Source organism: Scyliorhinus canicula, chromosome 17 (genome assembly GCF_902713615.1).
Source record: "Scyliorhinus canicula chromosome 17, sScyCan1.1, whole genome shotgun sequence".
NCBI lineage: Eukaryota > Metazoa > Chordata > Chondrichthyes > Carcharhiniformes > Scyliorhinidae > Scyliorhinus > Scyliorhinus canicula.
The window spans coordinates 120,365,047-120,426,455 of record NC_052162.1 but is presented as its reverse complement, the minus strand read 5'-3'; the positions used below and the strand labels follow the sequence as shown (position 1 = coordinate 120,426,455).

General features: G+C 46.1%; 1 protein-coding gene, 1 long non-coding RNA gene and 1 pseudogene across 3 annotated transcripts; 2 read left to right on the top strand and 1 right to left on the bottom strand.

Annotated features, from left to right (window-relative positions):
• Nucleotides 1-1,952: 1,952 nt before the first annotated feature.
• LOC119951788 (zinc finger protein 229-like) lies at nt 1,953-28,307 on the bottom strand. Its single transcript, XM_038775139.1, has 2 exons — nt 27,269-28,307; nt 1,953-3,490 (listed from the first exon to the last, which is right to left on the bottom strand). The coding sequence occupies exons 1-2, from the start codon at nt 27,725-27,727 to the stop codon at nt 2,591-2,593; spliced, it is 1,359 nt and encodes a 452-aa protein (XP_038631067.1). The 5' UTR covers nt 27,728-28,307; the 3' UTR covers nt 1,953-2,590.
• A 510-nt stretch (nt 28,308-28,817) lies between these two features.
• On the top strand, nt 28,818-31,068 carry LOC119951869. Of its 2 annotated transcripts, none has more exons than XR_005457692.1 (3): nt 28,818-28,979; nt 29,659-29,750; nt 29,912-31,068. It is a non-coding gene; the product is annotated as an uncharacterized LOC119951869 (long non-coding RNA). The 2 variants fall into 2 exon arrangements; XR_005457691.1 differs by having other exon boundaries at nt 29,863-31,068.
• A 9,961-nt stretch (nt 31,069-41,029) lies between these two features.
• LOC119951777 lies at nt 41,030-58,285 on the top strand (annotated as a pseudogene).
• The last annotated feature ends 3,124 nt before the right edge of the window (nt 58,286-61,409 follow it).

Genomic DNA, 61,409 nt, shown 5'->3' with positions numbered 1-61,409 from the left:
TGGGATCTCTGTTGTTTGTAGCAAATATAAATGGTCTGGAGAAAATGTGGGTAGTCTGATCAGTAAGTTTGAGGAATTGAAGATTGGCAGAGTTTCTGATAGTGCTGAGGATTGCTGAGGATTACAACAGGATGTAGATAGATTGGAGACTTGGGCACAGCAATGGCAGATGGAGTTTAATCCGGATAATGCAAGGTGATGCATTTTGAAGGTTCAAATCTAGGTATGAATTATACTGTAAATGGCAGAACCCTTAGAACATTAACAGATAGAGGGATCTGGGCGTGCAGGTTCACAGTTCCCTTGTGTAGCGACACAGGTGGCCAAGGTGATTCAGAAGGCATATGGCATGCTTGCCTTCATCAGTCGACAAAATTATGAGAGGCATCGACAGGTTGGATAGTCAGAGGCTTTCTCCAATGGTAAAGTGTCAATTACAAGGGGGCTCAGTTTGAAGGTAAGAGGGGGAAAGTTTAAGGGAGATGTGAGCAGTAAGTTTCTCACACAGAGACTGGTGGGTGCCTGGAACACGCTGCCAGAGGATGTGGTGGAAGCAGCACATTAGCAACATTTAAGAGGCATCTGGATGGGTCCATGAATAGGGAGGAAGTAGAGGGATACGGACCGAGTAAGGGCAGAAGGTTTGTTTTAAAGTTAGGGCATCATGTGCTGAGGGTTGGAGGGCCGAAGGGCCTGTTCTTGTGCTGTACTTTTTTGTGTTCTTTGTTCTGACTACATCTCTGGTAGTGATATTTAATTCCTCCCCCATATTTTTTAGCATTAATCGAATAATCAACACGGAAGCAAAATATCTATTTAACTCCTTTGCCATCTCCTTATTCCCATAACTATCTCCCAGATTTATTTTCTAAGGGGCCTGTGTGAAGTTGTGGTTACAATTAGATCAGCCAGGGACTTATTGAATGGTGGAGCAGGCTCGAGGGGCCGAGTGGCCTACTCCATTCCAGAATCTAGAGAATTAAAAAAAAAATTTGGAGTACCCAATTAATTTTCTCCAATTAAGGGGCAATTTAATGTGGCCAATTGACGTACCCTGCACATCTTTGGGTTGTGGGGGTGAAACCCACACAGACACGGGGACAATGTGCAAACTCCACACGGACAGTGGCCCAGAGCCAGGATCGAACCTGGGACCTCGGCGCCGTGAGGCAGCAGTGCTAACCCACTGCACCAGCGTGCTGCCCTGAATCTAGAGAATTTTGACAGATTTTCTTTTCTCAGTTGAGATTAATTTGCCTTCACATTTCTGGGTAAAATATGCCTAAAAGTGCCTATTTGGTTCTGCTTTGGAGGAGAGCCACCTGATATGTGTCCACTCAGCACATTACCATCACTGGAAGTCCAGAATATTGAAAGGTGATCACCAATGTATCCACTATCTCTCCAGTCACCTCTTTCAACTCTCTGGGATGTAGAGCATCAGCTTTTGGGGATTTATTGACTTCCAATCCTGTTAATTTCTCCAGCACTGCTTTTTCACTCAGACTAATTCCTTTCAGTTCCTCGTGATCACGAACTCCTCGGTTCTCCAGTGTTTTTGGGACAATTTCTGTCTCTTCCTCCGTGAAGACAGACACACATTGTTTAGTTTCTCTGCCATTTCCTCATTCCCCATTATAAACTCTCCTGTCTCTGTCTGGAATGGACCCACATTGGCCTTTGCTATTCTATTCCTTTCTCTTTATCAGTTTCTTGCTCCTTCTTTGCTGAATTTGAAAACAGGTTCCCAATCCTCAGGCTCACTATTATTTCAGCAGGGCAGCACGGTGGCACAGTATTAAGCACTGCTACCTCGCGGCACCGAGGTCCCAGGTTCCATCCCGGCTCTGGGTCACTGTCTGTGTGGAGTTTGCACATTCTCCCCGTCTCTGCGTGGGTTTCACCCCCACAATCCAAAGATGTGCAGGGTAAGTGGATTGACCATGCTAAATTGCCCCTCAATTGGAATAAGATGAATTGGGCACTCTAAATTTATAATTAAAAAAAGGTTACTACTATTGTGGCCACCTGATGAGCCTCTTTCTTTGATCTAATGGAATCTTTAACTTTTCTTGGAAGCTACCATTTCATCACTTTTCCCATTGGATTTTTGTTTCTTAATAGAATCTATATTTTATGTAAATATGTGACAAAAATTAAATGCTAGCGCTTGCTTGTCTAACATCATAACTTTTATTGGCAGTAACCAATCTGCCACATACAACTTGACCCTCATGCCTCAACAGTTTCCTTCTGTGAGAAACATCCATATCAATTAAGGAAAGAAACCATATCACCACCTTAGCCCATCTTCATGGCAATGTGGCACGCATCAGGGTACTTCCAAACAGAAATGCAAACTAAATATCTTTTCACTTCCAAACACTCTCTCACTCTGTGAACCTCGTGAAATTTGAAACCAAATATTTTTAACAAGGCTCAAAGAGCATCAGCCCACTGAAGGCAAAGTTGTGGGAACGGTCAGTCCAGCAGTCCACCCTCCCTATCGACCACCTGACAAAGTGAATGAAATGCAATGCTGCATTGAATTGAAAGCAGAAACAATCACAGCAGAATCCAACCCCTGTAATCACTTGTGAACTTGTTGGTGTCTCAGCAGGTTGGATGAATCACAAAATCCTTTCCCACACTTGGAGCAGGTGAACGGCCTCTCCCCAGTGTGAATTCGCCGGTGTGTCTGCAGGCTGGACAATTGAGTGAATCCCTTCCCACACTGAGGGCAGGTGAAAGGCCTCTCCCCAGTGTGAACTCGCTGATGTGTCTGCAGGTTGGATGAATCACTGAATCCTTTCCCACACTGCGAGCAGGTAAATGGCTTCTCCCCAGTGTGAACTGGCTGATGTGTCTGCAGGGTGGCAAAATGACTGAATCCCTTCCCACACTGAGAGCAGATGAACGGCCTTTCCCCAGTGTGAACTCGCTGGTGTGTCTGCAGGTGGTCTAACTGAGTGAATCTCTTTTCACACTGAGAGCAGGTGAACGGCTTCTCCCCAGTGTGAACTCGCTGGTGTGTCCGCAAGTGGGAGGAATTACTGAATCCCTTCTCACACTGAGAGCAGATGAACGGCCTCTCCCCAGTGTGAACTCGCTGGTGTGTCCGCAGGTTGGATAATTGAGTGAATCCCATCCCACACTGAGGGCAGGTGAAAGGCCTCTCCCCAGTGTGAATTCGCCGGTGTGTCTGCAGGCTGGACAATTGAGTGAATCCCTTCCCACACTGAGGGCAGGTGAACGGTCTTTCCCCAGTGTGAACTCGCTGGTGTGTCCTCAGGTGGGATAACTGAATGAATCCCTTATCACAATGAGAGCAGGTGAATGGTCTCTCCCCAGTGTGAACGCGCTGGTGTGTCCGCAGATCAGCTAACTGAGTGAATCCCTTCCCACACTGAGAGCAGGTGAATGGCGTCTGCCCAGTGTGAACTCGCTGGTGTCTCCGCAGGTGGGATAATTGAGTGAATGTCGTTTCACACTGAGAGCAGCTGAACGGCCTCTCCCCAGTGTGACTGCGCCAATGAATCTCCAGCACAGACGGGCATCTGAATCCCTTTCCACAGTCCCCACATTTCCAGGGTTTCTCCATGGTGCCAGTGTCCTTGTGTCTTTACGATCAGTTAAAGCCTCGTCCACACACAGGACACATGTACAGTCTCTCCCGGCTGTGAATAGTCCAATGATTTTTCAGGCTGTGGAACTGGTTAAAGCTCTTTCCACAGTCAGTGCTCTGGAACACTCTCACACGGGTGTCCATATGTCTTTGTGCTTTTCCAGTCACACTGATGGTTAAAATTTTTTGAAGCTGACAGATCGGGCAAACATTGCTCCTTTTTAATTCAAAGTCTGACCATATTAAGTTGCCAAATATTTCAGTGACTGTCGGATTGAGACGTGACATTTGAGATTTCTGTCTCTACTTCGTCATCATCTAATATCCTGAAAAAAGAATTGACAAAATACATCACTGTCAGTACAGGGTAGAAATTCAGATAATTCTAGTTTCTCTGGAATATTCTTTTCTCTCTTATTTGTGAAAAGCAGGAAATCTCCATCCCACGCACTCTCCCTCCATCCTCACTCTGCTGTATCTAATATTCACCCTCCCAATTCTGCTCAAGGTGCTGATTCAGGCAGATTGACATATCATAGAATCATAGGCATTACAGTGCAGAAGGAGGCCATTTGGCCCATCGATTCTGCACCAGCCCTTGGAAAGAGCACCCTACTCAAGCTCTCACCTCCACCCGATCCCCATAGCCCCACCTAACATTTTTGAACACCAAGGGCAATTTAGTATGGCCAATCCAGCTAACCTGCACATCTTCGGACTGTGGGGGGAAACCGGAGCACTCGGAGGAAACCCATGCACACTCGGGGAGAATGTGCAGACTCCGCACAGACAGTGACCCAAACCTTAAACGACCCTGGAGCTGTGAAACAACAGTGCTAACCACTGTGCTACCGTGTTCACTGCTTTCTATCCCGGACTCAGAGATCATAACAAATAGATGGAGTCAGCCATTCAGCCCATCGAGCCTGCTTATCCATTCAATAAGATCATTGATCGATCTACCTCTGTACCATTTTCCACAATTTACCCCATATCCCTTAACATTTTGAGTATCTAGAAATCTATCAATCTCTGTCTTCAAAATACTTGATCACCGAGGTTTCTCAGTTCTCTGGGGTAGAGATTTCCAAAGCTTCACCACATCCTCGAGTGAAGAAATCCCTCCTCCTCTCAGCTTTCTCTCCATTTTCCTATTGATTCCCCATAACCCTCGACTCCCTCTCAATCAGAAATCTGGCCAACTCAACAGTGAATATATTCAGTGACTCCCAGACTCCACTGGTCCCTGTGGAAGAGAAACCCAGAGACTAACAACCCTCTGAGAGAAGAACAAAGAACAAAGAAAAGTTACAGCACAGGAACAGTCCCTTCGGCCCTCCAAGCCTGCGCCAATCCAGATCCTCAATTTAAAACTGTCGCCTATTTTCTAAAGAACAAAGAAGAGATGACTGGAAATATATAACGTAGCCACAGTACAATATTACACAACTTCAAATAATAATAAATGTACTTTATTACTGAACCATCAATAATATATCTAATCTGTACCATGTAACAACACTGGGCTTTTCTCTGATATTAATTTGCTGTCCCCTCAAATGTCAGCTTCTCCGGGGAAGATTTTTCCTTCACTTCCTCTGTGACATCACAATGGGGCACTGCCTGAATTAGCCAATAGGAATTATTATATTCGGCGCTGTCGTCACCCCGTGACCATCCTGCGAACACCCCATTGACATCCATAGTGTTCGCTCAGAATCAGAGGCGTCCCTCTGCAAATTTTGAACTTCAGCTATCTCTGGCATGCCCGTCGTCCGTAATGCAGGTACCTGGTTTAGAGCCTGATTAGCCCCACTGGGAACAATTAAAGAGGTTGATGAAGCTGCAGTTTTAGCAGCTGAATCAGCACGGGCATTTCCTAATTGAACAGAAGTGTCACCCTTTGTGTGCGCAACGCATTTAATAACTGCCAATTGACGGGGAAGCTGAATAGCATCGAGGAGATTTTTAACCCAAAGTGCATTTTGAATGGGAGTTCCCACAGAGGTGAGAAAACCTCGCTGTTGCCAGAGGCGGCCGAAATCATGGGTCACGCCAAAGGCATACCTAGAATCAGTGTAAACATTAGTACTTTTGTCTGTGGCCTAAATACATGCTTGAGTAAGGGCGAATAGCTCGGCTTTTTGTGCAGAGACAGGGGTCTGGAAGGCTGCTGCTTCCTGCACGTCAGTGTCGGTTACCACGGCATATCCCGACTGTGGGACGCCAAATGGGGAGATGGAAGAACTGCCATCAACATAAAAAATTAGATCTGGATTATCAATAGGCCTGTCTGTTAAATCCGGGCGAGGTGTGGAAAGGAAGTGATTCCGAAGCAAACAATCGTGTGGTGGGTCTTCAAGGTTATCGGGGGGCTGTTCGAGGAACACAGCAGGATTTAAGGTTGAACAATAATGAAAAGAGAGATAGGGGTTTTGCTATAGTGAAACCTCATAGCGGCTCAATCGCGCTTGAGTCAGATGCTGGGTTTGCTGAGACGTTAGGAGAGCCACGATAGAGTGTGAAGTATGCACTTGTACTGGTTGGTAAAGGGTTAGATTAGAGGCTGCCTGGACTAACAAATGGACAGCAGTAATAATTTGGGTGAAAAGGTCTGTCATACATAGGTCGTCCTCGTGCTGGGGCGATAGCCAGGGCATTTTTCAGAGTAATAAAAGATCGCTTTGCTGAATCAGGTAGTTCAAACTTAAGAGGAGCATTTTGAGAGGAGTACGGAGTTAATTCTTTAGTATGCACAGTAACATTCGGAATCCATTGTCTGCAAAAGTTCACTAATCCTAAAAAGGCTCGCACCTGCTTGGGCGATGTAGGAAATGGGGTCTACAGTTTTGGAGTAATGCGTTCTTGAGTAAGGGAGCGATCAGTAGCACTAATTAGGACATCCAAAAATTTGACTTGTCGTTGGCCTTTATGAACTTTAGCGGGCGGGATAACATATCCCCATGAATGGAGACTGATGAGCAGCTAAAAGGTGTCACCTTGTTAGCGATGAAATCAGGGCTGGCAAGGAGTAAGTCATCAACATATTGAATGATGGTGGAGCCACCAGGAGGTACTAATGTCGCTAACTGGGAGTGACCAAACGCCATTCGGATGGTCTTCCTATCTTAGGAACTGGAAGAATCGGGGTATTACAGGGCGATTGGCATGGTATCAAAATTCCCTGTTGAAGGAACGATTGAATCATGACCGAGACTCCTTCTTCAGCCTCGGGCCACAAAGGATACTGTGAAATAGAGGGTAAGGGCATATCAGGTTTGATTCTAATAACAACGGGAGGGACATTAGTGAGACCAACTTCGTGTTTGGAGGCTGCCCATAAATCTGCGGGTAGTTCAGGAGTCGTAGATTGGGTTGAATGATGATGGTGCAGTGTGCCAATGTGGACAAATGGGTGTTTAAAATATTCTAAAGTGCCTGCGGGTAGGGTTTGACTATCATTAAGGAAAGGATCAGCTTGTCCTCGTAGTGCAGCTGCCAGAAATCCCAAGGACTTGGCACTGTAGCCTTCATTGACAGAAAGGGTCACGTGGGGTGACACAAGTCTCGATTCATGCCATAGGCTGTGGGGTAAATCAACAAGAAAGGCAGACCCTTCTTTTGTCTTGGTAAATGCTCTCCAAATCGGGCGAGCATACTGTATGATCGTAGCAAAGAGTGACATGTGGATTGGGAATATCTAAGGGAGGTGAAAAGTGTGAGGGAGCAAAATCAATCGACCACCACTGTGGAGTAGTGAATAGGGGAAAGTTTCGAAGCTGGGCCTGCGGGATAGGTGATATGGTAATGCCGTTATCAAGGCTTGGGTCACTATATTCTCTCATCTGGACTCAATCGGGTGTTTTAAACAGTGGTACTCAGGGTTAACGTTAGCTGCCAGCATAGAACAGAGAGCAATCAGGCGCAGGCTCAGAAGTTATTAAATCTTGCAGCTGGTGACCTCGTATTTGAGACAGTTCTATAAACATTCCATTATCAATGCACTGTATTACCGCTCCGAATTTGCAGTGTCTGTCTGCCTAATAAGGTCACGTGTCGTTAGTTGTTGTACATCCTGACTGGGAGAAGGCCACGAGTGGGACATATTTCAGTCAATTTTCAATATTTGCTATTTAACCAGTTTTTTGGAAAGAGACATTACTGGATGTTTATTATTTCTTTTTATTTCAAATGAACTGAACCACCGCTGAGTCTATCTGGACAGCCTGAAACGATCTGAAGTTATTTTAGACAAGAATCCATTGTTAAGTTCCTAACCGTAATCTTGTATTGACTTTGCTCCCCTTTTTTCATTTTGGGAGATTTGTCATCCTCAGATATTCCTGAACAAAAACTAATGGAGTGTTTTAGCCCCTTTCTGATCAAGGTGGATAGCCTAACTTGGTTCTTTTCCCATATGAAAAATGAAATGAAAAATGCGCATTCCGTTTTCAAGACCTGTCAATTCTATACCCAATTTTAATTCTTTATCCTGCCAGCTGGCTAACAAGGAAGCATCCTTCAATTTTGGACAATATTCCCTCCATAGAGCAACTAACTTTTTAGCAGTTGACCCCCTATTATTTTCCCAAATCACTTGTTGAGTTTCTATCACTGTTGATAGGTCTTTAGTTCCCCCCAGTATTGTTCACACAGCGTTTGCAGTGCGCTGCCATTTTCAAAAGTTGTATCTAAAGTTTTACCCATTGCACCCTTTATCTGATGCCAGATGGTCCTTCCGATTACAATTTTAACAATTGATTAAGGAAATTACGTGTATGATGTTTTATGTCAGGGTCCGCACGCTTTTTGCCCTGTTTATGTGTTATTAAGCAGAGTTATCCGCATCTGCAGGAGATTATAATTTAAATCATGGAGTAATCGTGCTCCGTACAAACCAATTAACAGCTCGAAGGTGACACCGTAAAGATTCTATGCCACCTGCCTTACAAAGTTAACGGGAACCTTTTATCGCGAAGGTTTCAGGTAATAACAAGGACCATGTTGGCATCGATATCTCTTTACCTCTTTCAAATCATCACAGCTTGAAACATAATTTTTAAAGTCAAAGTCTGAAAAATGAAATATGAATTCTTTCCCTCTCTCTCTTATCTATCTCTCTCCCTCTCTACATAACTCTGTCTGTCTTTGGAACTCTTGTTGCTCTTTCTCTTTATCTGCCTACCTCTCCATCTCTGCCTCTCCCTGACTCGCTCTCTTTCGCTCTCTCTAACAGTTCCTGTCTCTTGTCGCTGGCTCTCTCTCTCTCCTTCAATCTCTTCCTCTGTCTCTCTTTCTCTCTCTTGGATTCAGCCATTGTCCTTGCGGACAAATTTTGAACAAAAATTTTTCATTCTCTTTCGAAAACTTTATCTGTGTTATTCCATTTAAGTCAATTTGCACTGATTAATCTTAGAGGTATTAGCTGTTCTCTGAGATGTATTTCTTTTGTCAATTCAGAAAAGACCAACTGTCTGCTGAAATGGTTAATGTTTCCTGCAGAATCTAAGGGGTAGAGAACTTGGCGTGATGCCATTTACGTCTTTTCACGCAATCTAAAAACTTATTCACATTTCAATTACTCTTATTTGTAAAGTTACTTTCTTTTAAACTGATATAGTGTGAACTGAACAACTTTGGAACATTTTGGGAAGCTTGGGAACATTTGCAAGAGGAAATATGAATGTTTTGCCATTAGTTTAAAAACAATTCGAATATGCATATTGTTGTCCTTTAGAAGAACCACTTGTTATCATAATAAGGCCAGTACAACATTCCAAGCAGTAGTCAGTTAACATCATCTGATGTACTAAATTTCATTCAAAAACAATGTTAAAATCCAGTCATTATTGCCAGCATGCTTCTAAATTGGTAACTCATTAACTTCACTTCTATAATTTCCTTATTGTGGACCTTTTAATCAATACCTTTTAGTCAATTATCATGTTTTCCGTAGAGAAGGGTTGTTCGATATTTACGGCTTGCGTCTGTGACCGAGTGCGTGTTGCTAAGGGGGATACGTTAGCAGGAGTTTCATTGGTAATGGGATCAGAAGTGGGAGTCAGGACTTGGGAAAGTGGAATTGTAAAATCGGGGAGCGCAAAATGAGGGTGGGGTCCAGGGTTCAAATTCTCCTCGTCTTCCGTATCGCTTGAATATGGGAATATCGGCATGCCAGAGCAACTGGGACGATCCTCCTTTCCTATAATCTGATTGGCCAGTCCTACTTTTCTGCCGGCAGGAGATTTGTTATTGCTGAATTGCTTTTTATCATTTTGACTGTTTTCTATCCCAAAGTTCAGATTACGATTTTAAAGTCTCCCAATTTTTCAATTTACCGTTCACACACTCATTAATATCTCTTTTGCAGGCGTTATCTCTTCAACTCATTGTGATTGTTCGTTGCGTTAAGTGGACTGTTTCTTTCCACTGTAAAATTAAACAATTTGAAACCGGCATTTTTTTTTTTCCAGATTGCTTTTTTTTCCTGCATCAATGCTATTGTCAAAGTTCCAAGATCCCTGTGTAACCTAGTGGCCAGATATCGTTACCTAATTTATTGTTTAAAGCAGCGCTGCAGCCAATCTTCGAATATTACGTTCTTGAGACGAGGTTTCTAAACACATGAAAAATAGAGGGGAGTTGCCGCTAGTTTTGTCTAAAGTTTGTCGCATAATGTCAGTAAAATGTGCCCCAGGCAAAAAAAACGCTCAAACAAAATTTCTGGTACCAAATCAAATTGGAGGGTCCCCGACCCCAAAAAATTACTGACAGGGTCCCTGACCCGAAAAAAATATTGACAGGGTCCCTGACCCCAAAACTTATTGACAGGGTCCCTGACCCCAAAACTTAATCAAAGGGTCCCGGACCCAAATTTATTGACAGCCTGTATAAATCTGATGCGGATGAAAAACGAAATCAACAAGGTCCCTGACCTGCTGCTAATTACACAAAAAAATGTACTCACAGTCAAATTTAGATTCGAGAACCGTCACCTGTTTAGTTACTTCCGTCAGGGATGAGGGGTCGCAGCACAGATCCGAGAGAGAGAGAGACCAAGGTCAATCTTACCTTGTGCCGGCGTCTGTCTCTTTACTCCGGTCATGGCTTTGATCACTTTTTCTCAGTCCCTCATGGAAGCTCACTTCAGGATATTGGATTTTTTCTCGCAGCGCCAAATGTTGTATTTTATATTTTCCCCGCGTCTTGACTGTGATAGAGAACTTCAAACAGCATTCATTAGATAAGCAAAACTGAACTTTATTCACTAATTAGAACTGCTAGCAGAAAATGGCTGATACTTGGAGTCGGAAGGCAGTCAATTACAAACTGCGGAGTCCGTCCCAAGTCTGCGATAGTACAGAAAAGAAGGCGATTCTTATACATTATAGGATCAAGATAACATGAATACAGCTTGGTCAGGAATTTGATTGAAAGTAAAACATAAGTAATAATCGTTACAATGGCGTCACCTTGCTGACCTCCAGGGGACTTGAGTTTCATATTATTATCTTGTCTTTGTTTTAAGAAAGGGAAGAAGTTGTTTAGGAACAGGAAGAGATAGTTGTTCAGCTTGTTATGTATTAAGACTACTTCTAGCTCCAAGCCTTATCTAGACTCTCAGAGTCACCCGGTTCCCATAGACAGGCTGTCTCGGTGTATTCTGTGCCTTAGGTTATATGACATCAGTTTAAATTCACTTGTACCAAGAAGACTTGACTAGTTTTCCCATCATGCCATTATTTGCTTCACACAATACCACAACTGTGTGTTATATGACACAGATTAGATTATTACTGATGGTTATGAAATAAAATACATTCATTATTCTTGTTTTGGACTGTAGTACAGTAGCTACGTTATATATTTCCAATCAGATTTATAACAGAAGAGGAGTCCATTGGGCCTTTTGAGTTGATGCTGACTGTCTGTTGGGCAATTCTGTCAGTCTCGAATGGGTCCCATTCTGTAACCCTGCAGCACTCATCCAATTTCATTATTATCTCTGCTTGACTCCCCTCATAGGCAGCAAGTTCAAGGACATGATCAGTCACAACCCCCTGTATCTTAACCAACCGGAACAATCCTAAACATTAAAACATTTTCAGTCCAGTAATACAGACACATATCTGTCTGGCAGCCTGCATGAAGATTTTCAGGTACCTGTCCAGGACAGGAAGCAGTGAGCAGGGATCTGTCAATCAGCCTGAATCAACACCTTCAGGTGAATTGGGAGGGTGAATATTAGATACAGCAGAGTGAGAATGGAGGGAGAGTGTGTGGGATGGAGATTTACACCTTTTGGGGAATGAGAGAGGAAAAAATGTTCCAGAGAAACTACAATTGTCTGTTCTGAATTTCTATCCTATACTGACGGTGATGGCATTTTGTAAACTCCTTTTACAGGATATTAGAAGAGGAAGGTTTACAGACAGAAATCTCAAAACGAAACATTGCATCAACATCTGACAGAGTAATTCGATTCATTGGGTTCTGAATATCATTGGCCTGTCAATCTAGAATAACAAACGTTTGTCTGTTCTGTCGGCTTCAAGAGATTTTAAACATCAGTGTGACTGGAAAAGCACCGAGACACACACACACCCGAGTGAGAGTGTTCCAGAGCACTGACTGTGGAAAGAGCTTCAACCAGATACACAACCTGAAAAAACATCACACCATTCACAGCGGGGAGAGAAAGTTCCTGTATCCTGTGTGAGACTTTAACTGATTGTCCGACTTGGAGAGACACAAGGACACCAGCAACATGGAGAAACGGTGGAAATGTGGGGACTGTGGAAAGGGATTTAGGTTCCCATCTGTGCTTGAAACCCATCGACACAGTCACACCGGGGAGAGGCCGTTCACCTGCTCTGTGTGTGGGAAGGGTTTCACTCAGTTGTTTAACCTGCGGAGACACAGTGTCACTCACACCAATGAGAGACCCTTTAAATGCTCTGACTGTGGGAGTGGCTTCAAAAGCTCTCGAGAACTGATCTCTCACCAGCGAGTTCACACTGGGGAGAGGCCGTTCACCTGCTCTGACTGTGGGAAGGGATTCTCTCGGTTATCCAGCCTGCAGACACACCAGCGAGTTCACACTGGGGAGAAGCCGTTCGCCTGCTCTCAATGTGGGAAGGAATTCAGTCATCCATCCCACCTACGGAGCCACCAACGAGTTCACTCTGGGGAGAGGCCTTTCATCTGCTCTCAATGTGGGAAGGGATTTTGTGTTTCATCGCACCTGCTGAGACATCAACAAGTTCACAAGTGAACAAGGGGTTGGATTCTGTTGTTAATATTTCTGCTCTTAATTACAGCCAGGACTGCATTGTGTTCATTCTGTCAGTTGGTCAATGGGGATGGTGGGAGGGTTTCCTTCTGCTGGACTGGCCGGTCTCACGACTTTGCCTCCTGTGGGCTGATGCTCTTTGGGCCTTGTTGTGAATACCTGGTTCCAAGTTTCACGAGGACCAGAGACTGAAAGGGTATTTGGATGTTGGAAGTTATTTTGTTCCCATTCCTGATTGGAAACCTCCAAAGCAGCCACATTGCCATGAAGATGGGCTATGGTGGTTACATGATTCTTTTGTTTAATTTATCTGGGTGTTTCTCAAAGAAGGCAACTGTCAAGGTATGAGGGACAAGTTGTGACACATTGGGAACTTATAGTAAAAAGTGTGACAATAGATAGACAATTGCTGGCATTTAAAATATTATTACATATTTACATCAAATATAAATTCCTTTTAGAAATAAAAATCCACAGGAAATGTGATGGAAACGTGGCAAGCAAAGTTTAAGATTCACATTAGTTCAAAGGAAGAGGTTCAGAAAGTGGGTAAGAGTGTAGTAACCTGAGGATTGGGAACTTCTTTAGAATTCAGCAAAGGCGGACCAAGAAACTGATGATGAGGAATTAGAATATAGCTCGTCAATCATTCACTGTGAAAGACAGTTCTGGGGTTAAAGCCTGCAGATTGGGAAAAGAAAAGAACGGAAACCTCTGGAATGAATAATCACTTTGGACTGGTTCTGAGAGAATTAAGTTTCAACTTCCAGGGTAGAGTAGAGAATAATTGTGGAGTGATTTTAGATTGTGTAAAAGGGAAAAGTTATATTTTATACTTTGTAGGGTTCCTTCAAAAATAGTGGTTAGTTAACGCTGATTCTATTTTGTTTGTTGCAGCAAAAGTCATAAAGACTTCTTGTCATGTGATCCTTTAATTTGTTGACTGGGAATTTGAATTTTAAATATTATAGATATAGAACAGTACAGCACAGAACAGGCCTTTCGGCCCTCGATGTTGTGCCGAGCAATGATCACCCTACTCAAGTCAACGTATCCACCCTATACCAGTAACCCAACAACCCCCCCCCCCCCCCCATTAACCTTATTTTTTAGGACACTAAGGGCAATTTAGCATAGCCAATCCACCTAACCCGCACATCTTTCGACTGTGGGAGGAAACCGGAGCACCCGGAGGAAACCCACGCACACACGGGGAGGACGTGCAGACTCCGCACAGACAGTGACCCAGCTGGGAATCGAACCTGGGACCCTGGAGCTGTGACGCATTTATGCTAACCACCATGCTACCATGCTGCCCTTCGTTACTGATCTTTACAGAGATCGTAATCCACAAGTTTTGACTTCCCATTTGAGCCTCCGGCACCTTTCTGTCTCTATTGCTCGTGTCAATGACAGGCAGGCAATGGAGCGGAGGGCTGAATTTAGCTGGGACCTGCGCTCCAGTTGGGAAATTGCCACGGGTGTGACACTAATAAAGAGACAGGAAGGTGCTGAAGGACTGACTGGAAAATGGATCCCCAACCAATCAGGGTTCGGCGGTGGGGTAACTGGGGCTGATGGGGACGTGACCCCCAGGTTCAGTGCTCCTGTGTCCAATGTGGGAGTCACAGGAGCAGGGTACGGGAAGCTGAAGAGAAACATTTGGGTCTAGAACATTGTGAACATGTTTTTATTCTGGTTATTCTTTTACTCTGGTTGTCTTTGATCCTCAAGTCATTTTCTGATTTTTTTTAACCCATGTTCTGTTTCATTAATAAACTTGTTTCATTAAAAATATTTGTTTTTTTTGTCTTTTTCTGATTAAATTCATTCACTTTGGGGAAAGTGGGTGAGAGGGGTTGGCAGGCTCTTTAACAGAGACTGAGCCCCTCCAAGGTAATTAGTAAAGGAGCCAGAGGGGTGGAGATTTGATTTTTATTTTGACACACAATGTTTCAAAATGAGATTCCGGGATGAACTAATTTGATCCAGGCTCTTTGAGGAAGTAACACGGAATGTCAATAAAGGGGAACCTGGAGATGTGGTTTATCTAGATTTCCAGAAGGTATTTTCCAAGGGGCCACATCAAAGGTCACTGCACAAAATAGGAGCTCATGGTGGTGGGGGGGGGTGGGGGGGGGGGGGGTTTAACATATCAGCATGGATAGAGGATTGGTTAGCTAACAGGAAGCAGAGAGGGGGTATAAATGGGTAATTTCTGGGTTGGTGAGATGTGACAAGTGGAGTGACACAGGGATCAGTGCTGGGCCTTCAACTATTTACAATCTATTAATGAGTTGGGTGATGGGATTGAATGTATGGCGGCTAAGTTTTCTGATGATCCAAAGAGAGTTCAGAAAGTAATTTGTGAAGTGGACATAAGGAGTCTGCAAAGGACGTTAAGCGAATGGACAAAAACTTGACAGATGGAGGATAACGTGGGAAAATGTGAATTGTCCACTTTGGCAGGAAGGATTAAATAAAACAATATCATTTAAATGGTGAGACATTGCAGAACGATGAGGTACAGAAGGATCTGGGTGTCATTGTACAAGAATCACAATAAGTTAGTTTATAGGTACAGCCAGCGGCTCGATCGAGTCCTTAAACAGTTTAATCAGGCTTTATCGAGTGAGTTGAAATCACTTGGGAAGCACAATGGAATATTATGTGTATGGCAAAGGGACTGGAATATAAAAGTCGGGATGTTTTGCTGCAGTTGTACAGGGCCTTGGTGAGACCATATTTAGAGCACTGTGTACAGTTTGGGTCTCCTTATTTCAGAAATGGGATAATTGCATTAGAAGCGGTTCAGAGGAGGTTGACTCCCCGGATTCCTGGAATGATGGGGTTATCCTCTGAGGAAAGGTTTGACAGGTTGGGCCTGTATCCATTGCAGTTTAGAAGAATGAGAGAGGATCTCGTGTGTTTCAATCAGATCATGAGTGGAACTGACAGAGAGATTGCTGAGAGAATGTTTCCCCTTGTAGGAGAGACTAGAATTAGGGGACACAGCTTAAAGATTAGAGGTGTCCCATTTAAGACACGGATGAGAATATTATTTTACTCCTGAGGGCCGTGGGTCTGTGAATCTCTCTTTCTCCAGAGAGTGCTGGAGGCAGGATCAGTGAATATGTTTTCAGATTGAATTTGATAGATTCTCGATTGACGAGGGAGTGAAAGATTCTCGATTGACGAGGGAGTGAAAGGGTGGAGGAAGGAAAGTGGAGTTAAGACCACAATCAGATCAGCCCTGATCTTATTGAATGGTGGAGTGGGCTTGAGGGGCCGAATGGCCTGTTCCTGTGTCTGAGCAGTAATATCAAAGTGCAGCAGCATTCCCATTACACTCTGGGTAGAAGCACCATCTCCAGGTAAATGCTCCCTGCTCTGCCCCAGATGCCATGGTCCCAGTCAGTGGAATATGTAAAACCTCAACAAATCTCTGTGCTCAGGGAATCCCTTCTTATACTTTATTACATCACAAAGTCTATAGAGACTGATTTAACCCAATCATTGCTGAGCTAACATTTGAACAGACCAATTACAAAGCCTGTCATTGTACCATCTGTACCCACCCAAACCACGTCAAACTCTCAGGGAGACAGCATTCCCATGCCAAGCAGTGAAAACATGGTGGCCTTGACACCCAGGTGTTATCTAGGATTCCAGGCTGTTTTCTCTGTCCTCTGGGAGCTGTTTATCTCCCTGTTCCCACACAGCAAGTCGTCTGTTCTCAGCTCTGGCTCGATTTCTGCTGGAGTTTGGTCCCTTTTACACCTTTCAGATCAATAAAACATTTGGTCAGTGAAGACCCAAACCACAATTTCTCATCCTGTCACCTGTCAGCCATCCTTACCCAGAGCGTAATCACAACAGGAATAAAAACAGGAGAAATGTAACAATCAAATTCAAAATAAATCCACAGCCAGTCATAGAATTTAATTTAATGTTCACTCATTAGCAACAAAACCCAAAGTAGGGAGCCCCCCAGGAATCTTATTGTCCAACCTGGAGGGAGAGAACTATCTCTCCAACCCCTCACTCAGTTATTTTTCCGTTCTGTTCTGGCTCCACCTGGGACAACATGTACTTGATATTTTCTTCTCCTGAAGGAGCGCAGTGAGTTCCAAGTTCCTGGCACATTAGGACAGATGCTTCAAGCAACATATCAAACATGGATGTAAAAGATTCTCTCTTTACCTCTATCCAACTTGTGGACAGTTCTTACTCAGTATTATTTCTCCCAAGCCCTTCATTGTCCCATTATTGCTTTAATTTCACTCCCACTTTGCCCATGTCCAGTGTGTTTAATTCTATCCTGATTGTTTTAAAGTCAGTTTCTCTCTGGAGTGTGTGTCAATGTCTTGATGATGTCACAATGGTGTCTCAATCCCCTGGCCACATTAACCATTTCATCTCCTGCTGTGTCTCCAGTAGCTGTGTGTGTTTGGGGCCCGGTCTTCAGTCCATTTCACCGTGAACTTCCACGTATAAATTGCAGAACATGTAATAATCCCCATCCGCACACTCCCTCCAGTGTCCGTACAGCATGCTACACATCCGTGACTCTCAGATCATCTCATCACAAGATCCAAGGGTGTGTTGGTCCCGAGATCTTTGCTTATTTCCCTGTTACGGTGTTGATATTTCCAGTCAGGTCTGGGGCTTTCAATTGTGATTTGCTTGAAAAAAAAAGTTAATCATCAAAGGATAGAAATATTGGCAAGAGAAAGTGAACAACGCATTCATCTCATCTACACTTTCCTGACTTTCGCTAGAATGTAGGTGGAAACCAAATTGATATATTCCAGTTAATTACAACAAAGGTGAGTTATTCCAATTCCTTTATTGTCTAGGATTTATTTTTCCAATAATCTTTAAAACAGAAATTAAACACTCCCAACTGATCCCAGCTATTAACATACTCAGCAGCTGGCCGATTAGCTCAGTTGATTAGAGCATGGTGTTAATAACGCCAAGGTCGTGGGTTTGATCCCCATACGGGCTATTCTTTCCTTTATGGGCGGCACGGTTATAATAATAATCTTTATTGTCACAAGTAGGCTTTCATTAACACTGCAATGAAGTTACTGTGAAAAGCCCCTAGTCGCCACATTCCAGTGCCTGTTCAGGTACACTGAGGGAGAATTCAGAATGTCCAATTCACCTAACAGTACGATTTTCGGGACTTGTGGGTGGAAACCGGAGCACCCGGAGGAAACCCACGCAGACACAGGGAGAACGTGCTGACTCCACACAGACAGTGACCCAAGCCGGAATCGAACCTGGGACCCTGGCGCTGTGAAGTAACAATGCTACCCATTGTGCTGCCGTGCTGCCCCACAGTGGTTCCGAATCCAGAGGTGGTGATCTTCGGTATGTCGAAAGACCCGGGAGCCCAGGAGATGAGAGAAGCCGACGGCCTGGCCTTTACCTCCCTGGTGGCCCAGAGATGGATCTTACTCGGTTGGAGGGACTCGGAGCCCCCGAAGCCGGGGGTGTGGGTTAGCAACATGGCAGGGTTTCTCAGACTCGAAAAAATGTAATTTGCCTCGTGTGGTATGTTGCAGGGGTTTGCTCGGAGGTGGCAGCCGTTCATTGACTTTTTTGAGAAAAACTAAGCTTTTCGCAGGGGGTGGGGTGGGCAGGTAAGGGGAGGCATGGGAGAGACGAGTAGGGATTGGAGAACCAATGGAGGGGCAGGCACAGCATGAAATCTTATGACACTAGGCTAAAGTCCAACAGGTTTGTTTTGAATCACTAGCTTTCAGAGCGCAGCTCCTTCCTCGGGTGAATGAAGTGGTGGGTTCCAGAAACCCATATTTGGACAAAGTCAATGATGCAGGACGATACTTTGAATGTGAGTGTTTGCAGGTAATTAAGTCTTTCCAGGTCCAAACAGAGCAACTGGAGAGAGGAATAATCACAGATTCACACAGATTCAGATGTGAATTGTCTCAAACCAGGACAGTTGGTAGGATTTTGCAAGCCCAGGCCAGACGGTTGGGGGTGAATGTAATGAGAATTTCAGAGGTGGCGATCTTTGGAGTGTCGGAAGAGCCGGGAGTCCAGAGGGCAAGAGATGCTGACGTTTTGGCCTTTGCCTCCCTGGTAGCTGTCATAATATACATCCATGTATATAATGGAGTGCAGACAGGCAGTGATTGACACACAGGATGACCAGTAAACACACAGAACAGAGCAGCCAATCACCAGACAGAACACTACCACTATAAAGCCAGAGGGCACTAGGTTTCCCGCGCTCTCTGGACCCAGCCTCTGGGACAGTCAGAGCTCGTGAGCGTTAGCCAGTGCAAACACCATGCGGTAGCTAGTAAGTCTGGTCAGGCTAGTACTAGGTCTCCAGTTCAGTCAGCATAGTGTTAACCCACAGTTAAACATGTATAGTAGTTAAGGCGTTAAATAAAATCGTGTTGCATCTTATCCAGTGTTGGAGGTCTGTCTCTCGCTACACTGCATCAAGTGCAGTCCACGTCGACCCAGCCTGCCTAACACATCAGTAGCCAGAGACTGATTCTGTTAATGTGGAGAGACTCGAAGTCCCCAAAACTAGAGACCTGGGTTAGTGACATGGCTGGGTTTCTCAGTGTCGGGAAAATAAAGTTCACCCTGAGAGGGTTAATGTCAGTGTTCATCCGGAGGTGGCAGCCGTTCGTCGACTTTCTCAGAGAAAATTAAAATGCCAGTAGAGGCACAAATCTAGAAGGGGGGGGGGGGGTTTGGGGTTGGCTATTGTTTCATTGTTGGGGGTGCGAAGATCAGCATGGGGATGGAAATGTTTCATGTATCGTGTTTATGTCGCTGTTATCGTCAGGATTATAAAAACTACAAATACTCTAATAAAATGTTTTTTTTTAAATGAATCCAAGGTCCCGGTTGAGGCCGTATTCGCGTGTGCGGAACTCGGCTATAAGTTTTTGTTCGACGATTCTGCGTTGTCACGCGTCCTGAAGGCCGCCTTGGAGAAAGTTTACCAGGCAGGAATGTTCACTTCCAGTCCGGGAACACCTCAGCAGTCAAGGGCATTCAGCCTCTGATCTCTGGGTAAGCGTTTTCCAGCCTTTAAGTGAACATGAACCTTTGCAGATTTGGATGGTGTTTCTTCCAATTTAATCCAATTCTTGACTTCCTTATTTAACCACGGATGATGCATTCTTCTCAAAAAGCTTTTCCTCACTGGGATAAATCTTTGCTGAGAGTTATTGAGAGTCAGCCACTGCAACACTGGTGTTCTAACTTTTAACCCAGTTTCCCAGTTCACCTGAGCCAGCTCTCCCTTCAGAACCTTCGAGATACTTTGATTTACGTTTGAAACACTGGCCTTAGACCGATGCTTGTCACTTTCAAACTGAATGTGCAATTCATGATCATTATGATCATTGTTACGTAAAGGCTCCATCACCATTAGGATATTGATTAATCCTGTCTTGTTTCACATTACCAGGTCTAGGATGACCAGCTCCCTGGTTGGTTCAAGAATGTAGGCTCACAGAAATGTTTTTTTAATTGTTCATGGGATGTGGGCATCACTGGCTGAGCCTGCATCTGTTTCCCAATCCTGAGGCCATTTAAGAGTCAATCACATGGGTGCCACAGCGACACAGTGGTTAGCTCTGCTGCCTCACGGCGCTGAGGACCCGGGTTTTGATCATGGCCTGGGTCACTGTCCATGTGCAATTTGCATATTCTCCCTGTATCTGCGTGGGTCTCACCCCCACAACACAAAGATGTGCAGAGTAGGTGGATTGGCCGTGCTAAATTGCCCCTTAATTGGGAAAAAAAGAATTGGGCACTTTAAATTTAAAAAAGAGTCAACCACATTGCCGTGGATCCGGACTCACATGGAGGCCAGACCAGGTAAGGATGACAGATTTCCTTCCCTAACGGACATTAGTGAACCAGATAGGTTTTTACAACAATCAACAATGGCGTCATAGTTATCTTTAGACGTTTAATTCCAGCTTTTTTTATTGAATTCAAATGTTACCATCCACCACGGTGGTATTCAGACCCGGGTCTCCAGAGCATGACTCTAGTCTCTCGAATGCGAGTCCAGCGACAATACCACTATGTCACTACTTTCCCAGAAAGACTCTGTGAACCCATTTTCCAGATAAGTTTTGCGAATCAGATTCTCCCATGTATGTCCAAAGACGTGCAGGGTAGGTCAATTGGCCATGCTAAATTGCCCATAGTGTCCAAAAAAGGTCAGGTTGGGTTACGGGGTTAGGGTGGAGGTGTATGGATAGGGTGGAGGTGTGGGCATAGGTAGGGTGCTCTTTCTAAGGGCTGGTGCAGACTCAATGGGACAAATGGCCTTCTTCTGCACTGTAAATTCTATGATTCTATGTAGATTAACACCACCCTTGAAAGAAACGTACGACAATCATCAGGCCTCATGTATTACTTCCTATACACTCTACCTACAGTGTACCCACTCTTAGAAGGGCCATTAAGTATTCCCACAAGAGACCTCACATGTTTAATATTTCTTATCATGACCCAAACTGAATCCACATCCTGATCTTTCAAGCTAAGGTGATCTCTCAGTACTGAACTAACGCCACCCTTAATAGGGGCTGGTTTAGGACAGTAGGCTACACAGCTGGTTTGTAATGCAGAACAAGGCCAGCAGCGCGGGTTCAATTCCCGTACCAGCCTCCCCGAACAGGTGCCAGAATGTGGCGACTCGGGACTTTTCACAGTAACTTCATTGAAGCCTACTCATGACAATAAGCGATTAGCATTAATAGCAGCGATATGGGTGGCACGCACTGTTGTTCGATTCCTGGCTTGGGTCACTGTCTGTGCGGAGTCTGCACGTTCTCCCCATGTCTGCATGGGTTTCCTCCGGGTGCTCTGGTTTCCTCCCACAAATCCTGAAAGATGTACTTATTAGGTGACTTGGACATTCTGAATTCTCCCTCAGTGTTCCTGAACAGGCGACAAGGGGATTTTCACAGTAACTTTATTGCAGTGTTAATTTGAGCCTACTTGCAAAACTAATAAAGATTATTATTACAATCCTGTCACCTTTTCTCAGCTTCCTGCCATTCCGATTTGTCAACAGCTTTTCAACATTTAGATGTCAGCCTTCGTCACCTTTTGACTAAGTTGCTGTAATGTCTATCAGGACATTAACCTTTATCAGTGCTGACGATTCACCCTTTTGTTTCAAATGCTGCATGTATTTTCGACCCATTTTCAGGGGTTCCATAATCCAATAGGATTTGATGAGAAACCTCTTTACCCAGTGAGTGGTGAGAATGTGGAACTCATTCCCACAGTGAGTGGTTGAGGTGAACAGCATGAATACATTGAAGGGGAAGCTAGATACAGACATGAGGGAGAAAGGAATAGAAGGAGATGATGATCATCCAGCAGAGGGCAGCAGAGCAGAGCTACTGATCAGCTGTTCTGTGGAAATTTGCATACGTGCAGTGCGGTCAGCCTAAGTTGAAGGTGGTTTGTGGAGAGGCTGTTGGCAAGTGACAGTTAAACCCGAAACACTTTGTGAGTGTTTCCCACCCTACCTCCTCCTCTAACCAACCCCCCCACCCCACGGTGGTTGGGAAGCGGGAGCAGGGGCCTGTCGTAAAGGTGAGTGAGTGCCTTTAAATTTGCTTACCTTTCAGCGGGAGCAGGGTTTGAGGTAATATCAGGTAAGCTCTTACTTTCTTTTTCTTTTTCTTGTTTTTTTTTAAATCTAGAGGTGATGTCAGGGAAGGCAGTACAATGCTCCTCCTGCAGAATGTTTGAGGTGAGGGACGCCGTCAGTGTCCCTGCTGATTTCATCTGTGGGAAGTGCACCCAACTCCAGCTCCTCAAAAACCGTGTTAGGGACCTGGAGCTTGAGCTGGATGAACTTCGGATCATTCGGGAGGCAGAGGGGGTCATAGATAGGAGCTTCAGGGAAGTAGTTACACCAAAGACTGGAGATAGATGGGTAACTGTAAGAGGGACTGGGAAGAAGCAGTCAGTGCAGGGACCCCCTGTGGTCATTCCCCTGAGTAACAAGTATACCGTTTTGGATACTTGTGGGGGGGACGACTTACCACAGGTAAGCCATGGGGTACGGGCCTCTGGCACGGAGTCTGTCCCTGTTGCTCAGAAGGGAAGGGGGGAAAGGAGTAGAACATTAGTAATTGGTGACTCAATAGTCAGGGGCACAGATAGGAGATTTTGTGGGAGCGAGAGAGACTCACGTTTGGTATGTTGCCTCCCAGGTGCAAGGGTACGTGATGTCTCGGATCGTGTTTTCCGGGTCCTTAAGGGGGAGGGGGAGCAGCCCCAAGTCGTAGTCCACATTGGCACTAACGACATAGGTAGGAAAGGGGACAAGGATGTCAGGCAGGCCTTTAGGGAGCTAGGATGGAAGCTCAGAGCGAGAACAAACAGAGTTGTTATCTCTGGGTTGTTGCCCGTGCCACGTGATAGTGAGATGAGGAATAGGGAGAGAGAGAAATTAAACACGTGGCTACAGGGATGGTGCAGGCGGGAGGGATTCAGATTTCTGGATAACTGGGGCTCTTTCTGGGGAAGGCGGGACCTCTATAGACAGGATGGTCTACATCTGAACCTGAGGGGCACCAATATCTTGGGGGGGAGATTTGTTAGTGCTCTTTGGGGGGGTTTAAACTAATTCAGCAGGGGCATGGGAACCTGGATTGTAGTTTTGGGGTACGGGAGATTGAGAGTATAGAGGTCAGGAGCACAGATTTGACTTCGCAGGAGGGAGCCAGTGTTCAGGTAGGTGGTTTGAAGTGTGTCTACTTCAATGCCAGGAGTATACGAAATAAGGTAGGGGAACTGGCAGCATGGGTTGGTACCTGGGACTTCGATGTTGTGGCCATTTCAGAGACATGGATAGAGCAGGGACAGGAATGGTTGTTGCAGGTTCCGGGGTTTAGGTGTTTTAGTAAGCTCAGAGAAGGGGGCAAAAGAGGGGGAGGTGTGGCGCTGCTAGTCAAGGACAGTATTACGGTGGCGGAAAGGATGCTAGATGGGGACTCTTCTTCTGAGGTAGTATGGGCTGAGGTTAGAAACAGGAAAGGAGAGGTCACCCTGTTGGGAGTTTTCTATAGGCCACCTAATAGTTCTAGGGATGTAGAGGAAAGGATGGCGAAGATGATTCTGGAAAAGAGCGAAAGTGACAGGGTAGTTGTTATGGGAGACTTTAACTTTCCAAATATTGACTGGAAAAGATATAGTTCGAGTACATTAGATGGGTCATTCTTTGTACAATGTGTGCAGGAGGGTTTCCTGACACAATATGTTGACAGGCCAACAAGAGGCGAGGCCACATTGGATTTGGTTTTGGGTAATGAACCAGGCCAGGTGTTAGATCTGGAGGTAGGTGAACACTTTGGAAACAGTGACCACAATTCGGTGACCTTTACGTTAGTGATGGAAAGGGATAAGTATACCCCGCAGGGCAAGAGTTATAGCTGGGGGAAGGGCAATTATGATGCCATTAGACATGACTTAGGATGTGTTGGTTGGGGAAGTAGGCTGCAAGGGTTGGGCACACTGGATATGTGGAGCTTGTTCAAGGAACAGCTATTGCATGTTCTTGATAAGTACGTACCAGTCAGGCAGGGAGGAAGGGGTCGAGCGAGGGAACCGTGGTTTACCAAAGAAGTGGAATCTCTTGTTAAGAGGAAGAAGGAGGCCTATGTGAAGATGAGGCATGAAGTTTCAGTTGGGGCGCTTGATAGTTACAAGGAAGCGAGGAAGGATCTAAAGAGAGAGCTGAGACGAGCAAGGAGGGGACATGAGAAGTCTTTGGCAGGTAGGATCAAGGAAAACCCAAAAGCTTTCTATAGGTATGTCAGGAATAAAAGAATGATTAGGGTAAGAGTAGGGCCAGTCAAGGACAGTGGTGGGAAGTTGTGTGTGGAGGCTGAGGAGATAAGCGAGATACTAAATGAATACTTTTCGTCAGTATTCACTCAAGAAAAAGATAATATTGTGGAGGAGAATGCTGAGACCCAGGCTATTAGAATAGATGGCATTGAGGTGCGTAGGGAAGAAGTGTTGGCAATTCTGGACAAGGTGAAAATAGATAAGTCCCCGGGGCCGGATGGGATTTATCCTAGGATTCTCTGGGAAGCCAGGGAAGAGATTGCTGAGCCTTTGGCTTTGATTTTTAGGTCATCATTGGCTACAGGAATAGTGCCAGAGGACTGGAGGATAGCAAATGTGGTCCCTTTGTTCAAGAAGGGGAGTAGAGATAACCCCGGTAACTATAGGCCGGTGAGCCTAACGTCTGTGGTGGGTAAAGTCTTGGAGAGGATTATAAAATATACGATTTATAATCATCTAGATAGGAATAATATGATTAGGGACAGTCAGCATGGTTTTGTGAAGGGTAGGTCATGCCTCACAAACCTTATCGAGTTCTTTGAGAAGGTGACTGAACAGGTAGACGACGGTAGAGCAGTTGATGTGGTGTATATGGATTTCAGTAAAGCGTTTGATAAGGTTCCCCACGGTCGGCTATTGCAGAAAATACGGAGGCTGGGGATTGAGGGTGATTTAGAGATGTGGATCAGAAATTGGCTAGTTGAAAGAAGACAGAGAGTGGTAGTTGATGGGAAATGTTCAGAATGGAGTTCAGTTACGAGTGGCGTACCACAAGGATCTGTTCTGGGGCCGTTGCTGTTTGTCATTTTTATAAATGACCTAGAGGAGGGCGCAGAAGGATGGGTGAGTAAATTTGCAGACGACACTAAAGTCGGTGGAGTTGTAGACAGTGCGGAAGGATGTTGCAGGTTACAGAGGGACATAGATAAGCTGCAGAGCTGGGCTGAGAGGTGGCAAATGGAGTTTAATGTGGAGAAGTGTGAGGTGATTCACTTTGGAAAGAATAACAGAAATGCGGACTATTTGGCTAATGGTAAAATTCTTGGTAGTGTGGATGAGCAGAGGGATCTCGGTGTCCATGTACATAGATCCCTGAAAGTTGCCACCCAGGTTGATAGGGTTGTGAAGAAGGCCTATGGTGTGTTGGCCTTTATTGGTAGAGGGATTGAGTTCCGGAGCCATGAGGTCATGTTGCAGTTGTACAAAACTCTAGTACGGCCGCATTTGGAGTATTGCGTACAGTTCTGGTCGCCTCATTATAGGAAGGATGTGGAAGCTTTGGAACGGGTGCAGAGGAGATTTACCAGGATGTTGCCTGGTATGGAGGGAAAATCTTATGAGGAAAGGCTGATGGACTTGAGGTTGTTTTCGTTAGAGAGAAGAAGGTTAAGAGGTGACTTAATAGAGGCATACAAAATGATCAGAGGGTTAGATAGGGTGGACAGCGAGAGCCTTCTCCCGCGGATGGAGGTGGCTAGCACGAGGGGACATAGCCTTAAATTGAGGGGTAATAGATATAGGACAGAGGTCAGAGGTGGGTTTTTTACGCAAAGAGTGGTGAGGCCGTGGAATGCCCTACCTGCAACAGTAGTGAAAACGCCAACATTGAGGGCATTTAAAAATTTATTGGATAAGCATATGGATGATAAGGGCATAGTGTAGGTTAGATGGCCTTTAGATTTTTTCCATGTCGTGCAACATCGAGGGCCGAAGGGCCTGTACTGCGCTGTATCGTTCTATGTTCTATGTTCTATGATGGGGGAGATGGAAAGGGGTGGGCTTTGGCTCATGTGGAGCATTAATACTGACAGAGACCAATTGAGCCGACTGACCTGGCCCTGTGCTGTAGACTCAATGGAACAGAGACAAATGTATTTATTTTAGATCTACCTGTAGTGGTGGGAACAACACTATTTATTATCCAGGATAAAATAAATGTCCTTCATCAGCTTCTGTGGATCATTTCAGTGGAAATGTGCTCTCCCAGGCTCAAAGAGCATCAGCCTACAGGAAGCAAAGTCATGAGACCGGCCAGTCCAGCAGAAAGAAACCCTGCGACCCTCCCACTGCACCAAGTGTCAGAATGAACATAGTTCAGTACTAGATGTGATTAACAGCAGCAATAACAACAGAATCCACCCCTGTCATCACTCGTGAATGTGCTGGTGTCTCTGCAGGTTACATAACAGAGTGAATCTCTTCCCACACATGGAGCAGGGGAACGGTCTCTCACCGGTGTGAACTCGCTGGTGTCTCATCATAGTTGTTGAATGATTGAAACGCTTTCCACACATGGAGCAGATGAATGGTCTCTCCTCAGTGTGAACTCGTCGGTGTGTCAGCAGATTGGATGAATCACTGAATCCCCTCCCACACTGAGAGCAGGTGAATGGCTTTTCCCCACTGTGAACGCGCTGATGTGTCAGCAAGTGGAATAACCGAGAGAATGCTTTCCCACAAACAGTGCAAGTGAATGACCTCTCCCCGGTGTGAACTCGCTGATGTGTCAGCATGTGAGATGAATTACTGAATCCCTTTCCACACACAGAGCAAGTGAACGGCCTTTCCCCAGTGTGAACCCGTTGGTGTTCCAGTAGGTGGGATGACTGAATGAATCTCTTCCCACACTCAGAGCAGATGAACGGTCTCTCCCCAGTGTGGACTCGCTGGTGTCTCTGCAGGGTGGATATGTCACTGAATCCCTTTCCACACTCCGAGCAAGTGAACGGCTTCTCCCCAGTGTGAACACGCTGGTGTGTCAGCAGGTGGGATAACTGACGAAATCCCTTCCCACATTGAGAGCAGTTGAATGGCCTCTCCCCAGTGTGACTGCGTTGATGGATTTCCAGCTTTGACGGGAAATTGAATCCCTTCCCACAGTCTCCACATTTCCAAGGTTTCTCCATGGTGCAGATGTCCATGCCTCTCCAAATTTGATGATCGGTTTAAGCCTTCTCCACACACACAAGACTGGTACAGTCGCTTCCCACTGTGAATGGTGCAATGTTTTTCAGACTGTTTAAAGTTCTTTTCACAGTTTGTGTTCTGCAACACTCTCACTCGGGTGTGTGTGTGTGTCTCGGTGCTTTTCCAGTCACACTGATGTTTAAAATCTTTGAAGCTGACAGATCAGACAAACATTTCTCCTTCCAGATTCAAAGGCCGATAATTCAGGTCCCAAGGAATCGAGTGACTCTGACAGATCCCAGACGTGACATTTGCGATTTCTTTCAAAGGTGGATAATATTCACCATGCAAAAATTGCGTGACTGTCAGATCTTGATGTGACATCTGGTTTGAGATTTCAGTCTGAAATTCTCCCTTACCAGTATCCTGTAAAATGGATTTACAAAAGTCATCACTGTCAGTACAGAAAAGAAACTGAGAAAAATGTTAGTTTCTATGGAACAATTTTCCTCTCTCATTCCCCAAAGCTGTAAGTCTCCATCCCACACACTCTCTCTCCATTCTCACTCTGCTGTCTCTAATATTAATCCTCCCAATTCTCCTGAAGGTGCTGATTGACAGATCCATGCTCACTGCTTCCTTTCATGGACACAGAGCTGAAAATCTTCTTGCAGGCTGCCAGACATATGTCTATATTACTGGACTAAAAATATACAGACTGGATTCACCTATTTTCCCTTCAGTTGCTGCAAGTCACCAATATCCTCCCAGAATGAGAAAAGAAATGGAAAAGGGAAACATTGATTCCTCCCAAATGTTGCCAGAGGAGGAACTTTTAAACTGTTACTCATTGTCCTACTTCCGATTTGTGACGTCACAGGATAGCCCTGCCGGAATCAGCCAATAGGAACCACTGTTTCGCGGTGACTTCTTCGGGGTCACCTGCGCAGGCCCGGCGCACGGACACGGGGTCGCCGCCCTTGACACCTGCTCGAGATAAGGTTTCCAGGCAACCGGCTGACGCTCTGGCCAGAGCGAGAAGCCACTCGGTGATTTCCCTTTATCCCCGCTCGAGACTGCGCATGTCCAAAGGAGAGGGGAAGCTGCGCATGTGCAAGGAGGACCCACCCCTTGACCTTCCTGCTGAGGTCTTGCCCAATGGGAGGACCGGAAGACGCTGGTCCTCCAGTCAATCATGGCGAGGACTTTGAGTGAATGAAGATGGAGCTTCACAATGATTGAAACTTCCTCCTGTCTCCACCATCTGTGAGTAAAACACTTGCTTTTCTCCCCCTTTCCATTTATTTTCTCATTCTGACCTTCAATTGGTTACTTGCAGCAACTGAAGGGAAAGGAAGTGAATCCAGGGAGGGTGCAGACTCTGGAAAGCTTGGCCCAGGTCTCTCTCTCTCTTAAAGACATTGACATCCTTTGCTCCCTCAGCTTGACACATTTATGTGTCTGGCTAAAATGATGGCCTATTTCCCAATGTCCACAATTAAATGGCTCGTTTCCCCAGGAGATGGCTGACATTTAAGGGGACAGTCAATTAACATCGAACAGAGATATGTCGAGATCTGATTTGGAAGTATATCGCCATCCTTTAATGTCGCTGGGGCAACAGCCCGGAACTCCCTCCCTAACAACACAGTGAGTGTACCTACACTCAAGGACTGCAGTGGTTTAGGAAGGCAACTCACCACTACTTTCTGAAGGGAACTAGGAATGGGCAATATGTGCTTGCCTAACCAATGACACCGACATCACGTAACTTAATTTAAAAAAAGTGTTAGATGGTACAGATTAGATATATTATTTATGGTTCTGTAATAAAGTACAGTCATTATTATTTCCAGTTGTGTAATATTGTGCTGTAGCTATGTTATATATTTCCAGTCATCTCTTCCCTCAGAGGGTTGTTCATCTCTGGATTTCTCTTCCAAAGGGACCAGTGGAATCTGGGGGTCACTGAATATATTCAAGGAAAAGTTGGACAGATTTCTGATTGACATGTGAGCGAAGCGTTATGGGGAACAGGTAGGAAAATGGAGAGAAAGCTAAGATGAGTGATTTCTTCACTCAATTGTCTTTGCCAGCTTTGACAAAGAGTCATCGGACTCGAAACATTAGCTATTTTCTCTCCCTACAGATGCTGCTAGACTTGCTGAGATTTTTCAGCATTTTCTCTTTCGTTTCAGATTCCAGGATCTGTAGGAATTTGCTTTTCTTCATTCAATGATGTGATTAAGCTTTGGAATTCTCTACCCCAGAGGACTGTGAAGCCTCAGTTATCAAGGCACAGATTGATTGGTTGTGAAGATAGGTAGGGATATGGGGGATAGTGTGGGAAAGTAGTTCTGAGGGAGATCGGCTAATGATCTCATTGAATGGTTGAGCAGGTTCGATGGACCAAATGGCTGGCTGCAGTTCCTATTTGTTATGATCTCTGTGTCCAGGACAGGAAGCAGTGAGCATGAATCTGTCAATCAGCCTGAATCAGCACCTTCAAGAGAATTGGGAGGGTGAATATTAGATACAGCAGAGTGAGAATGGAGGGAGCGTGTGTGGGAAGGAGAGTTACAGATTTTGGGGAATGAGTGAGGAAAAATGTTCCATAGACACTAGAATTGGCTGTTTATGTATTTCTGTCATGTACTGACTGGATGACTTTTGTAAATTGTTCCAGGATATTAGACGGTGAGGAATTACAGACAGAAATCCCAAATGTCACTTCTCTGTCTGACACTCAATTCTTTGAATCTAGAAGGAGAAGTGTTTGCCCGATCTGTTGGCTTCAAAAGATTTTAAACATCAAAGTGACTGGAAAAGCACTGAGACACACACACACCCGAGTGAGAGTGTTCCAGAGCACTAACTGTGGAAAGAGCTTTAACCAGTTACACAGCCTGAAAAAAACCACACCATTCATAGTGGTTGTTCTGTGTGTGGATGAGCCTTCAACTGATTGTCCAACCTGGAGAGACAGAAGGAGACCAAATACATGGGGAAGCGGTGGAAATGTGGGGACTATGGGAAGGGATGCAGATGTCCATCAGAGCTGGAATCTCATCGGTGCTGCTCTCAGTGTGGGAAGGGATTCAGTGAAACGTCTACCCTGCGGATACATCAGCAAGTTCACACTGGTGGAGAGGCCATTTATATGCTTGGTGTGTGTGGGAAGAGATTCACTCTGTCATCCATCCTGCTGACGCACCAACATGTTCACGCTGGGCATTACTACTATTTTGGCCACTTTATGAACTTCTTCCTTTGATCTAATGGAATCTTTAATTTTTCTTGTCAGGGGGCAGCACGGTGGCCTAGTGGTTAGCACAACCGCCTCACGGCGCTGAGGTCCCAGGTTCGATCCCGGCTCTGGGTCACTGTCTGTGTGGAGTTTGCACATTCTCCCCGTGTCTGCGTGGGTTTCGCCCCCACAACCCAAAAATGTACAGAGTAGGTGGATTGGCCACGCTAAATTGCCCCTTAATTGGAAAAAATAATTGGGTAATCTAAATTTTTTTTTAAAAATTCTTGTTAGTCACGGTTGCATCACTTTTCCTGTTGGATTTTCGTCCCTTAAAGGAATCTATATTTGATGATAATATGTAATGATTCCTTAAATGGTTGCGATTGCCTGTCCATCATCATACCTTTATTGCAAGTTCCCAATCTACGACAGACACCTTGGCCCTCATACCTTAACAGTTCCTTCTGTGAGAATCACCCAGATAAATCTTCAGTGAATCCCTTTCCAAATTGAGAGCGGGTGAACGACCTCTCCTCAGTGTGAATGCATTGATGAATTTCCAACACACGGAATCTGAATCCCTTCCCACAGTCCCAACATTTCCATGGTTTCTTCATGTTGTGTCTCTTTGTATCTCTCAAGGTGAGCAATTCACTGAAGCCACGTCCACACTGTCATGTGAGGGTACCTTTAAGAAAAGTGAATTTTATCAAATGGCTGCAGTGATGTCACTGTGTGGGTGGAGCTGGGCTGTGATTCTGTCTTTTACTTTCGTTTTGAGCAGGAAGCTGTTTTGTGGCTCTGAGTTTTTTGGTTTTGTTTTCAGTTGGGAGTTGCATTCAAACAAAGAAGGTGTCGTTTTAGTCTCTCTGCATGCTAAAGAATGTCTCCAGACCACTTGATAACTTCAAAGTAATACCTGTTTTCTGTAAGGAATTCAAACCTACAGTTTTGTCGGAAAAAAGGGTGTTTGGCTTATGGATGTTGTTAGGAAAGTTATTAAGGGTTGCCTATAGAGTACTCTATCTTTGGGGCAGTATTTGTTTTGGTAGTTGATAAGATGTTTACTGTGAGTTTATAAAATGTAAACTGAATTCATAGAATAAACATTGTTTTGTTTAAAGATCTTCGTTGCATAACACCTGGAAAGTGGGCCCTTGTGCTCCTCATAACCAGAATCTAATAAAAGGTGTAGGTCAGGCGAACTCTATGATATACTTTGGTGTTCTCTAAACCCTGGCCCATAACAACACACAAAACATGGGTATAGTCTTTCCCCATTGTGCGATGTTTTCTCAGTCAGTGCTCTGATGGCATAATGGTTAGCACAGCCTCTTTACAGCACCAGGGACCCAGGTTCAAGTCTGGCTTGTGTTACTGTCTGTGATAAGTTTGCACATTGTCCCTGTGTCTGCATGGGTTTTTTCCGGGTGCTCCAGTTTCCTCCAACAGTCCAAAGATGTGCAGGTTAGGTGGGGTTATGGGGATAGGGTGGGGAGTGGGCCTAGATAGGGTGTTCTTTTAGATGGTCGGTGGAGACTTGATGGGCTGAATGTCCTCTTTCAGCACTGTAAGGATTCAGTGGTTCTATGGTATCAGTTAGGACGGTGAGCCTGACGAATATTAATCATGAGGAAGTGACATTACAATGAGAAAGTGACATCACACATCAGCAAGGTCACCGATATCCTTTAGAGACCAATCAGACATTGATCGTGCCCCATTTAACCAATCAGGGACTGATCATGGGCTTCTTGGGCCAATCAGAACCACAGGCTACTCCCGATCAAGCGTAGAGGTAATTGCTGGAAAGGGTTAATGAGCTACAATTCTCTGGAGCTCGGTACACAACACAACATGAAGTAAGAGGATAGACTTCAGTCAACAGAACAAGAGACATCACCACAGTGACCCGGAAGTCGAGAGTTGGCGATCCAGAGTGAACTGACTGATCCACTGACTTTGTTAATTATTGTGATTTTGTATAATTAATTTAATAAATTCTGTGACAACATTCTTGTACCCAGAATGGTCTGTAACTAGTCAGGAGCTGCAGGTTCCTTTCAGGGAACTTTCACAACAAATTCTGACGTGTAATTGATTTGAGGATTACAATTGAGATTGGAGCCAAACCCAGATCTTACAATAGGATCGAATTTCACATTCCATTTGGATATCCTGCACTAACAGTGATGGCTTTTGTAAACTCCTTTTACAGGATATTAGAAGGGGAGGATTTACAGACAGAAATTTCTCACCAAATATCACGTCAAGATGTGAGAGTCACTCGATTCATCGAAGCTGAACATCATCAACCTTTGAATCTAGAATGAGAAATGTTTGTCTGTTCTGCTGAAAGAGATGTTTAAACATCACTCAGTGTACAGACACTGAGACAGGCTCCTACCAGTGAGAGGCATCACTAAAAACAATCCATTTTATATTCTTCAGCTCACCCAAAGGTGGAAATTGCAGCACACATTTCTTCATCTTGTATTTTTTAATGTTTTCTTCACCCGTTAAATGTCCTCGACCTTTGGACGTTTCATTACAGAACTCAGCTCGAAGACATCAAAACTTGAGTCCGGCCTTGCCTGTGGGCCCAGCCAATCCAATTGGCCAATTCAACTTTGCAGCTGCTCAGTCCCAGCTTTGGAAACATCTTCATCTTTCTGTGAGGCCCCGGCCCCATTGACTGTGACACACTGTCTGATTTCCAATCCAATTTACTTAAAGGTCCCAGAAGTCTGACTCCAAATCTTAAATGTTGTTCTGATGTCTAGTCTCTACAAGTGACTCCAGACCCACAATGTGATTGCCTCTTAAAAAGTGGGCAGCACGGAAGCATTGCGGATAGCACAATCGCTTCATAGCTCCAGGGTCCCAGGTTCGATTCCGGCTTGGGTCACTGTCTGTGCGGAGTTTGCACATCCTCCCCGTGTGTGCGTGGGTTTCCTCCGGGTGCTCCGGTTTCCTCCCACAGTCCAAAGGTGTGCAAGTTAGGTGGATTGGACATGATAAATTGCCCTTAGTGTCCAAAATTGCCCTTAGTGTTGGGTGGGGTTACTGGGATAGGGTGGAGGTGTTAACTTTGGGTGGGGTGCTCTTTCCAGGAGCCGGTGCAGACTCGATGGGCCAAATGGCCTCCTTCTGCACTGTAAATTCTATGATCTATGATCCTGTCAGTAACATTGTTTTGGAACTCACTAGTACCACCACATAGGCAGCCATCAACATGCATCATAAAGATGCCTGAGAGTTTCCTGCCATGGTACCAATAAAGCACGGCAGCTTCTGCCTTCAGCTAGAGTTAACCCGACTTCAACAAAACTGATCTGAGAAGTACCATACACTCTGAAACATCGTTCAAAACATCGACAAACTTATTTAACTTCCAAAGTCTTCCTTTTACATCTGGCACATTTTTAGGAGGTTGCAGAAACACTGCCCCCTTGAGACGATCCCCCAGCACAAACACAGCTTTTATGTTTCTTGGCTCACATTCCCGAGAAAACATCCCGAAAAGGGCCAAAGAAATTTCAGAATGACCTTCCCCACTGTGGGCGAGTCCACTCTGACCTCTTTATCTCCTAAGGGTTCTTCAATTCCCCGAGACACTAGCCTCGCCTTGGCCTGAAAAATTCCATCCAGTTGGATCTCTTCGGTGCTGATCCATCGATGTGATAATGCTGGCTGAATCTTTATTACAAACATGCAGGGGAATGCTTCAGTGAACTCAAGCATCTCAAGGAGTAGTTACAAGAACACACATTTATACACAGTACAATTGCAGCTAGTCAGCTGACAACGCGAAACAGCTCAGGCTGATCAGCTACAGGAACTTCACCCTCTCAAAACATTTTGGAAACAGTAGTTCCAGAGACCCAGGGTAATGCAGTGGGAATCCAGGTTCGGCAGATGGTGAAATTTGAATTCATTTGAAATTTGGAATTAAAAGTCATCGATGACCATGAAGGAATTGTTAATTGTTGTAAAGATCCATCTGGTTCACGAATGTCCTTTAGAGAAGGAAATCTATGGTGCTCCCGAGGTTTCTGTTCCTGTTCCAGTGCCTCCCCATCCTTATTCCAAATGCCTTTTTCAGGCGGGTTAACAGGAGCATTACGGGGTTTGTGTGGGCACACGGGACTCCAAGGGTGAGACGGGTGTTCTTGGAGCGGGGCAGGGATGGGGGGGGGGGGGGGGGGGGCTGGCGTTGCCCAACCTCTGTGGGTATTATTGGGCTGCCAACGGAGCGATGGTGCAAGTGGGTAATGGACGGGGAGGGGGCGGCATGGAAGAGGCTGGAGATGGCATCCTGTGTGGGTATGAGCCTGGAAGCGCTTGCAACGGCGCCGCTGCCGCTCCCTCCGACGAGGTATACCACGAGCCCGGTGGTGGCAGCTACCCTCAAGATTTGGGGGCAATGGAGGCAGCACAGGGGGGAGGTGGGGGCCTCGATGGGGTCCCCGATACGGGGGAACCACCGGTTTGTGCCGGGGAGAATTGATGGTGGGTTCCTGAGTTGGCACAGGGCAGGTGTCAGGAGGCTGGGGGACCTGTTCATAGAAGGGAAGTTTGCGAGCCTGGGTGAACTGGAAGGGAAGTTCAGGCTCCCCCCGGGGAACACCTTTAGGTACATGTAAGTAAGGGCGTTTGTCAGGCGGCAGGTGGCGGGGTTCCCCCTGCTGCTGCCGCGTGGGGTCCAGGACAGGGTGCTCTCAGGGGTATGGGTTGGAGAGGGGAGGATCTCGGAAGTGTACCAGGTGATGCAGGAGGTAGACGAGGCCTCGGTGGAGGAGCTGAAAGATAAATGGGAGGAGGAGCTGGATGAGGAGATTGAGGAGGGGACGTGGGTGGATGCCCTAGAAAGGGTGAACTCCTCCTCTTTGTGTGCGAGGCTTAGCCTCATACAGTTTAAGGTACTGCATAGGGCTCATATGACCGGGACAAGGATGAGCCGTTTTTTTGGGACCGAGGACAGGTGTATTAGGTGCTCAGGGAACCCAGCAAACCATGTCCACATGTTCTGGACATGCCCAGCGCTGGGGGAATTTTGGAAGGGTGTAGCAAGGACGGTATCGAGGGTGGTAGGATCCAGGGTCAATCCAGTCTGCGGACTCGCAATATTTGGGGTTGCAGTGGAGCCGGGAGTGCAGGAGGCGAAAGAGGCCAGCATTCTGGCCTTTACATCCCTAGTAGCCCGGCGGAGGATTCTTCTTCAGTGGAAGGATGCGAGGCCCCCAAGCGTGGTCAATGATATGGTGGGGTTTATTAAATTGGAGAGGGTGAACTTTGCCCTAAGGGGGGATCAGTGCAGGAGTTGTTCAGGAGATGGCAACCATTCCTAGATCTCCTGGCAGAACGGTAAAAATAAAAGGTCAGCAGCAGCAGCAACCCGGTGGGGGGGGGGAGGGGGTTGTCTCTTTTGTTTTTGTTTTGGGTTGAATGTCTGTTTTTTGCCAATGATGGGTGTTAATTTCTTCTCTTTTGTATTTACGGCGGGGGGAGGGGGGGTTCTGTTTTTTATTGTTCTTAGAATTTTCTGTTATTGTTTTCTTTTTTGTGAAAATTTGAATAAAAATTATTTTTTTTTAAAAAGAGAAGGAAATCTGCCATGCTGACCTGGTTTGGCCTACTTGGGACTTCAGACCCACAGCAATGTAGTTGCCTCTTAACTGCAGCCACTCAGTTCAAGGGCAATTAGGGATGGGCAACAAATGCGGCTCAGCCAGCGATGCCCACATCTCATGAATGAAAAAACAAGTGGCAGATGTGCAGGTTAATGGTTCTGGTGGAAAATACAGTGAGAGACACACAGCTTTCATAAATATAACCCACTTTACAACTCATCCCAATCATATTAACACTTTATTCCCCATATCACATTCGATGGGCTGAATGGCCTCCTTCTCCATTCTAATGAATCTATGATTGAAAAGAACAAATTCAGGTGCTGCAGTCTCTCCAACTCACTGAAATCCCTCATCCCTGCTGCCATTCTCATAAATCTCCTCTGCACCCTCTCTGTGAACTTCACATCTTTCCTGAAGTGTGGGGCCCACATATAGGATTCCATTCTAGAGGGATAGAACGACCCTCCTGTGGTACAACTAACAAATACGCTAATACCAGAACAGTTAGATACTGAGGTGGCAGACTTAGGAGAGCAACACAAAGGTCTCATAAGGATCCCACACAGGAAGATTGGTCGGGACACACGGGGGGTGCACTACATTAACTGAACATGATGGAGGTGTGGGTGACAATAAAACACCATCCATATCGACTGAACCCACAGAAAGCAGCTCAGATAGAAGCGGAAATCCAACACATGTTGGAGAATCATTTAATTGAGCCGAGTAGAATAGCTGATGGTCGCCGGCCATGTTTGTACCTAAGCCGGATGGGACAACCGGTTCTGGACAGACTAGTGGAAGACAAATGCCACCAACGAAATGGATTTGTATCCGATTCCCAGGTTGGAGGACTGTATCGATAGGATAGGCAGTGCCTCACTCCTTTCAAAAATCAACCTGTTAAAGGGCTATTGGCAGGTTCCTTAAACCTCCCAAGGGTTAAAGAGATATCTGCCTTTGTGACTCCAAGAGGAGTATATCAGTGTAAAGTATTGCCATTTCGATTTAAAAACACACCAATTATACTTCAGCGACTGATGTACCAAGTGACTGCTCCCATGCCTAACTGCGTAGTCTATTTGGACAACGTGGTAGTTTACAGTGACACACAGAAGGAGCATGTAGGACACTTTGAGGGGTCATTTAAACAACTGCAGTTGGCCGATTTAGTCATCACTTTGGCCAAAAGCCAGTTTGCCAAAGCTGGGGCAAGTAGTGGGACAGGGGTGAGTGGTGCCCAGAAGAGCCAAGGTAAGGACGTTACTAGATTTCCCCATTCCCAAAACAAAACGGGAGATTATGAGGTTCCTAGGCATGTGCTGGTTCTATAGAAAGTTTGTATTTGACTTCAGTACCACAGCGGTATTTTTGACAAATGTATTGCGGAAACAAGCAAAAATGGTATGTTTAGCAGATGCCAAACAGCGTTTGTAAAACTGAGGGTCGTGCTGGTAAGCAAACCTGATTTTTCGAAACCCTTTGGAATAGCCACAGATACTAGGGACCTGGGTGCAGGGGCAGTGTTACTACAGGATGGTGAGTCAGGAATAGAGAGGTTGGTGGCATACTTTTAAAATATATATTATGTCTGTGCCAGAGAAACTACTGCACCATTGAGAAGGAAGCTTAGCATTGCTACCAGCCCTTTAGCAATTTGAAGTTCATGTCCGAAACTGTCAGAATGAAACAAATGCCGTCCTGGCTGTAATTGAAGCAGAAACAAGAACAGCAGAATCCAGCCTCCGTAATCACTTGTGAACTTGTTGGTGTCTCAGCAGGTTGGATAACCGAGTGAATCCCTTCCCACACTGAGAGCAGCTGAGCGGCCTTTCCCCAGTGTGAACTCGCTGATGCTTCTGCAGGTTGGATAACAGGGAATCCCTTCCCACACTGAGAGCAGGTGAACGGCCTCTCCCCAGTATGAACTCGCTGATGTGTCTGCAGGGTGGGTGAATCACTGAATCCCTTCCCACACTGAACACAGGTGAACCGCTTCTCCCCAGTATGAATTCGCTGGTGTGACTGCAGGCTGGATAATCACATGAATCCCTTCCAACACTGAGGGCAGGTGAACGGCCTCTCCCCAGTGTGAACTCGCTGGTGTATCTGTAAGTTGGATGACTGAGTAAATCCCTTCCCACACTAAGGGCAGGTGAATGGCTTCACCCCAGTGTGAACTCGCTGGTGTCTCTGGTGGTTGGATGAATCACTGAATCCTTTCCCACACAGAGCAAGTGAACAGTGTTTCCCTCGTGCGAACTCGCTGGTGTGACTGCAGACAGACTAAATGAGTGAATCCCTTCCCACACACAGAGCAGGTGAACGGCCTCTCCCCAGTGAGAATGTGTCGATGAGTTTCCAGCACAGATGGGACTCTGTATCCCTTCCCACAGTCCCCACATTTCCAAGGCTTCTCCATGTTTTGTTACTCCTTGTGTCTCTCCAGGTTTTCCGATCAGTTGAAGCCTCGTCCACACACAGAACACATACGGTCTCTCCCTGCTGTGAATGGTGTGATGTTTTTCAGGCTGCATAACTGGTTAAAGCTCTTTCCACCGTCAGTGCTCTGGAACACTCTCATTCGGGTGTGTGTGTGTCTCGGTGCTTTTCAGTCACACTGATGGTTAAAATCTTTTGAAGTCAACAGATCGGTAAAACATTCTCCTTCTGGATTCAAAGACCAATGACATTTAGGACCCGATGTATTGAGTGAGTCTGTGAGACCGAGACATGATGTTTGAGATAACTGTCTGTAATTCCTCCTCTTCTAATATCCTGTAAAACTATTTGGAAAAGACATTGCAGTCAGCATAAGATCGAAATTCAGAACAGACAACTCTACTTACAATGGAACATTCTTTCCTCTCTCATTCCCCAAAAGCTGTAAATCTCCATCCCACACACTCTCCCTCCATTCTCACTCTGCTGTATCTAATATTCACCCTCCCAATTCTCCTGAAGGTGCTGATTCAGGCTGATTAACAGATCCATGCTCCTGTCCTGGACACAGAAACCATAACAAATCGGAGTTGCAGTCAGCCATTCGGCCCATCGAGCCTGCTCAACCATTCAATGAGATCATTGACCGATCTACCTCAGCACCATTTTCCCACACTATCCCCCATATTCTTTGATATCTTCAATATATAGAAACTTTTGTGAGGGCCATGAAGAATCCAGCACGAGTTTTCAGGATACAAAGAAATAAAATTTATTTACAATAACATATATATACACAACAGCAGCAGCAGCAGCAACTTCCCTTGCTGCTCACTCCTCTCTCTCCCTGGTTCCAAATTGGCCAGCTCTATTTATGCAGGGAGTCTGCTAATGATTTCTCCGCCCCCCTCATTGGGGAAGCTCATACTCCCACAGGATTGTGGGATTGTCATTAGTCCCCAGCCAATGGTAAGCAGGCAGGTTATAACAGAAACCTATCAATTTTTGTCTTGGGAATACTTGCTGATGGAGGCTCCACAGTCCTCTGGGGTATAGAATTCCAAAGCTTCACAACATCCTCGAGTGAAGAAATCCCTCCTCATCTCAGCTTTCTTTCCATTTTCCCACCTGTTCCCCATAACCTTCTTCAATCACAAATCTATCCAACTCATCCGTAAAAATATTCACTGACCCTCGCCCTACACTGGTCCCTGTAGAAGAGAAATCCAGAGTCTAACAACCACCGGATGGAACAATGATTGGAAATATATAACGGAGTTATTATACTATATTAAACAGCTAGAAATAACAATAAATGTGCTTTATTACAGAACCCTGAATAATATGTCGAATGTACACCATATAACAACACTAGACATATCATACAGGGTGGCACAGTAGCACAGTGTTTAGCACTGTGCTTCTCAGCGCCAGGGTCCCAGGTTCGATTCCCAGCTTGGGTCACTGTCTGTGTGGAGTCTGCACTTTCTCGCCATGTCTGTGTGGGTTTCCTCCGGGTGCTCCGGATTCCTCTCACCAGTCCCGAAAGACGTGCTTGTTGGGTGAATTGGACATTCTGAATTCTCCTTCAGTGTACCCGAACAGGCACCGAACTGTGGCGACTAGGGGCTTTCCACAGTAACTTACAGTGATAATGTAAGCCTACTTGTGACAATAATAAAGATTATTATTATGATTATTATCTCTGTCCAATATTAATTTACTGTCACCTTAAATGTCAGCCATCTCCTGGGGAAACCAGCACTTTAATTGTGAACATGAGGAAAGAGACTATCATTTTGGACAGACAAATAAATGCGTCAAGCTGAAGGAGCAAAGGACGAGAGAGAGAGAGAGAGAGAGGCCTGGGCCAAGCTTTCCAGAGTCTGCACCCTCCCTGGATTCACTTCGTTTCCCTTCAGTTGCTGCAAGTGACCAATTGAAGGTGAGAATGAGAAAAGAAATGGAAAGAGAGAGAAAAGAAAGTGTTTTACTCAGATGTTGGAGACAGGAGGAGGTTTCAGTCTACGTGAAGCTCTTTCCATTGGTCAACACCAATTGCTGGACGGTCAGGTGGTGGGCACTCCCTCGCACATGCTCAGTTCCCCCTCTCTCTTGGACATGCGCAGTCGCTTGCCCCGGCGGGGGAAGGGTGGTGGGCGAGAGTCTTCTCGCCCTGGCCGGAGACGTCAGCTGGTTGCCTGGAAACGTTGTCTCGAGGAGGCACAACAATGAGTGGGGACCCAGCGGGGCTCCCGCGCCGAGCCTGCGCACTGCAATGCAGAGACATCATCGCAGAGCAGAATGATTCCTATTGGCTGATTCAGGCTCTCAAACAATGAAAGGTTCTGGTTTCCCCAGCAGGTGGCTGACGTTTAAGGAGACAATAAATTAATATCGGCCAGGAAGCAGTGAGCAGGGATCTGTCAATCAGCCTGAATCAGCACCTTCAGGAGAATTGGGAGGGTGAATATTAGATACAGCAGAGTGAGAATGGAGGGAGAGTGTATGGGATGGAGATTTACACCTTTTGGGGAATAAGAGAGGAAAGAATGTTCCAGAGAAACTAGAATTGTCTGTTCTGAATTTCTATCCTGTTCTGACAGTGATGTCTTTTGTAAATTGTTTTTCCAGGATATTAGAAGAAGAGGAATTACAGACAGAAATCTCAAATGTCACGTCTTGATCTGACAGAATCACTTGATTCCTTGGGACACACAAGCAGGTGAGAGTGTTCCAGAGCACTGACTGTGGAAAGAGCTTCAACCAGTTACACAGCCTGAAAAAAAATCACACCATTCACAGCGGGGAGGGACTGTACACGTGTTCTGTGTGTCGGTAAGGTTTCGATTGTCCAACCTGGAGTGACAGAAGGAGACGCAAAACATGGAAAAACCATGGAAATGTGGGGATTGTGGGAAGAGATTCAGTACCCGATCTAAGCTGGAGTGTCATCAACGCGTTCACACTGGGGAGAGGCCGTTCAGCTGCTTTGTGTGTGGGAAGGAATTTGTTCAGTTATATGGCCTGAAAACACACCAGCGAATTCACACTGGGGAGAAACCGTTCACCTGCTCTCAGTGTGGGAAGGGATTCGGTGATCCCTCCAACCTGCAGACACACCAGCGAGTTCACACTGGGGAGAGGCCATTCGCCTGCTCTGTGTGTGAGAAGCGATTCGTTCAGTTATCCGGCCTGAAGAAACACCAGCGAATTCACACTGGGGAGAAACCGTTCACCTGCTCTCAGTGTGGGAAGGGATTCGGTGATTCCTACAACCTGCAGACACACCAGCGAGTTCACACTGGGGAGAGGCCATTCGCCTGCTCTGTGTGTGAGAAGCGATTCGTTCAGTTATCCGGCCTGAAGAAACACCAGCGAATTCACACTGGGGAGAAACCGTTCACCTGCTCTCAGTGTGGGAAGGGATTCGGTGATTCCTACAACCTGCAGATACACCAGCGAGTTCACACTGGGGAGAGGCCATTCACCTGCTCTCAGTGTGAAAAGAGATTCACTCAGTTATCCAACCTGCGGACACACCAGCAAGTTCACACTGGGGAAAGGCCGTTCACCTGCTCTCAGTGTGGGAAGGGATTCAGAGATTCAGTCACACTGCGGACACACCAGCGAGTTCACACTGGGGAGAAGCCGTTCACTTGCTCTCAGTGTGGGAAGGGATTCACTGAGTTATCCAGCCTGAAGAAACACCAGCGAGTTCACACTGGGGAGAAACCGTTCACCTGCTCCCAGTGTGGGAAGGGATTCAGTTTTTCCTCCAATCTGCGGATACACCAGCGAGTTCACACTGGGGAAAGGCCGTTCACCTGCTCTCAGTGTGGGAAGGGATTCGCTGTGTTATCCAGCCTGCAGACACACCAGCGTGTTCACACTGGGGAGAAACCGTTCACCTGCTCTCAGTGTGGGAAGGGATTCAGTCATTCCTCCAGCCTGCAGACACACCAGCGAATTCACACTGGGGAGAAGCCGTTCACCTGCTCTCAGTGTGAGAATAGATTCACTCAGTTATCCAACCTGCAGACACACCAGCGAGTTCACACTGGGGAAAGGCCGTTCAGCTGCTCTCAGTGTGGGAAGGGATTCAGTGAATCAATCAAACTGCAGAGACACCAGCGGGCTCACACTGGGGAGAAGCCATTCATCTGCTCCATGTGTGGAAAAGGATTCAGTTACTCATCCAACCTGCAGAGACACCAGCAAGTTCACTTTTGGAAGAGGCCGTTCACCTGCTCTGTGTGTGGGAAGGAATTCTCTGTTTCTTGGCGCTTACTCAGACACGAACAACTTCACAAGTGATTCCAGGGGTTGGATTGTGTTGCTGTTACCGTTTCTGCTTCAGTTACATCCAGGACGGCATTTTGCTCATTCTGACAGTTGGTGTTGGAGGGAATTAAAGTTGAGTCCTGGAGATTGTGGTGAACTTTAAGGAAAGGTCTTTGTTTCACATGTATGTGGAGATACAAAGGCTTGGGCCTGAATGCTGCAGATCCCAACGAGTCTGTGCCTCTCCCCCATTGTACATTGTACTGTCCGATGTCGTATTGATATGTTACTTGTTTTTACTGACTACAGATAGTTGGACATATGCAAAACTTAATATTAACATTGATTTGTTTTATTGAATACTGGATGGTTCGTATAATCACATTAGCTACAGAAATGGTTATAAACAGACCTGATAATTGCATCTCCGGACAATTTCTGGCCCCTATTTAGCATTTCAAAGGGTTGTTCTAACTGTGATGTGGTGTTAACAGCCTCCCATCTATGTTCATCCGGAGATAACCATCTTTATGGATGTCTGAGCAGTCTGTCTGTCTCCGTGCAGTTTCCCTGATTGTTTTGCTAATTCAAATGGGTTTATCAGACTTTTGGCATTGTGGGTGTAGATGGCCTGTGTTGATTGCTGCCTGCCAGGATGTCTGAATTAACCCGTCCCTATTTTCTAGTGAGGTATGACTTGCCTTTGTGCGTTTGTACATTTATCCCGTGATTAAACGGAGATGTGAATGGACATGTGAATAAATATATATATAGAAAAACATGGGCCCCGATATTTTCCCACAACAGGCCCCCCTGGATGAAAAATAGACCCAAGATCGCCATGAACCGATATCTGTTGTGGTGCACCCCACTTGTGAAATAAACTATACCTTGTGGATATCGTTGCCTATCCTCATGGAAGCTCTCCTTCCTCGATCATAGTTGAGGACACGGTGCTGGATCCTTAAGGTGGCCTGGCCTCCAGATCAGGAAAGTGTCCTAAACCACTCGCTGTGAGTAACAGCCATTAACCTTTTCCCTTCCCGCTGTCATGTGCGAGTACCTTTAAGAAATGAATGTTTATCAAATAGCTGTAGCCAATGGAGCTCACCCATAGTGATGGTACCTGAACCAGACGGTACCCAACGGTTGTGTGTGGACTATAGAAATGTTAATGTGGTTAGAAGAACGGACTCTTATCCTATCCCATGTTTGGAGGATTGCAATGAGAAAGTGGGACAATCAGCTTTTATTTCCAAACTGGATTTACTTAAAGGTTACTGGCAGGTACCTTTATCTGAAAGGATGAAGGAGACTCCAGATGGTATATACCAAATCAAAGTTATGCCATTTAGCATGAAAAACGCCCCAGCCACATTTCAACGGTTAACTAACAAAGTCATTTATGATTACTCAATTGTGCGGTATACAGCGATGATCTGGTAATTTTCAGCCTGACATGCAAAGAACATTTGTAGCATCTGATGGAGTTACTCCATCGCCTTCAGGAGGCAGGTTTGGTGGTAAACCTAGCCAAAAGTGAATTTGGAAAAGCCCAAGTCACTTTCCTGGGCCATACAATCGGACAGGGCCCAATGATCCCATGGGATGTGAAAACAAAAGTTATTGGGGAGTTTCCAATACCCTCGACAAGAAGGGAAATAATGCGGTTTCTTGGCATGAGTGGATTCTACCGGAAATTTGTGCAAAATCTTCGCAGTGCGGTTGCTCCACTGATGGACTTGCTAAAGAAGCGTAGCAAATTTAAATGAACAGCGGAGTTTCAACAGGCATTTGACTGCCTGAAAGCTGTGATAACCAATGCTCCTGTGTTGGAGAATTACAAGGGGCTCTGTGATCAGATTGAACTAAATTATCTGACTTTAAAGAGAAATGCCGAGGCATAGAGAAATCGATGGATTGTGCAGAGACCTTCTTGTCCAGAGAGACTGTCAATCAAGAAGGATTCCAGTTGGAGGAAGAAGAACTGAAATGGACTATTTTATTATTAAATGTTTGTGTGTTTTGTTAAAAAAAAATGTATATTCATTGTCCATATTTCTAAAAGGAAAGTGAAAAGGTGAAAAATGAAACCATGTTGAAGTTGATGGTTTAGTTTTTTTTCTTGGGGGAGGTGTCATGTGCGAGTAAGAAATGGGTGTTTCTCGAATAGCTGTATTAGGTGTACCTTTATGAAATGGGTGTTTGTCAGATCGCTGCAGTGATGTCAGAGTGTGGGTGGAGCTGGGCTGTCTGTCTTACACTTTGTTTTTGAGCAGGCAGCTACAGTATATTTTAGTTTCGTTTTGAGAGCTGGATAGCCGCAGGAAAAGCAAACAGCTGAATCAGGATCTCTCTCTCTGCAATCTAAAGACTGTCTCCAGATCATTTGAGGATTTCAAAGTGATAACTGCACTCAGCAGTGAATTTAAATCTGATCTGTTTTAAAAAGGGTCTTTTGTCTTATGGATGTTGTAAGGAAAGATTAAGGGTTACTTATAGAGTACTGTATTCTTTGGGGGGAGTATTTTAGTTGATGGTTGCTAAGATGTTTATTGTCTGTGTTTAAAAATGTTAATGGGATTCATAGAATAAACATTGTTATTGTTTAAAAATATTCTTAGTTCTCTGTTGCACCACACCTGTAAAGTGGGCCCTAGTGCTCCCCATAACCACATTCTGTTAAAAGTTGTGGGTCAAGTGAACTCCATGATACACTTTGGTGTTCTCTAAACACTGATCCATAACACCGCTCCCTGAGGGCGACTAGTGGGATTTTCTGGAGGACGGTCTAAGGTTTTCTCCACTTACGCTGTAGGCAGCACATAACCGTTGCCCATACCAGCATTATGTCTGTACCGACAGTCATTCCTATTCGGATTACCTCCCACCCGTCTGTAAGTCGGTTGCCTGCTGCCCCGGGAACACATAATGTTGTGTTCCGGAGAGTCCCACCTGAATGATGGTCTGGATAGCTGAGCCCACCTGGATCTTTCCTTTCCTTATCTGATTTGTCGACTGCCCTGACATTCTCCTGAGCGAGCTCTGTTGCTCCGTGCATAGCCTATCGGACTGTGCTGCCTGGTGTCTTGTCCATGTAAAGTGAGTCATCCCACCAGGCCCCAAATAGGTAGCCTGATGTATGTCGGGGGAGGTGAAATTCCCTCAGTGTTAAAGAGTCTGTTACCTGCAGACAGAAGCTGTGGCTGCTACCACATAGGAGGCCTCCCGCGATTATCCCCACCTCCGGCTGTGTGGGACCGACCTGTATGGGCTTAAAAGCTTCTTTCAGTGGCATAACATTGACCGTAACGTTGCTGTGGATTGACAAGGGTTCGAGAGTCCGACAGGTACACACTATGTAATGTGCCGAATCGGAACAGCATTCTGCGGTGCTCATATGTGCCAGGTCATTATGATGTGCTCAGTATCGTCTAGATCCGGTCCAATAAACCCAACCCTCCTGCACGGTTCCCAATGACTCAAACCTAGAGCTGTCCTTAAAGGTTCCCTTGGATGGGTTTTCCTGGGGGACTGCTAGATTCAACTTTATCCCTCCCGCAGTGGGTCCACTGCCTGGCCTGGTAACCACCAGTTTGTTCCTGTCCCTGTGGTTGTGAAGGAGGTTTATTTTGTATAGGGGGGTGAATAAGTGCCGTGGGATTGTCCCGAACCTAAAGTCTTCTATGTCACCCCGGATAGTCAATTGAATCTCCTGCAAGAGTGTCACAGGCCCCTCCCTTTGCTTGTGCTTGAATGGTGTTAATTATACCCACAGATACCTTGTCCTGGACTCACAGAAGCTCTTCTCCCTGTAAATTTATGGAAGCCAGTGCGTCCCATATACCCCATATTGTAGCCCTTTTCCGACTTCCGCGGCTACCCAGGAGGCATAACTGTTTGTCTCCGCCAGCTGCACCGAGTTCAGGACCGAGTTTGCACAACCAAATAATCATCCGATGTCCCGCAAAGTGCTCCTTTCACCTCGCCTGCGTACCCTAGATTCTGGGGTTATTTTATTGTGGGACTGAAAACAGGCTGAGAAGATACACATAGGCCAGGAACAGAAACTGTCTCATGAAACCCTGGCTGGAATCGATACTGACCATCTGCAAAAGCACCCAAGTCAAGGCACAGACCTGTTACTGTTACATGGACTTTATGATTACCCATTCCAAGTCTATGAATATGTAACAAACTTCCAGACACAGGTGATTAGCTTTGCCGCAGGACGAAGAACAGGCAAAAGAAGCCATCAGACTCCATAATGAGCTGATGGCTGGTCAGACAAGGGGGGTTTCAGAGGACAATGGGTCTTGATTGAATCACCATGGATAAACAGGAATATCCTGTCTTTCCCATTACCAAGTTGGTGTCTGGCTAGAACAATGGCTGGTGGTGGGCGTATACCAATGACTCTATCCTAGCTCACCAGTATAAAGAAAGGATCGAACAGATCTTCAGCAATAACCTGGTTGTCCCCCAGGCACAATCATCACAAGAAGAAAGGACGCTGGGTTTGGAACCCAGAGAAGGCATCCAGATGGAGTGGCCGTAGCCTGCCACCTCCGTTACTAAGTGTGGGCAAAACCCAAAGCCCAGCTGTGAGACTGAGTCAGATTTTGTTGCGTTGTGAATAAAATTGCGCTAAACTGTGAACCTGTTTTCCTAGAATGATAGAATTTACAGTGCAGAAGGAGGCCATTCGGCCCATCGAGTCTGCGCCAGCCTGGCCCTTGGTAAGAGCATCCCACCCAAGCCCACACTATCTCTGTAACCCAGTAACCCCACCTAACCTTTTTGGACCCTAAGGGCAATTTATCATGGCCAATCCACCTAACCTACACATCTTTGGATTGTGGGAGGAAACCGGAGCACCCGGAGGAAACCCACGCAGACACGGGGAGAACTGTGCAGACTCCGTACAGACAGTGACCCAAGCCGGGAATCAAACCTGGGACCCTGGAGCTGTGAAGCAACTGTGCTAACCACTGTGCTACCCTGTTTTGTCCTTTTTTCATCTCGCAAATAAGGGAATCTGGGTAAAACTTTTGATGTCGTAAACTGGTCGAACGCACCAGAGATTTTAAAGGTATAACATTTTGGCACCTCAGACGTTCCTTCGATAATTGATATATTGCTCCGAAGTCGAACCTTCAACCTAGTATTCTCCAACAATCTGTCTGAGCCTGAATTAAGAGGGCAGATTGCCCCACGTAACGGCCAGTCTTCAGTGAGTGAAGGACTAATACAGATTTTGACAGGTAAAATTGGGCTATAACCGGGTGTCTGTAATACGAGGTGAACAAACTACCTATTTAGATCTAGGATAGTCAAGGGAGTTGGGTAAAATCTATGGGGGGGAATTTAGTGAAAGCCGGACCCCTAAACCCAGAGGATTCCTACACACCTGTGAGAAATCCCAGGGAGAGGGGGAGAATAAGGAGAGAGAGAAATGACAGAGCTTCCAGAGTGAGAAATGACCCAAGTGGGTACTACAGTAAATTAGAAAGGGTCTGGGAGCCAAAGTTAATGAGTAGAGTACAGACCCTGAAGGTTAAAAAGTGCAGCAACAGTTGCATCAGCGCTTCTCTCACCAGGTGGTGGCTGGTTTACCCACCTCCTCCTGTACTGTTTGGTAGCGTTAACCGTCCTGTAGTCAGTAATTTGTTAGTATTGACGTGAATCCACTGTGCTCTCCATATCGTACTGATGAGTAGTGAATGGAGAAATAGCAAACGGGACCGGGATCCTTAAAATTCACGGAAGAAGGAAAGGATATTCAAACCACCTTTTGGAAAGTGGCCAGTGACAAAAGGCTCCTCGAGGGATCCATTGTGTCAAAGGGGGGAGGGGGATATGAGTTCTGGAAGACGTTAATGTGGAAATATTAGTTTTCGAAGAAGTCCTTTGGAAATATTGAATTTTTGAAGAAGTCAGTGAAATGTAAGTTTTCAAAGAAGTCAGTATGGAAACAGAGTTTTAGAAAAAGTCAGTGTGGAAATTTGAGTTTTAAAAGAAGTCAGTGTGAACATTTGTGCTGTGGATAGTCTGGGATTATCCTCAAACACAAATCAGAGACTAGTGAGTCTTGGGATATGAGGTTTTAGACGTCAGTGTGAAAGTCGGTGCCCTGGGAGCACCTTAATGTTAGAAGTTAGGAAAAAGAGGTCAGCATTTCCAGTCTGGTGAGTTTCCAGTCTCCTTCCAAAGGGATATGATGGGAGCTTTTGGGGATCAAGCAATAGATAAAGATGACAGATATATATTGGAGAGATATGTCTTCTGCGTTTCAACAAAAAAGCTAAATTATCAATTTGGAAAGGGTTCAAATTATATTCTGAATGCATATCTGAAAAAATTGTGTAATGGTTAGTTTTATTCAATATAAGGTTAAAAGTTAGTTTGCAGGCTTTAATCAACTCGTTCAGAGCTGGCAGTGGGGAAAAAGAGAACTCGGTCGGGAATCGGCGGAGCGGGCAGAAACGGCGCAGTGGAGTGGCGGAAACCACTCCGGCATTGGGCCGCCCCAAAGGTGCGGAATCCTCCACACCGTCAGGGGCTAGGATGGCGCCGGAGTGGTTTGCGCCCCGCCGGCCGGTATGGAAGGCCTTTGGAAGGGACTCCGCTGCCCGACGTAGGTCCGCACATACGCGGGAACGTCAGCGTCTGCTGACGTCATCCTCGCGCATGCGCAGGGATTTCACCTTCGCGCCGGCCATTGCGGAGGCATACACGGCCGGCACATAGGAATAGAGTGCCCCCACGGCACAGGCCCGCCCGCGGATCAGTGGGCCCGGACCGCGGGCTAAGCCACCGTGGGGGCACATCCCGGTGCCACATCCCCCGCGGCCCCCCAAGAACTCCGGAGCCCGCCTGCGCCACCAGGTCCCACCGGTAAGAGACCAACTCCAATTTACGCTGGCGGGGCCGGTATAGAACGGGCGGGACTTTGGCCCATCACGGGCCGGAGAATCGCCGGGGGGGGGGGGGCGCTGCCAACAGCCGCTGGCGCGGCGCAGTTGCCGCCCCCGCCAAATCCCTGGTGCCGGAGAATTCAGCAGCCAGCGGGGGCAGGATTAACGCTGACCCCTGGCGATTCTCCCACCCGGTGGGGAGGGGGGGGAATTCACGCTGACCCCCGGCGATTCTCCCACCCGGCCGGGGGGGGGGGGGGGGGCGGAATTCACACTGACCCCCGGCGATTCTCCCACCCGGCAGCGGGGTCGGAGAATCCCGCCCTTTGCTAAGTTGCTGATTGCATGTTTGTGTGTGTGATTTTTCATTGTCTGTGAATCTATCTGGTGCCTGTGTCACTAAGGTAACTCTCTGGTCTGGTTTTGTTAGTCATTTCAAAGTTGCTTGTTTAATGTATGTATGTAGTTGTATTTTGAATTAGGTTAAGGAGCAGGACCAGATTTAAACCGATTGTTCGAGCAGGAGAGTGGTGATTCTCGAGCAATGGAAAAGCCCCTGTGGCTGCAGAAGAGTTTAAACTTACTATATATATTTGCAAGAGAATTTATCTTTTCTTTGAGTTTTAATTACAGATTTGAAGAAAGAACAATGAAGACTACTGTCCTAATCCACTTCATTTATTTTCTGTGGAAATTCTAATTATTTTTCAGTTTGTTGAGATTGAATGAAAGTATAATGCTTTGAAATCCTTTTGTCTGATTGGAGGTCTCCGTGGATGAATGAGTGTGTGTTTAGTAAAGAATGTGAATTTCCTTTGGTGTTTCTAGTTTTTTTAATATGTTATATTCTGCAAAACTGAGTTTTAAGTCAATTGGGAGTTTAAACTGGATTTTGAAATTGACAGATACATCTAAACCAAATTAACTAGTTTGGCTCCAGGCCGAGTGTATCTTTGTGCTTTTGTTTAAATACAGAGATATCACAAGTCACAGCCAACGATTCTAGAGGCTTCAATAATTCCAAGATTGCTCTGTCACAACAGTGGCAATGCAGATCTAAAGGCTTTGCCTTTTGTGGAAATGGTTAACTCATTCAGACCTCATTGTTGCCCTTTGAATTACAGTTTGTGAAGTGTTACACTTACCTTCTACACAAATAGCATTGTCTGATGATTTGACTTCTCTTAAAACTACCATGCCACTATATAATTGCTCTTGAGATCTGATTGGTTAAATAACAATTAAGTAGAGCAGCAAGCTGGCCCAGTGGTTCGCACGGCTGCCTATGGCGCTGAAGACCCAGGTTCGACCCCGGTCCCGGGTCACTGTGTGGAGTTTGCACTTTCTCCCCGTGTCTGCGTGGGTCTCACCCCCACAACCCAAAGATGTGCAGGGTAGGTGGATTGGCCACGCTAAATTGCCCCTTCATTGGAAAAAAAATAATTGGGTACACTAAATTTATTTAAAAATAGAATTAAGTGAAAATAGTAACTAATATGGAAAGGATAATAAATAAATTCTAAATTGACAAAAAAAGGGCAATAGGAGTTAGTCTGTATGGGTTGCTGAGCATCAAAACCCTTTCACTGTTTGAAAGGAGGTAAATTAAACATTCTCAGTTTACAATGTCACCATTTGAAACTAGGTTATTTTATAAGTAATATTCGTTTTGTGTGCATTATCAATACTGAGTAAATGTTAACACAGGTAATGAGTGTGCGAATATGTAAAATCGGTTGTTTTAATCCTGGGTATTTAACTACAAATTGTTTAGAAATTAATGACCGATGGGCAGCACGGTGGCGCAGTGAGTAACACTGCAGCCTCACGGAGCCGAGGTCCCAAGTTCGATCCTGGCTCTGGGTCACTGTCCGTGTGGAGTTTGCACATTCTCCCCGTGTTTGCGTGGGTTTCACCCCCACAACCCAAAGATGTGCAGGATAGGTAGATTGGCCACTCTAAATTGTCCCTTAATTGGAAAAATGAATTGGGTACTCTAAATTTATTTTAAAAAGAAATGAATGACCTTCAGTACAAGGATAAGAGCTGTTATGTAAGCATGAGTGAGGTGATCTACAGGTAGGGAGATAATGTTAAATCTGGGGAGTGTCAATGAAGCTGCAACAAATGGTGGGATTCTTCAATCACTTAATCACCTGGGGTTAGGAAATGGGAGTCAAAACTTTAAAGGAAATAACTTAGTGGGACTATATTTGGAATTGGGGTTTACAGTGGGAATTCACCCTTGGATACACATCAGGTTGCATTTTGTTATTATTCCTATTGTTCTCATTACCATATATCAAGCTTTTACAATGATATGTTAAAAGATGGACAAAAGGCAAATGGAAGTTTGATTAAATGTGGCATTGCGAAATGAGACTTGGAAATTGGGTTTTAAATATGTAATTGAATAAGCTTTGAATATTGGAACATACAGTGTAGAAGGAGGCCATTCGGCCCATCGAGTCTGCACCGACCCACTTAAGCCCTCACTTCCACCCTAACCCCACCCAACAACTACTCCTAACCTATTTTTCTGGTCACTAAGGGCAATTTATCACGGCCAATCCACCTAACCTGCACGTCTTTGGACTGTGGGAGGAAACTGGAGCACCCTGAGGAAACCCACGCAGACACAGGGAGAACGTGCAGACTCCGCACAGACAGTGACCCAGCAGGGAATCGAACCTGGGACCCTGGCGCTGTGAAGCCACAGTGCTATCCACTTGTGCTACCGTGCTGAATATTGTAAGGAAAGTATGAATCTCTGGTTCACTCTGGGATTTAGGATTGCCCAAACTAATGATCCCATGCATTTATGGGATCACAGGGGGAAATGTGGTACTGAAAACAGGTTGAGAAGATACACATAGGTCAGGAACAGAAACTGTCTCATGAGACCCTGGCTGGAATCGATACTGACTATCTGCAAAAGCACCCAAGTCAAGACCTGTTATTGCTATATGGACTTTATGATTACACACTCCAAAGACTATGAATATGTAACAAACTTCCAGACACAGGTGATCAACTTTGCAGCAGGACGAAAAACAGACAAAAGAAGCCATCAGACTCCATAATGAGCTGATGGCTGGTCAGATAAGGGGAGTTTTGGAGGACAATGGGTCTTGATTGAATCACCATGGATAAACAGGAATATCCTGTCTTTCCCATTAACAGGTTGGGGTCTGACTTGGACAATGGCCGGTGGTGGGCGTATACCAATGACTCTATCCTAGCTCACCAGTATAAAGAAAAAAATATCGAACAGATCTTCAGCGATAACCTGGGAGTCCCCCAGGCACAACCATCGTAAGAAAAAAGGACCCTGGGTTTGGAACCCAGAGAAGGCATCCAGATGGAGTGGCCGTAGCCTGCCAGCCTCCGTTACTAAGTGTGGGCAAAACCCAAAGCTCAGCTGTGAGCCTGAGTCATATTTTGTTGAGTTGTGAATAAAATTGCGCTAAACTGTGAACCTGTTTTCATAGAATCATAGAATTTACAGTGCAGAAGGAGGCCTTTCGGCCCATCGAATCTGCGCCAGCCTGGCCATTGGAAAGAGCATCCTACCCAAGCCCACTCTATCTCCGTGACCCAGTAACCCCACCTAACCTTTTTGGCACCAAGGGCAATTTGTCATGGCCAATCCACCTAACCTACACATCTTTGAACTGTGGGAATAAAGAAAATTGTTTATTTTGTTGTTGTAAAACCAAAAAATACCTCAATAAAATGTTTATTAATTTTTTTTCAATGAGATAGACCGATTTTTGTAAATCAAAGACATTAAGGGATATGGGCCAAAGGCAGGTATATGAAGTTCGGTCACAGATAAGCCATAATCTCAGTGAATAGCGGTACAGGCTCCAGAGGCTGAATGGCCTGCTATGTTCCTAAAAGTTGTAAATCTCCATCCCACACACTCTCCCTCCATTCTCACCCTGCTGTATTTAATATTCACCCTCCCAATGTTCCTGAAGGTGCTCATTCAGGCTGTTTCACAGATCCATGCTCACTGCTTTATAATAATAATCTTTATTGTCACAAGTAGGCTTACAGTAACATTGTAATGAGGTTACTGTAAAAAGCCCCGAGCCGCCACATTCCGGCGCCTGTTCGGGTAAACAGAGGGAGAATTCAGAATGTCCAAATCACTGAGGGGCTGGTTTAGCACAGGGCTAAAAGGCTGGCTTGTAAAACAGAACAAGGCCAGCAGCGCGGGTTCAATTCCCGTATCAGCCTTTCCGAACAGGTGCTGGAATGTGGCGACTAGGGGCTTTTCACAGTAACCTCATTTGAAGCCTACTTGTGACAATAAGCGATTTTCATTTCATTTTTCATTTCAACTAACAGCAAGTCTTTCGGGATTGGTGGGAGGAAACTGGAGCACCTGGAGGAAACCCATGCAGGCTCGGGGAGAATGTGCAGACTCCATAGAGACAGTGACCCAAGTCGAGAATCGAACCTGGGACCCTGGAGCTGTGAAGCAACATCGCTAACCACTGTGCTACCATGTGCTTCATGACAGAATAAATAGGAGCTGCATTTGGCCCATCAAGCCTGCTTAACCATTTGTTGAGATAATTGGCCCTCTACCTCAGCACCATTTTCCCAGGTTATAACCGACAGGAGGCCAAGGGATCTGCAACCTCAGATTCCCTCAGGTCACACCCTTTCAGAGAGAGAGAACTGGGCCAACTTTTCCAGAGTCTGCACCCTCCCTAGATTCACTTCCTTTCCCTTCAGTTGCTGCAAGTGACCAATGAAGGTGAGATTGAGAAAATAAATGGAAAGGGGGAGAAAAGAAAGTGTTTTAATCCCAGATGTTGGAGACAGGAAGAGGTTTCACGTTGTGTGAAGCTCAATTTTCATTCACACAATGCCCGCGCTCTGATTGGCTGGAGGACCAGAGTCCTTCCAGTCCTCCAATTCTTCCCATTGGTCAATATCAACAGGAAGGTCAGGGGTGGGCGCTCCGCCGCACATGCGCAGCCCCGGACCGTGGTCAGGGGAAGGTCACTGACTGGGTTGTTCCCCCGTCAGACCCGCAGCACCGACCGGCGGCACCGAGCAGTGAGTCCCGAGGCTCTCGGCAGCTTGACCAGGCCGCACGGAAAGAGCTGAAGCGGCTCCCTGACTCCCTGTCGGAAGGGAAGCCGCGGCCCTCCCGCCAGACACCCGCAAATGTCAATATTTTATTACTTTTGTTTTCACTATTTTTCAAACAATGAAAGCAGCAGAAAAACTGGCGGGAAATGGGCCCAGAGAACAAGATATTGCCGCAGAAATACAACACAAGACATTGAGAATTCATTCAGAACAGGATCTCTGAGGGAGCAGAGCCTCCAGATCAAATGGCAGCAATTCAACAACCAGTCAACATGTTCACATAGTGAGTGGGGAAAGAGGGTCCGATTCTAGACAAACAGGAGGGTAACAATGCAGCTCACACTCCCCAAAGTATTAGAACCAAAGAACAAAGAAAGGTACAGCACAGGAACAGGCCCTTCGGCTCTCCTAGCCTGTGCCGGCCATGCTGCCCGTCTAAACTAAAATCTTCCACACTTCCAGGTCCGTATCCCTCTATTCCCATCCTATTCATGTATTTGTCAAGATATCCCTTAAACGTCACTATCGTCCCTGCTTCCCCCACCACCTCCGGCAGCGAGTTCCAGGCACCCACTACCCTCTGTAAAAAAAAAACTTGACTCGTACGTCTCCTCTAAATCTTGCCCCTCGCACCTTAAACCTATGCCCACCTCATAATCAGGAAGGCTACTCCACCCCCTCTGCCATATTCTCTGCCCCCCTGTAAACTTTATAACCTGGATATTTAGGTCCCAGTCCTGACCGTCCTGCAGCCAAGTCTCTGTAATAGCGACGACATCATAATCTTCAACTTGCATTTACACCTGCAGCTCGTCTAGTTTATTCCTTACACTCCGTGCATTTGTCTATAGAACTCTTAATCGGGCTGTTCCCCCTGACCGCTCCCTCAGCACTGCTTGTTTGTTATTTGCTTGTTTGTTATTTGCTTGTTTGTTACTTTTTACTTTTGCTTTAACCAGTATACTACTTGTAGTTTTGTCATTAGCTGCAGTTCCTGATGTTAGGTTCCTGATTACCTCCCTATTTATCCTTTCCACGTGGACACTAGTCCCAGATCTCTTTCCCGCACCACTCCTTTAGCCACGTGTTTACTTCCCTAATTTTCGCATCCCTATGCGAATTTGCACATGGCTCAGGGAAATCCAGAGATTATAACCCTTGGAGGCCTGTTGTTTAATTTTGTTCCTAGTTCCTGATATTCCCAAACAGGTCCTCTTTCCAAGTCTTGCTGATGTTTGTCCCAACGTGGATCCCAACAACTGGATCCTCCCCCCTCCCTCTCCATATCCTTTCAAGCCGGTTAGAGATCCTCACCCTGGCACCGGGAAGGCAACATACCCTGTGAGACTCTCGGTCCTGCTTCCAAAGGATGTTATCAGTTCCCCTAATTATAGAATCCCCGACAACTACCACTTCCTCCCCCCCGCTTGAATGATCTCCTGTACCAGAGTGCAGTGGTCAGCTAGCTCATCCTTCCTACAGTCACTGCTCCGATATCCTGCCCCTCCGAGTCTGCTCCCTGGAGACTCGGCTGCGAATCCCGAGATAAGGTTTTTATACTTACTGCCCCGAAACTCCGTCCCTTCGAGTCTGCTCCCTGGAGACTCGGCCGTGAATCCCGAGGTACAGTTGTTATACTTACTGCTCCAATACTCCATCCCTCCCTGGAGACTAGGTATGGGGAATAGGAGACAAATATATTGGAGATGAGGTATTGGGGAATGAGAGAGGAACGAATGTTGTACAGAAACTAGAATTGTTTGTTCTGAATTTCTATCCTGTACTGAGTTGACTTTTTAAACTCCTTCTGCAGGATATTACAAGAGGAGGAATTACAGACAGAAATCTCAAATGTCACATCTCGATCTGAAAGAGCCACTTGATTAGTTGGGATCTGAATATCATGACCTTTGAATCCAGAAGAGTTAATGTTTACCCGATCTCTTGGCCCCAAAGCATTTAAACATCAGTGTGACTGGAAAATCACCGAGACACACACACCCGAGTGAGAGTGTTCCAGAGCACTGACTGTGGAAAGAGCTTTAACCAGTTACACAGCCTGAAACACATCACACCATTAACAGCGGGGAGAGACCATACATGTGTTCTGTGTGTGGACGAGTCTTCAGCTGATTGTCCGACCTGGAGAGACACGAGGAGACCCAAAACATGGAGAAACCGTGGAAATGTGGAGACTGTGGGAAGGGATTCAGATCTCCATCACAGCTCGAAGCCCATCGGCGCATTCACACTGGGGAGAGGCCATTCACCTGCTCTCAGTGTGAGAAGGGATTCACCCAGTTATCCAACCTGCAGACACATCAGCGAGTTCACACTGGGGAGAGGCCGTTCACCTGCTCTCACTGTGGGAAAGAATTCACTCAGTTATCCAACTTACTGACACACCAACAGGTTCACACTGGGGCAAAGCCATTCACCTGCTCTGACTGTGGGAAGGGATTCATTCAGTTATCCAACCTGCAGACACACCAGCGAGTTCACACTGGGGAGAGGCCATTCACCTGCTCTCAGTGTGGGAAGGGATTCCCTCAATTATCCAACCTGCGGGCACACCAACAAGTTCACACTCGGGAGAGGCTGTTCACCTGCTCTCAGTGTGGGAAGGGATTTACTCAGTTATCTGGCCTGCGGAGACACCAGCGGGTTCACACCAGGGAGCGGCTGTTCATTTGTTCTCAGTGTGGGAAGGAATTCACTCAGTTAATCCACCTGCAGTCACATCAGCGAGTCCACACTGGGGAGAAGCCGTTCACCTGCCCTCAATGTGGGAAGGGATTCAGTCAATTGTCCAACATGCGGAAACATCAGCGAGGTCACACTGGGGCGAAGCCGTTCACCTGTTCTCAGTGTGGGAAAGGATTCAGTCAATTGTCCAACATGCGGAAACATCAGCGAGGTCACACTGGGGAGAAGCCGTTCACCTGCTCTCAGTGTGGGAAGGAATTCAATCAGTTATCCAACCTGAAATCACATCAGCGAGTCCACACTGGGGAGAGGCCGTTCACCTGCTCTCAATGTGAGAAGGAATTCAATCAGTTATCCAACCTGAAATCACATCAGCGAGTCCACACTGGGGCGACCATTCACCTGCTCCCAGTGTGGGAAAGGATTCAGTCAATTGTCCAACCTGAAATCACATCAGCGGGTTCACACTGGGGTGAGACCATTCACCTGCCCCCAGTGTGGGAAGGGATTCAGTCAATTGTCCAACATGCGGAAACATCAGCGAGGTCACACTGGGGCGAAGCCATTCACCTGCTCTCGATGTGGAAAGGGATTCACTCAGTTATCCAACCTGCAGAGACACCAGCGAGTTCACACTGAGTAGAGGACGTTCACCTGCTCTCAGTGTGGGAAGGGAATCCAAGATTCATTGGCGCCTGTGAGACACCAACACGTTCACAAATGATTATCGGGGTTTGATTCTGCAGTTATTGTTTCTGCTTTAATTACACCCAGGACGGCATTTTGTTCATTCTGACAGTTCATCAATGGGGATGGTTGGAGAGTTTGTTCTACTGGACTGGTGATAAATGAGCAATACTGTACACAGTGCTCCAGATGTGGCCTCACCAATGTCCTGTATAACTGAAGCATAACCTCCCTACTTTTGTATTCAATTCCTCCACAATAAACAATAACATTCTATTAGCTTTCCTAATTACTTGCTTCTGTACCTGTATACTCGCCTTTTGTGATTCATGCTCTTGCACACCAGATCCCTCTGAGTCTCAGAACCATGTGAGCTCTCCTGTGTTTCAAACAGACCCACATATTCAACCAATACATCACATATCTGAGCCTTCCTAGCTTCAGCTGGCACCTCTATTTTCATTCACATGCCAATTCACCAGCTTGTCGTTTTGAAACCCTTTTCAAGAAACCAAAGACAGGCCGTCCACCTGAAAAAAACTCTTGGCAGCCTCCAGAGCCATCCTTATACCACTACAACCTGGTGTGTTTTCATTTAATTATCTGTAACCCAAACATCGTGTCTCCCATTCCAAAGATCAGGGACCTGAGCTCCCAAGTTATATTGCAACCCCCACCTGGTGTGTGGTCAATTCTAGCCCCGGAGGACTTCCGGTGGCGGCTATGAAGGAGTAAGTTGCACATTTGTTGGCTCCCGCTCTGGTCGGACTTTTGGACCTTTTCCTCCTATTTTTTTAACGGACTTGAGAACGGATGTTAGTGGCAATTCTCTACTGAATTCCCACTTCAGTGCATGGAGAAAAGACTAGAAGTGTTCGTACGGGCAGAAACAAAAAGACAGAGAAGACTTGGGCTGTAGTTGCAAGAAGGGCAACATGGTAGCATTGTGGATAGCACAATCGCTTCACAGCTCTAGCGTCCCAAGTTCGATTCCGGCTTGGGTCACTGTCTGTGTGGAGTCTGCACATCCTCCCCGTGTGTGCGTGGGTTTTCTCCGGGTGCTCCAGTTTCCTCCCACAGTCCAAAGATGTGCAGGTTAGGTGGATTGGCCATGAGAAATTGCCCTTAGTGTCCAAATTGCCCTTAGTGTTGGTGGGGTTACTGGGTTATGGGGATAGGGTGGAGGTGTTAATCTTGGGTAGGGTGCTCTTTCCAGGAGCCGGTGCAGACTCGATGGGCCAAATGGCCTCCTTCTGCACTGTAAATTCTATGAAAGGTGACAGCATGGTGGAGGGGCAAACCTCTGGCTTGTCGAACCAATAGTCTGGAGCAGCTGATCAAGGCATTCAGGAGGTCTTTGCTACCAGAAACGGGACTGCTTGGACCCGATAAAAGCGCCGATTGAGCGGTTGGAGCTCAGATTGGACGCCCAGGATCGGGTGATCCAGAAGGTGGAAGGCGCTGGCTGAGCAGGAGGAGCATCAGACTGCGGTGGATCTGGAGGTGGGATACAGGGGGACCAGCAAAAGAAGCTTCGGGAGAAGGTGGAGGACCTAGAGAACAGGTCCCGCCGGCTGAACCTAAGAATTATCGGTCTCCCGGAGGGGTCCGAAGGAACGGACGCTGGGGTATACGTCGCAGGCATGTTTGAGAAGCTGCTGGGGAGGGGGCATTCTCCCGGCCCTTGGAGGTGGATAGGGCTCACAGAGCACTCATGAAGAAGCCGCGGATGGGAGACCCCCGAGGGTTATGGTGTGAGATTCCACAGGTTCTCGGATAAGGAGCGTATTCTGCAGTGGGCCAAGCAGACACGGAGCTGTAAATGGGAATATAGCATCCTTTGGGTTTACCAACACCTGCGTGTGGAGGTGGCCAGGAGGCGAGCAGCTTCAACCAGATGAGGGGATCCTTTTCAAGAAAAAGGTGAAGTTTGGACTGTTATACCCAGCCGTCTCTGGGTCACGCATGAGGATCCCACTTTTACTTCGAGTCACCTGAGGACGCGTTGGACTTGCAAGAAAGAAAGGGCTGGCGAAGGACGGAAGACTTTTGAACTTGGCTGCAGCGTTCATGTTTTTTTTTTCTCTGTTTTTGTAAAAAGTTTCTCGTTTTGCGTTTTGGAAGATGTTGAGGTGCTGTTTGCATTGATTTGGAACCAGCGGTAGAGCTGAGCGAGTTAAGGTTTTCATTTGCACTGTGAGATGGAGGTGTACTTGTTTTGATCTTGGTGTTTTTTCTGTTGGGCAATTGTGTGGGGACTGTTTAATGTTGGGAGTTTGTCTGTCTAAGCGGGGGTCTGGGTGGGGGGCAATAGGTGGGAGACTATCTGGCGCCGGGCTGGGGGCCACCAACTAGCTGGGTGAGCTAGCTCTTGGAAGCGCAGTGGGGGGGGGTGCATAGTTTGGCTCAGGAAAGTGGTTGGGTTACAGGGTGTTGTTGCTGGGGCGGTTGAATGTTCTGCTGACAAGGGAGGGACTTGGGCTGAGGGACAGAGAGGAGTCAGGGGTGGGGTCTGCCTGGGGGCGGGCCGGTGGAAGCATGGATCACAGGCTGGAGGCAGGCCTAAAAAAGGGGATGGCTGAGCTGTGGAGGGGGGAGGGGGGCAATGAGCCCCCCAACTTGGCTGATCACCTGGAATGTTCGAGGGTTAAATGGGCCAGTC

Coding starts and splice junctions, on each gene's coding strand:
- LOC119951788 (XM_038775139.1), bottom strand. CDS start 27,727: ATGGACATCTGCACCATGGAGAAACCTTGGAAATGTGGAGACTGTGGG. Junction 3,491..27,268: donor AGAGGTCATTCACTTGCACT/GTTTGTGGGAAA, acceptor AGCTGCTCTCAG/TGTGAAACGACATTCACTCA.